The sequence below is a fragment of the Homo sapiens genome, chromosome X (genome assembly GCF_000001405.40).
Source record: "Homo sapiens chromosome X, GRCh38.p14 Primary Assembly".
NCBI classification, from domain to species: Eukaryota; Metazoa; Chordata; class Mammalia; order Primates; family Hominidae; genus Homo; species Homo sapiens.
The window spans coordinates 116,407,557-116,479,645 of NC_000023.11; the positions used below are offsets into that span (position 1 = coordinate 116,407,557).

General features: G+C 36.0%; 2 protein-coding genes across 2 annotated transcripts; one reads left to right on the forward strand and one right to left on the reverse strand.

Moving 5' to 3' along the window:
• On the forward strand, nucleotides 29,050-53,902 carry SLC6A14 (solute carrier family 6 member 14). Its single transcript, NM_007231.5, has 14 exons — nucleotides 29,050-29,201; nucleotides 30,234-30,399; nucleotides 33,410-33,541; nucleotides 35,131-35,292; nucleotides 36,087-36,234; nucleotides 37,362-37,494; nucleotides 39,185-39,325; nucleotides 43,886-44,114; nucleotides 45,461-45,586; nucleotides 46,768-46,886; nucleotides 47,421-47,520; nucleotides 47,801-47,910; nucleotides 50,053-50,220; nucleotides 51,253-53,902. Exons 1-14 carry the CDS (start codon nucleotides 29,154-29,156, stop codon nucleotides 51,397-51,399), a joined length of 1,929 nt encoding a protein of 642 aa, NP_009162.1. The 5' UTR covers nucleotides 29,050-29,153; the 3' UTR covers nucleotides 51,400-53,902.
• On the reverse strand, nucleotides 54,130-55,420 carry CT83 (cancer/testis antigen 83). Its single transcript, NM_001017978.4, has 2 exons — nucleotides 55,226-55,420; nucleotides 54,130-54,451 (listed from the first exon to the last, which is right to left on the reverse strand). The coding sequence occupies exons 1-2, from the start codon at nucleotides 55,298-55,300 to the stop codon at nucleotides 54,185-54,187; spliced, it is 342 nt and encodes a 113-aa protein (NP_001017978.1). The 5' UTR covers nucleotides 55,301-55,420; the 3' UTR covers nucleotides 54,130-54,184.

Here is a 72,089-nt window from a genome sequence, read left to right on the forward strand (position 1 = left end):
AGCCCTTTGCGACGTAACATATCATATTCACAGGTACCAGAGGTTAAAATGCAGATGGATATCTTTGGGAAGGTAGCATTATTCTGTCTACCATATTCAGTTAAATCCTGGGTTTGTTTCCTTATCTAGAAAATGAGATGAATGCTGCCTACTTTATAGGATTGTAGTGAGGATAAAATTAAATCAGCTAACATATGTAAATTGCCTAGCACAGTTCTTGGAAAAACACAGCAGTGTTATTGATTGAACAAATATTTGAGACCCTACTTTGAGCTAGGCACTACTGTTTGTGCAGGTAATGCAATAATAAAACAGACCAAATATCTGCTTTATGTAGTTGACATTTTAGTTGGCTGAGACAGGTAATAGCCAATTAAATAGCAAATATATAGAATTTTAGAAAGTGAAGTGATGTGGAGAAAAATAAAGCAGAGTACAGGGATAGAAAGAGATAGATGTTATTTTATATCAGAGGATCATAGACAGCCTCTCTGATAAGGTGATATTTGAACAAAGTCCTAAAGTAGGTGAGGCAGTGAGCCACAGTGATATCTGGATATCTGAAGAGTGAATGTTATAGGCAAAGGGAACAGCAAGTACAAAGATCCAGAAGTGGAGCAGGTCATCCCAGTGGGCTGTATTGGGGTCCTGAAGGAGGTGAAAGGTAGGAGGTGAGGACAAAGAAATAGTGGAAATTATTATGATTATTCTATTGTCTTCTGCCTTACCACTTTGTAGGGTGCTTTGAGGGCATGAACTTTATCTTTTTTGTGATGAGAACTGTAAAAATTTACTCTCAGCAATATTGAAATGTAACAATATTCAGTTATAAAGTATATTCAGCACGTTATCAATCTTTAAAATAAAATCAAACATTCCTGTCTTTTTGGTGTTGCATGCCTCTCAGCTTAGCACAATGCCCAACACATGGTAACTGTTCAAGGTAACTTTGTTATATGGACTGTTATTATACATACTACCTACATAAGTCATGTTTAAATAAGTCACTTGGTTCTCCTATTCCTTTATTAACCTTAATTATGTTTAGTCATATATCATAGAAAGAAAATGTTCTCCCACCCAGCTGTATAACCCACTACTCTCCATTTTGGTGAATGACTTTGCATAGGAAAAACCACCTTTTCTTTCCACTTGTAGATTCCTGGAGGTTGTCTGAGCCTGAATGACTGAGTATATTTAAATTTCTTGCCAAAGAGTAGCCTCAGGCTGTGTTAGTTGCTTTACCTATTTATTCAAAGGGTCCCAGATGAAGACAGAATATTTATTAATCAGTTTTGTCTGTGCCTCAGAGTCACATGCTCCAGCCCTTTGCATTATTTCATTAGTTATCTTGTTCTCTGCATAACATTTTCAGAAATTTCTAGGAAGCCGGGAGCATTTTCAGAATTTTCTGGGCAGACTTGGAAGTATTGGAAATTTTAACTTTACATCAGCCCTGCCAGAACTTGTCTATAGCTAGAGTTGTCAGTCAAAACACAAGATACCTTGTTAAATGTGAATTTAGTATAAATAAAAATAATTTCTAATGTAAACATACCCCGAATATTATATTCAACATATTTATACTAACAAGAGTTTATTTGAAAATTTACCTGACAACGTTATCTGTAAATTGAATTCCTGAAACTTCTGCATCTACCTTGGGACTACTATAACTGTGACTACTTCAGATCTAGTCCTAGAATTGCCCATATTTACTATTTCCATGTTTTCTAATTCATACTCTTATCAACTAACTCGTCAGGCTTTGTTGCTACCATAAACTGAAGTTAGTCTGGTTAATATTCTCAATGACTTCCACAGTGCAAAGTCCATTGATTCATTCTCAGCCCTCAGAAGCGTTTGCTCAGTTGATCACTCCTTTCTCCTTGTTGCACTATATTCCCTTGGTTATATAACACCACCCCCTCCTGGTTTTATTTCTATATAGTAGGTTGCTCCATGTTCATTTCCTTTGCTGGCTCCTTCTCATCTATCCTACCTGTCAACATTGAAGGGATACCATATTTCTCAGCAGCTCAGTCCTCATATCTCTGATCTCTGTTCTCACTCTCCTGTTGATCTTATCCTCTATCACAGTTTTAAATTTCATTTATATGTTAATGAAATGTTGACAACTTCAAATTTATATCTTTATCCCAGACTTCTCCACAGAGCTCCAAATTCACATGTACAATGCCTACTCAAAACCTCCACTTGAATGTATAATAGGCATCTCAAAGTAAACACATCAAAAATGAAACTCCTGTTCGTCTACCTTGCCTCACATAGCCCCACTCCTCCCACAGTTTTTGCCATCTCAATTATTGGGGAGCTCCATCTTTCTAGTCTTTAAGCTTTGGCTCATTTATTTCACTCTTATTTCACAACTAATACCTTATAAATCACATGGACATTTTCCTTAAGATTTATCCAGATTCTGACTACTTCTCACTGTCTCCACTGTTACCTTCTTGGTCCACCAGCTGTTGGCTAAATTATTATAATAGCTTTGATATGGTTTGGCTGTGTCCCCACACAAATCTCATCTTGAATTGTAGCACCTATAATTTCCATGTATTATTGGAGGGACCCAGTGGAATATAATTGAATCATGCTGTTCTCATGGTAGTGAATAAGTCTCATGAGATCTGATGGTTTTAAAAGAGATTTCCCCTTCCACTTGGCCCTCATTCTCTCTTGCCTGCTACCATGTAAAACATGGCTTTGCTTCTCCTTTTCCTTCTGTCATGATTGAGAGGCCTCCCCAGCCATGTGGAACTGTGAAGTCCATTAAAACTTTTTCTTTTATAAGTTTCCTAGTCTTGGGTGTGTCTTTATTAGTAGCATGGGAACAGACTAATACAGTAATTTGGTACCAGTAGAGTGGGATGCTGCTGTAAAGATACCCAAAAATGTGGAAGCGACTTTGGAACTGGATAACGGGCAGAGATTGGAACAATTTGGAGGGCTCAGAAGAAGACAGGAAAATGTGGGAAAGTTTGGAACTTCCTAGATACTTGTTAAATGGCTTTGACCAAAATGCTAATGATATGGACAATGAAATCCAGGCTTGGGTGGTCTCAGATGGAGATGAGGAACTTGTTGGGAACTGGAATAAAGGTGACTCTTGCTATGTTTTAGCAAAGAGATTGGCAGCATTTTGGCCCTGCCCTAAAGATTTGTGGAACTTTGAACTTGAGGGGGATAATTTAGGGTAGCTGACAGAAAAAGTTTCTATGCAGCAAAGCATTCAAGAGGTGACTTTGGTGCTGTTAAAAGCATTCAGTTTTAAAAGGGACACATAGCTTAAAAGTTTGGACATTTTGCAGCTTGATGATGTGATAGAAAAGAACAACTCGTTTTCTAACGAGAAGTTCAAGCTGGCTGCAGAAATTTGCATAAGTAATGAGGAGCCAAATGTTAATCTCCAAGACAATGGGGAAAATGTCTTCAGGGCATGTCAGAGACCTTCTAGGCAGCCCCTGCCATCACAGGCCCAGAGGCCTAGGAGGAAAAAATAATTTCCTGGGCTGGGCCCAGGGTCCCTGTGCTGTGTGCAGCCTAGGGACTTAGTGTCCCGCATCCCAGCCACTCCAACTGTGGCTAAAAGGGGCCAAGATACAGCTTGGATTGTGTATTCAGAGGGTGCAAGCCCCAAGCCTTGGCAGCTTCGTGATGTTGAGCCTGCTGGAGCACAGAAATCAATAAGTAAGGTTGGGGAACCTCTGCCTAGATTTCAGAGGATGTATGAAAACGCCTGGATGTCCAGGCAGAAATTTGCTGTAGGGGCAGGATCCTTACGGAGAACCTCTGCTATGGCAATGCAGAAGGTAAACGTGGGGTTGAAGTCCCCACACAAAGTACCCACTGGGGCACTGCCTAGTGGAGCTGTGAGAAGAGGGCCACCGTCCTCCAGACCCCAGAATGGTAGATCCACTGACAGCTTGCACTGTGTGCCTGGAAAAGCTGCAGACAGTCAATGCCAGCCCATGAAAGCAGCCGGGAGGGAGGCTGGATGCTGCAAAGCCACAGGAGCGGAACTGCTCAAGACCATGGGAACCCACCTCTTGAATCAGCATTGCATAAATGTGAGACATGGAATCAAAGGAGATAATTTTGGAGCTTTAAGATTTGACTGCCCTGCTGGATTTCAGACTTGCAAGGGGCATGTAGCTCCTATGTTTTGGCTAATTCCTCCCATTTGGAATGGCTGTATTTACCCAATGCCTGTACCCCCAGTGTATCTAGGAAGTAACTAACTTGCTTTTGATTTTACAGGCTCATAGGTGAAAGGGACTTGCCTTATCTCAGATGAGACTTTGGACTGTGAACTTTTGAGTTGATGCTGAAATGAGTTAAGACTTTGGGGAACTGTCGGGAAGGCATGGTTGGTTTTGAAATGTGAGGACATGAGATTTGGGAGGGGCCAGGGGCAGAATGATATGGTTTGGCTCAGTCCCCACCCAAATCTCATCTTAAATTGTAACTCCCACAATTCCCATGTGTTGTGGGAGGAACCTGGTGGGAGTTAATTGAATCATGGGGGTGGGTTTTTCCTGTGCTGTTCTTGTGATGGTGAATAAGCCTCATGAGATCTGATGACTTTAAAAAAGGGAGTTTGCCTGCACAAGCTCTTTTCTCTTGTCTTCCCCCATGTGAGACGTGCTTTTCACCTTCTGCCATGATTGTGAGGCCTCCCCAGCCAGGTGAAATTGTAAGTCCAATAAACTCTTTCTTTTGTAAATTGCCCAGTCTTGGGTATATCTTTATCAGCAGCATGAAAACAGATTAATACAAGGGTTGAACTAGTGATTTTAAAGGTCTCTTAGAACCCTAATTTTTTTGGCTTCTAGGAGAGTAATTCCCAACACCAATAGTACTTGAGCAGTTTTCCTGCAGACCGGAACTGTCCTTTACTCTCTAGCAAGCTTTTTGAAAAATTCAAAAAGAGAGGGTATTTATAACCTCTTCTTTACCATTTCTAAATCATCAGTTCAACATTTTGATAAGTCAACATTTATTGAGAAATTTTAAAATTGTCCAGATATTCCAATGTTGATGCTATACCTTAATATATTAGCAAAGGGTGAACTTCATATCTTTTTTAACTGACCACTTATTTTATGGGAATATTGATTTGGGTTGTTTGATAAAAATGTGAGTGGTCTCATCCTACAGAAGCAGATATCAAGTGTTATTTTATTTTATTTTATATTATTTGAGACAGAGTCATGATCTGTCACCAGGCTGGAGTGCAGTGGCACGATCTCAGCTCCCTGCAACCTCTGCCTCTTGGGTTCAAGCAATTCTCCTGCTTCAACCTCCCGAGTAGCTGGGACTACAGGCATGCACCACCACGCTCAGCTAATTTTTGTATTTTTAGTAGAGATGGGGTTTTACCATGTTAGCCAGGATGGTCTCGACCTCTTGACCTCGTGATGTGCCTACCTTGGCCTCCCAAAGTGCTGGGATTACAGGCGTGAGCCACTGCTCCTGGCCCATGTGTTATTTTCCTAAAAATGAGTTCAACCTGAACTTTTATAAGTTTTTTTTTTTTGTAAACTGGATATACATAACAATCCTTATTAAAAAGTGCACTGAGAAATTAGCACTGACTTTAAAGAGTTGAAGGATTGTCACGTAAATAAGGTTTACATTAACTCTTGGAGCTCCAGAAGATAGAACTATGAACAGGAGTAGAAGTGCAAAGAGATGAGCCTGCTGGATTTTGCCTTACATATGTATGATTGTCACTAAAAAATAGGTATCTCTGGCATGAGTGCCAGTAAGTTTAAATAATTAACTAATGCATCATATCCCAAGTGCTTTCTGTTAATTTTATGTCACCACCCTCAGATCAAAACGTGTAGACTGAGAGTGTGACTCAATTATTTCATAACTAAGAAACACTTAATCTGATCCTAATTAGTCATCTCTAAACTGGGACTTCACCCTAGCTTTTTAGCCTTGGATGACAAGTTAAAAAGTCACACAGAGAAGATATTTACATTGGCATTTTGATGACCATGGAAAATAAATGATCTCATTAATAATGTAGATCTTTTTTTCCCCCAGGGCAGTTTTCAAGTATAGAAAGTATTCTATTTTTTTATGAATTAAGGTTAAAGGGAAGATTCTGACATAGAAAAGAAGAAATTTCTTTCTGAGCCTCTTTAATGAAAAACTAGCAAACTCTTTCTAGACTTTCTTTTTAAAAACAGCCTCTTGACTCATGAGAAACTGAAGCAAATTATCACTTATTACATGCTCACTTTGTAAAAGATGCGGTAGTAGGAGCTGCTCGTTTTAACCTCTCAACAATCCTCTAATATTCATATATTTCTATTGTATTGGTGAAGAAACAGGGTTACAGCAAGAACTAATTTGCCTAAGATTACACAGCTGGTAAATGGTAATGTGAACCGGGTATTTCTTACTTCATTCCCTTGTTCTTGTCATTGTCTAAGTTTTCCTGAGACTGATTTCCATTGTTTCATAAAGTATTTTCCCGTGTTATTTTCCATTTTAGTGCTAAGGTATTTAGATATTTGACTTCCCAGGTCCTATTTTCCTTGGAATAGGTATCAATCTCCAGTCAGAGCTAATAGTAGTAACCTCAAGAATTATACATTAGGGGGCTTCTGCTACTCAGCAAACATATAGAAAGCAACCAGAAAATCTGTGTTTCTAATTCTTAAACAGTTGGTATGTATTAAGGTACATATATATCAAAAAGGTAGTATTAATTAGTACTTTGGAACATAGGTACAAGTTAAATATGTATGCACAATGGTATACAGTAAGGTACTGTTTATGATAGCAAAATTTTGAAAATAAATATTCAATGATGAATTTAAATTATACTACATAATTATGAGAAAGAATTCAGTCATTAAAATTCAGTCATTAAAATAAGATCTGTTACTTATTGACATAAATTTTCATGTTGTTAAATTTTTGAAGCTTTCAAAAGAATATATAATGAAAAATCCTAGCATATCATCAAATAAAATACAGCGCTATATTAAAACATATATATATTCCAGAAAGGGTTAGGTTTATTTCCAAAACACAAGGGTGATTTAACATTTTAAAATCAATGAATGTAATTCATATTAATAGAATCAAGGAGATATTTATATTTTACCTCAGTAGATGCAGAAAAAGCAATTTATAAAATCTAATACCCCTTCAAAATAAAGAAAAAAGACAAAACTTTTAACAAATTAGGAAGAAAGGAACATTTTTTAGCCTGATACATGATTATTTAAACTAAAAGTCTACAGGAAACATTATGTTTAGGAATGAAATGTTAAAAGATCCCCCATACACATTACAACTGGGGGTGAGACAAGAATGCTCCATATCAATCTACTTACCAATATACCAGAGGTCCTAGCCAGTATAACAAGGCAGGGAAAAAGTGGTATTAGGACAGAAAAGGAAGAAATAAAACTGTCATTATTCATAGATGAGACTGTGTATGTAGAAAGTCCTAAAGAGTCTATAAGAAAGCTATTGAAATTAATAAGTACGTTATCAAGGTCCCTGAATATAAGATCAAATAATTATATTTGTAAATTTCAGAAACAAGCATAAAATAAAAATTTAAAGGATAACATTCACAATACCATAAATATGTCAAATACCTAGAGAGATCAGACAAAATATATAACAGATCAATACATACAATTAGAACATTAGAACAATGGGGAAAATAGAGTTCCATCTACACATATGTAATTTACGATTTATGTCAAAAGCGCCACTGCAGTGCAGCAGGGAAGGATGACCTTGCCAATAAATGGTGCTGGATTTATAGTCTATTGAGCTACAAATAGAAAAAAAGGAAATTTTACCTCTATATTATAAACAAAGAAATTTCATATGGACTGTAGATCTAAATATGAAAGGTAAAATAATACAGCTTCTGTGAAAAAATATAAGCGAATACCTCACTGACTTCGTGCAAAGATTTTTTAAACAACACACAAAAGCACTTAATAAAAGAAGATGCTATAAAATTGGACATTAAAATTAAGAACTTATATTAATCAAAAGCATCATTAAGAACGTGAAAAAAGCCAAAAAAAGAAAAAGAAAAACAAAAAGAAAATGAAAAAGCCAGCTGCATACTGGGATAAGATGTTTATAAAAACTATGATCAACAAAGTTGGAGTAATGAGAACATCTAAAGAACTACAAATCAACAATGACAGACAACTCAATAAACAAATTGGTAAAATACTCGACCAGATACTTTGTAAGATAGGATATCCCAATAGCCAATGGAATATGAAAAGCCTCTGAGCATCATCAGTCATCAGGGAATCGGAAATTAAAAACACATTGAGAAACACACATTCACCTGAAAGGCTAAAGTGAAAAAAAAAAACAGATAATAACAAGTATTGGCAAGGATGTAAAGCCACTGGGACTCCTATGAATTGCTAGTGGGAATGTAATTTTTATTTTTATTTTTTATTTTTTGAGATGGAGTCTTGCTTTGTCACCCAGGCTGGAGTGCAGTGGCGTGATCTCAGCTCACTGCAAGCTCCACCTCCCGGGTTCACGCCATTCTCCTGCCTCAGCCTCCCGAGTAGCTGGGACAACAGGCGCCCGCCACCACGCCCGGCTAATTTTTTTGTATTTTTACTAGAGACGGGTTTTCACTTTGTTAGCCAGGATGTTCTCGATCTCCTGACCTCGTGATCCGCCCACCTCTGCTTCCCAAAGTGCTGGGATTACAGGCGTGAGCCACCGCGCCGGCCGGGAATGTAAATTTATACAACCACTTGAGAAGATGGTTTGGCATGCTATACTAAAGTGAATAGCCTATGATCCAGCAAGTTTTCTCTTAATATACAAAAGAAATGTAAAAATAAATGCACTAAACATACGTACAAGAATGTTCTTAACAGCATTATTCATAATAGACAAGAACTGCAAAAACTCAAATGCTCAAGTATAGAATGAATAAAAAACTGATTGTATATTCACACAATGGACTTCTGTGCAACCACTTGGATGAGTCTTATAAAAATAATGAGATGTGAAGGAAGCTAGACATGAAAACAAGTGCACACTCTATAATTCTATTTATACAAAGTTCAGAAACATAATTATTTGATCTCATATTCAGTGACCTTGATAATTCACTTATTAATTTCAATAGCTTATAGACTTTTTGGAACTTTCTACATACACAATCTCATCTATGAATAATGCCAATTTTATTCCTTCCTTTTCTGTCCTTATACCACTTTTTCCCTGACTTGTTGTAATAGCTAGGACCTCTGGTATATTGGTAAATAGATTGATACAGGGAATCCTTGTCACATCCTCAATTGTAATGTGTATAGGAGTTTCTAAACATAATGTTTCCTGTAGGCTTTTAGATTAATCATATATCAGGTTAAGCAATTTTCCTTTCTTCCTAGTTTATTAAAAGTTTTATCCTTTTTTTCTTAATTTTGGAGGGATATTCTTAGACGTGATGGCTTTATAAAAGAGAATGAAAACAGGGGCTGTGTAGTATAGGAAATATTTGTAACAAAATGTTTGACTGCTAAATATCTGTGTATATTGAAACCAATTTATTTATTTTCCCTCCAAACGCATAACTGCCCACTTTGTGGTTGGAACTTAGATATTAAATTTGTTGTGATTTAAGGAGTAGGTACATAATCTTGGAGTTTGATGTTTTCAATTCAATTGGTGGATTTTTCTCAGTGATTCAGAAAAGGTCAATGTTTTGGCCTCATAATTGTATGTTTTGTTGCAAGCCAATTCAATCACATATGAACAAAACAGGTCTAACATGATTTTACTGGCAAAAGGCCAGCCAGCCTCTGCTGCAATCTTTTAATTCACAAGCTTTAAATGATCCTTTTAGTGGTTCTAGATTGGCTAGGGCTCTCTAGTTCTGGGTGCATGGGGCATATGAAGCACAGGTTCTTTGGTCAGCTTCAGTGAGTTTCACCGTTGTCTTGGACTATCCTTTGATAATCATACATAAATTAAAAATTCAGGAAATCATTTCCCTGCTAGAAATTAGAAAGTTCAACTCAACTTAGGCAAGAAAATTATTAGACTGTCTAGGAAATTTATTATTTCTATGATTTAGTTCAAAAAAATAGATTTAGTACCTTCTTCTTTTATTTCCAAAATCAAAACATCAAGGTGGAAAAGCAAGAAAACTAGTCAAATGACTTTTCTTTCTTTTCCAAAGTTTTTTCTCTCTCTCTTTCTTTCTTTCGTTCTTTCATTCTTTCTTTTTTCTTTTCTTTTGTTTTCTTTTTTTTTTTTTTTTTTTGAGACAGGATTTCCCTGTGTTGCTCAGGCTGATCTCGAACTCCTGGACTAACGCAATCCTCCCACCTCAGAACCCCCAAAGTGCTGAGATTACAGGCATGAGCCACTGCACCTGGCCTGAAGGTTTTTTCTTTGTTATGTATAAGAAGTGAGCTTTTTTTTTTTCGTTCTGACAGGCATTTTATTTACATTATATTATTGAATCCTCACAACGGTCCAGTGAAACAAGTACTATATTACTGTCTCCATTTTACCGGTAAAGAAACTGAGACACTGAGTGCTTAACAACTTGTCCAAAGTCATTCAGCTAGGAAGTGGCAGAACTGGAATTTACATGATGATTCATATGTTCCAGAGACTAAATTCTTAACCATTATAACGTATTTCAGATATATGTGCTATCTAGTAGTGCAAATATACCTTTCTTTTTTTTTTTTTTAATAACAATCCTTTAGGGGAGAAGTTAATTTTGTATCAATTCATAGAAGAGGAAATTGAGAATTATAATGGTTTGCTAACCTGCCTAATCTTATACAAAAGAACATTAGCAAAAGAAACAGTAAAAATGTGTTTTGTGATATGGCACACAAAGGGCCTTCAACTGCTTTATCTGTCAGGTTGATCAGTCATATTAATCAATCCTATAGTTAAATATTTTTTCCTATACTTTTCAGGCGGCAACCCTTCTACACTCCACCCTCTTAATCACATCTGCTCAACTCAGGGATTTTCTTCTCTACAACAATTTTTTTTTTCTCTCTCTCTCTCTCTTTTTTTTTTTTTTGAGACAGAGTCTCGCTCTGTGGCCCAGGCGGGAGTGCAGTGGCGCAATCTCGGCTCACTGCAAGCTCCGCCTCCCGGGTTCACGCCATTCTCCTGCCTCAGCCTCCCAAGTAGCTGGGACTACAGGCGCCCGCCACCACGCCCGGCTAATTTTTTGTATTTTTAGTACAGATGGGGTTTCACCAATTTAGCCAAGATGGTCTTGATCTCCTGACCTCGTAATCCACCCGCCTCGGCCTCCCAAAGTGCTGGGATTATAGGCGTGAGCCACCGCGCCCAGCCTTCTCTCTCTTTTTTTTTTAATCCCCAACCTCAAGCTTTGAGTGGAAACCAGAAGCAGCACCTCACTACATTAAAGTTAGGGATGCTTTACTGAGAGCAGCAGTTCTCAACTAGAGAAGTTTTTGTCCTCTCACCTCCGGAAACATTTGCCAATGTCTCATAACATCTTTGATGATCACAACTTGGTGTGTGTGGGGGTGCTACTGGCATCTACTAGGCAGACACCAGGGGTGCTGCTAAACGTCCTACAATGCTCAGAATTCCCCTCCACAAAATGGTGTCCAAGAGCTGGGTTGGGCGGGTGGAGAAAATAAGAAGAAGTTGGTCAAAGTACATAAGTTTTAAGTTATAAGGTCTGTAAGTTCTATGGATCAAATGTACAGCATAGTGACTATAGTTAATATTGTATTGTGTACTTGAAATTTGCTGAGAGTACATTTTAAGCATTCTTAGCAAAATAAAAGTTAAATATATGTATTGGTCCATTTTGTGCTTCTAAACAGAATATTACAGAATGAGTAATTTATAATGAACAGAAATTTATTGGCTCACAGCTGTAGAGGCTAGAAGGTCCAAGATTGAGTGACCTTCATGTAGCAAGAGCCTTCTTACTATGTCATAACATGGTAGAAGGCATCACATGAGTGAGAAACAGAGAGAATGGGTTGAACTCATCCTTTTATAAGAAACACACTCTCCCAATAACAATATTAAATCGTTCATGAGAGCTCTGCTTATGAATCACCTCTTAAAGTTTCCACCTCTCAACACTGTTGCATTGTGGGTTAAGTTTCTAACGCATGAACTTTAGGGAACACATTCAAATCATAGCACTATATGAGCTAATGTACGTGTTAATTAACATGATTGTGGTAATTATTTCCCAATGGATATGTATACCAAATCATGTTGCACATTTTAAACATACAGAATTGTGTCAATTATGCCTCAATAAAACTGAAAAGATATTAAAACATTAATTTAAGAAAAAAAACATCATGGCTCAAAATGCCAATAGGGTTGAGGTTGAGAAACTCTAACTTGGAGGTATAATCATAAGTTGCCTTACATGGCTTGTTGAATGAGCTTACCTAGGACAATACCAGTTCTGTAACTAGGCTACTGTCTCATAAATTCCAACAGCTTTAATGCACTCAAGATGGCTCTTGTACACAGAAAGAATTGTCTCAAAGATCGTTTCCCAAACATTTATAGGTTGATATAATGGTTATATTTATAACCATGTATAGGTTATACCAACCTATAAATGCAAGTGGTTAATAATTTATTCAAAGAAATAAGAAACAAACAAGTGAAAAAGCAAGCCACTCCTTATAAGGGGATGGGAAAAGAGAGAGAAGCTCTGACAGAAGTTGATTCATACATTAGATTAGCTCTGACCTCATCTTTAGTAAATTGTATCCTGACATACAGATAATCAAATTCTTTTCTCAGATATTTGTATGGAACTCTTAGACATCAGAAAGAGCTACAACGAAGGTATCTGAGGATAAATATTCTATCTCAATGTTTTAAAATAAGCAAGTGTACATCTAAAGATAGACTAATAGAAAACATTAAAATTGTTTTTTTTTTCTCTTCCAACTTTAATTTTAGGTTTAGTGGATACCTGTACAGGTTTGTTACATGAGTAAACTGCATGTCGGGAGTGGGGGTTTGGTGTATGGATTATTTCATCAGTCAGGTAATAAGTATAGTAACTGATACGTAGTTTTGGATCCTTACTCTCCTCCCACCCTCTATCCTCGAGTAGGCCCCAGTGTCTATTGTTTCCTTCTTTGTGTCCATGTGAACACAATGTTTAGCTCCCACTTGTAGGTTTTCTGTTCCTGTGTTAATTCACGTAGAATAATGGCCTCCAGTTCCAACCATGTTGGAACCACTGGGTGTGAGTCATTTTGCCTTACAATAATAGCTTTAATATAATATATTTTATATAGTTGTATAGGGTCATCAGGTGGTTTTTATTTCGACTTCTAATGTGCTCTGCAGTTACATATTGGTTTATTTTCAGAGTGTTCCTGGGGTATTAATGGTTCATGGCAGGTTATTGGCTGGCTATAGAATCAAACATAGTATGAAGTGTTGGGGGAAAATGAAAATGATTGATCATAAGAGATATCTCTGTTTCAATTTAATCTTTCAAAATTTCATGTTGTGAAGTGGAAAGAGCTCTAGCTGTGGTGCCAGATAAACCTCAGTCTCACCTGTGGCTCTGCAATTTTCTAGTCATTGCAGTAAAGTTACTTAGCCTTCCTAAGCCACACTTTCCTCATCAGTAAAACAACATATTGAGAATTTCCACCTAAGAGTTTTGTGAGGATTAAATGGGACTGTGCATGTAAAATGAGAAGCACACATTCTCTTGCACATGTTAACACTCAAGAAGTGTTAGTTTTCTCCCATATAATCTTCACAGGAATTGCTGGAAGTTATGAAACCTAATATGCAAAACATTATGGAATTAACTTTATTTGGTGGTCTCTGTGACTATCTGAAATAACAAGAGCAGCTTGTAAAGACTTTCACATAGATACTTGTTCTGTAATTTGTATTACATTCTGATGACATTTACAACACAGTTAGAAGTAGAGGGTTGTGTACCTAAGAGATATCAGAAAACAAAGCCACTAATTTGACTGAATGGCTGTATCAAAAAGTCATTTTCAATAAAGATCTGTAGAAACCCACAGAAAATCTTTCTGATAACAGGCAGTAAATTACAGTAAATGTAGGATGCGAATAAACAGGTAAGACCCTTGTATATTTGGGACAGGGTTAGAGTTCCTAAGCCATACTGAAAATATTGCCCCATAGTTGTCACATTCCAAGAATTGCCCAGCCAGTTTGAGATAGAGTAAATTGGCATAATTTTTGATGATAATTTAGCAATATGTCTTAAATGTTAAAATAGTCATTCCTTTTTTTTCTCTAATCACACATCTAGAAATCTAACCTGAAGAAATAATTCTTGGCAATTTGTAGACGAAGATGCTCATTTAACCATGACTTATAACAATGAAGACCTAAAAAAATTATAAATCACCAAGAATAGGTCAAATAAATTTTGCTATGCCTGTGTGATAAGATGCTACGTGGCCATTTTTTAAAGATGTTGGCAAAAGAAAATGTTTAAAATATAATATCACATACGAAAGAAGGGATCAAAAAACTTTTACAACATAAATTCAGTTTGATTTTGTTCACATGTATGAAGCATATACTCGAGCAGCAGTAGTTGTATCTGGGTGGAAGAATTGTAAAGGACTTTTGTTTTTGCATTATAATTTTATTTTATAAAAAATCTAACAGAAACACTTTTTATTAGTAGTAGAAAAAATAAATACTGTATGCTATATAGTTTTGGAATACTTAAAAAAGGTACAGTTTTATGTTAGCCCTGAGTAGTGGGCTAGCTTGTCTGTCAGGACAGGGGAGGCCAAGTGTGTGAGCTGTCCAGCATTGGAGAAAAATCTAGAGCAACAACATCTTTAAGAGCCTAATTAATAAGTCAGTTGTGTCTAGCTAATTTAAACAATAAGCTTGTGTGCCTGCAATTTAACTAATCTGTGTATAGTTTATACCCTGAAATTGCTACACTCTGTTGCAATTTTGCACTCCAACTAGTTGAGAGAGCACTAGTGAGCAGTAGACATAGAGCAGAGAGGGAGACAAGGGAGAAAGGAAGGGGAAAGGCTACGGGCCATAGGTCATGGAGTTCAGCAAAGAACCGCCCTTCCCTCTGCTACCCAGCCATTACCTTAGATGACATCAGCAGGAAACTGCCTGCTTGAGGTTAGTAGCCCTATTTTCTAATACTCCCAATTATCGAGAAGTATGGAGGAAGTATATAGTAATGCATAAAGTTTCTAGATTCTTTGTTTCATTTGTTGCCTTAAAGTTTGGACCAACTTTAAGGGTAGGACACAGAAGAATAAAAGTTTAGACTGGGATTCCAGGAGATTCACAGGCTTACAGGTGCGTACACCACCCTCTTTCCTCCCTGGGACATTAGAAAACGCAGAGCCATATGATTTGAACATTTTCTTTCTTTATTTTTTGTCTTTGCCTGTTTTTTTTTTTTTCTGTTGTTATTTGCCTGGACAGTCCAAGGGAGGCAAGAACATTAATATGAGGGAGGAAGTTGTCAGATTACTACAGGAATAGGCTTAAATACCTAGACATGGTCATTAAATACCTACTGATATACTCCTCAATTACACTGACTTCTTTATCACTTCCATTTCTCTGTCCTCTTTCATTTTTTGCCTGTATAGAAAGGATGAGAAGATAAGATCAAACATAGACTAAAAAAATAAACTCATAGTTTTTCTCTGACTAGAAAACACATACATAATGATTGGAAATATAAGTTATTAAATATCTCACCACCTGAAGAAAACTGTTTCATATTTTGGCATAATTTCTTCTGAACTTTTTCCAAAGTATTTGTATATGGGTTTGCATTTTTTTCCATATCATTATATGTTCTTCTACAACAGACATTTTATCGGGTAAAAAATACAAAGTTTACTTAAACATTCACAAAATGTGTAGACATTCAGAGTGTTACTAGTTTTTATTGATTCCAAATATCACTACGATGAATAGCCTTCCAGCTAAATTTTTGTCAACATCTTTGTTTCTTTAGGGATAGATTCCTAGTATTATGATGTACCAGGTCAAATGGTATAAACATTCTTCGGGTTTTTAATTTATGTTGTCAAATTGCCCTCCAGAAGTGTATGCTGATTTAAAGTCTCATCAACTATGCAAATAAATATAAATCAAGACTTTCAAACCACAAGAAATAACACAAACACTGTAATAAAATTCAATTCTGACAGCCAAATAAATAGAAATGAGTCTCACTTTTGTCATTCTTCAGCCTTATTTCATGTGCTGGGACTGCAGTTTAACCCTCACCTATTTTGAGATATCCTCAGATAGAATAAGGGTGTAGAATGAACATTGAATAAAAAATAAAATTCAAAATAATGCTAATGGTACTTTGGAAAATTCTCAAGTGATTCTGTTTGTGATAACTCTGAAGGCTCCCTCCTACCTACAGCTTGATATTTAGATTCAGGTGTTTCTAGCCTCAGGCTCAGCAAGCGACAAATATGTATTGAGCCTGCTATGCTCCAGACCTTTTTCAAGGCAATGGTGATACTGTGTTGAACAAGACGAAGTCCTTCCTACCTGAAGTTGCAGCCTGGTAATCCTACTGCAATAAGCCAACCATTTCTTTTACTCCCACTCCCACCACAAAATCTTGTGCTCTAATCAGACCTGTATTGTGCTGCTTTATACTCATTCTTACTTAATTACAGTTATCTTGTCCCATAAGCCCTAATCCTTTCAGTCAAGGTTTATCTGAAGTCTCCTGTGAAGGTCCCCCCAGCTATTACAATAGTCTGAACAGTTGATTCTGTACTTACACTTTAGAACTCGATTATTCATTGTCTTGAATAATAGCAAAGACTTGGAACCAATCCAAATGTCCATCAATGATAGGCTGCATAAAGAAAATGTAGCACATATACACCATGGAATACTATGCAGCCATAAAAAGGATGAGTTCATGTCCTTTGCAGGGACATGGATGAAGCTGGAAACCATCATTCTCATCAAACTAACAGAGGAACAGAAAACCAAACACCGCATGTTCTCACTCATAAGTGGGAGTTGAACAATGAGAACACATGGACACAGGGAGGGGAACATCACATACCGGGTCCTATAGGGGGTTGGGGGGTTAGGGGAGGGATAGCATTAGGAGAAATACCTAATGTAGTTGATGGGTTGATGGGTGCAGCAAATCATCATGGCACGTGTATACCTATGTAACAAAACTGCATGTTCTGCACGTGCATTCCAGAACTTAAAGTATAAAAAAACAAGTTACATGCATGAAGTGTTATAGTTTCTCACTTTCCTCTTAAAGAGGGAGAGGACTTATTAAGGGTAAAGAGTAAAGGTAAAAGGGACTCCGAGATAACTGCTTGCCATAAATTGCAGGGCCTGGCAAAAAGGGGACGCTGGCTTTTCATTTTGCTTTGTTTTAACCTCTGCTTATCTGGTGGACCATCTTATTTGTCCTTTATGACTGAGCACCAGGAGAAAACAGCAGAAAAGAGATATTAGTGGAACAGTCGGAACTCCCAATTTGTCATAGAAAGTACATATGTGTTTCCCTTTGATCAAATGGATGACACCAGAGGTAGCCAGGCTTGAGTCTTCCTTCCAATATGCTACCCAAGTGGGCTATCAATTGATGAAGCTGTTCCCAACAGCCAAAGGCTTTGAGGTGTACTACCAGAGGCAGGAGCCGAGGGAAGCTTCGAAGAGGTTGAAATTCATTGTCAGATTAACAGTGCAGTGGGGGAGTCACTCACTTACATAGCTCCAAAAGACCTCACATGCACCCATTATTTGGATACCTGACATGCAGAGGGCATTGATGACCACCCATTCATAGCCAGAGAAGCAGTGACAGCTGAGCTTAGATTATACCAGTAGTGCCTTCTAACTCCAACTCTGCAGAGTAGAAAGGAACTTTGAAGAGAGAGGAGGAAAGTGCAGGTGGTATTCAATCACCACTCCAAGTCTCTTGAGTTGAAGTTTGGCTGTTACTGAGGGAAGGGAAGAAGTAAACTGGCAATGAATTGAAATTTTAAAATGGGTTACAATTTTTAAAATGAGCTGGACTTTTTAATAACTAAAAGTGATAAAAAAAAAAAAGCTAGAGGATATGCCTGAGGTGTTTTTAGGGGTCAGGAAATGCAGATTGAACACATCATGGTTAAAGGTAGTAATCTGAAAAAAATCACATATTTGTACCCATCACAATTCAACAAACTGAATATCAATACAGATTTTTTTTTCCTAAAGGTACCCTAGTCAGAATAGGCAATAGGATTTAGTACCTATGTCAGAAAACGTTGCTATTTTTTGTCTGTATCTACAGCATTTTTTTCCATCAAGAAGTTATGTAACAACAATGTGAGTGTTTTCTTCTGAACTACTTAACAAAAAGGACTAGGACACACTATACCTATTTCACTTGTAATACCTGATTGTAAGCAGCAACTCAAGCTGGTAAAATGATTAAATGGAAAGATACTATGTAAGAGGTACTGTTTAAAATTTTTTCTGCATTTTCATTACTTCCTAGTAAGTTTTAATCACATAGCTCCCTTCATTTCTAGACAAAAAAGATCTAAATAAATGAGTCAGACTGTAACCCACACCGAGGCATTAGCTGGTGTTGTGTAATTACAAGACAGGTGTATCACCACTCCTAAGCCTGAAAACAACAGTATTTCAATAACACAGGTCATGGGCCAGACCACCTGCAACTGATTGCTGCACCCCACTGATGTTAACAACTATAATAATACTGATTATACAGCTGGACTCCAGTTTATTGTTTATGAGTCCTCCCTTCCATGGATATTGGTGGAGGTCCCAGTGCTAGTTTCATAAACTGATCTCTGATTGTCAGTTGAAAAGTCTATGGAACTGATCCAATTGGCTTATGCACAGAAACGACCCTCTTCTCTTCAGCAGTCTCCTGAGAGGGATCCTCAGTTTGGAGCAGTGAGCTATCTATCCGGTGTTAAGGTGTTATCTCCTCAGGCTGGTAATTAATACTAATTAGCCCTTTGTTTGTGTTTTAAGGAGAAACTGGATAAGAGGGGAAAGGTGGAAGGAAGGAAGTCTTCCAAGAAAAAGAAAACAGTTTGGAAGAAGGACTGGGTGAAGCGTGACATGGGGTAGAGGAAGGAGAAATAGAAGTAAGCAAGAGGGAGGAATACTGAGAGAAGACAATTTAATAGAATAATTGAGAAAGGCTGAGGTGGAAAGGAGACCCTCTGTAGCAAAATTACTGGGAAAAACTCAGGTTTTGTTAATACAACTGGGTTTGAATACCAGCCCCTATATATTCCAGCCCTATGACCTTGGACAAGTTATTTCACCTATCTCTGCCTATTTGTTAATATGTAAAAATGGGGATAGTAGTACACTTGCGTGGTACAGTTGTTGTGAAGATTAGAAATAACACGCATAAAGTACATGGCATATGGTAGCTACTCAAAGAAAAGGGTAGCTGATATTGTGGTAATAGTGGTTATTGTTATTGTTAGAAGCAGTCACATTATTATTGTTAGTGACAATATTATTTGACAGTAATAAAGCACAAGTTAATTAGTTGCCATGACATTCAGCAAAAAAAGAAAGTGCATCAATGAAGGATGCCTCAGATAGCCCTCCATATGTCAGTTTTAGAAAGAAGCTAGAACATTGCTATGTGTGGTGAAGGAAAAAAGAATTGCAGTGTATTATTCACATATTAGACATCACTTTTACATTAAAGAACTTCAGGCAAGCAAGAAAAAGTAAATGCTATACTTTATGACTAGTTTTGTTTGCAGCACCTCCTTTTCCAGTTCTTTAGAATATGTAGTGACAAGATTTAAACTTTATTAATTAGAAAAACATATTGAAAATGCCTGCACACGAACACAGATAATATTAATATGACCATTCTTTTTTTTTTTTTTTTGAGACAGAGTCTCGCTCTGTCGCCCAGCCTGGAGTGCAGTGGTGCGATCTCGGCTCACTGCAAGCTCCGCCTCCCGGGTTCACGCCTTTCTCCTGCCTCAGCCTCCTGAGTAGCTGGGACTACAGGCACCCGCCACCACGCCCGGCTAATTTTTTGTATTTTTAGTAGAGACGGGGTTTCACTGTGTTAGCCAGGATGGTCTCGATCTCCTGACCTTGTGATCCACCCGCCTCGGACTCCCAAAGTGCTGGGATTACAGGTGTGAACCACCACGCCCAGCCTAATATAACTATTCATTAATTGTTTTTTATCTCTTCAAAGGACTCTAGTAGAGGTAGGTTAGGGTTCATAATAAATTATACTTTATGTTTGTTTTTATTTAAGAAGTTAACAAGAACAATTATTCCATGGATCTTATGAAGCAAATAATTTCCTGAGGTAAGAAAGTAAGAGTAGGCATTTGGCTGTCTGAAAGGCCTTGGATTTAAGAGCTAAGATACATAGTTTTGATAAAGTTTATTTTTGTAAATGAAAACCGGCAGCAAGCATACCTTACAGCAATGCATTTAAAAGGAGGAATACCAGTATACCAAAGGTGAAGTCTAAGTCCAGGCATACCTCATTTTATTGAACGTCACTTTTATTGTGCTTTGCTGATATTGCACTTTTTACAAATTAAGCGTTTATGGCAACCCTGGTTTGAGCAAGCCTATTGATGCCATTTTTCCCAACAGCATGTGTTCACTTTGTGTCTGTGTGTCACACATGGCTAATTCTCACAATATTTCAAACTTTTTCATTATTCTTATGTCTTATGGTAGTCTATGACTGGTCATGTTTGATGTTAACATTTTAATTATTTTGAGGTGCCATGAACTATGTTCATATAAGACGTCAAACTGTTGTGTGTATTCTGACTGCTCCATTGGCTAGCTGTTTCCCATCTCTCTCCTTCTCCTTGGGCCTCTCTATTTCCTGAAACACAACAGTATTGAAATTAGGCCAGTTAATAACCCTGAAATGGCCTACAAATATTCAAGTGAAAGGAAGAGTCTCACATCTCTCACTTTAAATTTAAAAAGCCAGTAATGATTGAGCTCACTGAGGAACCATTACTGAAAACTGAGAGAGGCTGAATGCTAGGCATCTTGTGCCAAACAGCCAAGTTGTGAATGCAAAAGAAAAGTTATTGAAGGAAATTAGAAGTGCTATTCCAATGAACACGTGAATGATAAGAAAGTGAAACAGCCTTATTACTGACATGGAGAAAGTTTTAGTGGTCTGGATAGTAGACCAAACAAGTCACAACATTCCCTTTAGCCAAAGCCTAATTTGGAGCAAGGCACTAACTCTTCAATTCTATGAAGGCTGAGAGAAGTGAGGAAGCTGCAGCAGCAAAGTGTGAAGCTAGCAGACCTTGTTCATGAAGTTTAAGGGACGAAGCCATCTCCATAACAGGAAAGTACAAGGTGAAGCAGCAAGTACTGATGTAGAAGCTACAGCAAGTTATGACAAAGATTTAGCTAAGACTATTGATGAAGGTGGCTACATTAAACAACAAATTTTCAGTGGAGGACAAACCAGACTTCTATTCAAAGAAGATGCTATCTAAGACTCATAGCTGCAGAAGTCAACACCTGACTTCAAAACTTCAAATAACAGGCTGACTTTCTTGGTAGGGGCTAATGTAGCTGGTGACTCTAAGTTGAAGCCAATGCTCATTCACCATTCTGAAAATCCTAAGGTCCTGAAGAATTATGCTAAATCTATTCTGCCTGTGTTCTATAAATGGAACAACAAAGCCCGGATGATAGCACGTCTGTTTACAGCATAGTTTATTGACTATTTTAAGCCGACTGTTGAGACCTACTGCTCAGAAAAAAAGATTCCTTTTGAAACATTACTGCTCATTAACAAAGTATCTGGTCACCCAATAACTCTGTTGTACAAGGAGATTAATGTTCTCTTCATGCTGCTAACACAGCATCCATTCTGCAGCTCATAGATCAAGGAGTGATTTTGACTTTCAAGTCTTATTATTTAAGAAATATATTTTGTAAAACTATAACTACCATAGATAGTGATTCCTCTGATGAATCTAGACAAATTACAGTGAAAAGCTTCAGGGAAGGATTTACCATTCTAGATGACATTAAGAACATTCATGATTCATGGGAGAAGTTCAAAATGCCAACATTAACAGGAGTTTGGAAGAAGTTGATTCCAACCCTCATGGATGACTTTGAGGGGTTCAAGATGTCAGTGGTGGAAGTAACTGCAAATATGGTGGAAATAGCAAGAGAACTAGAATTAGAAGTACAGCCTGAAGAGGTAACTGAATTGCTGCAATCTCATGATAAAACTTGAATGAATAAGGAGTTATTTCTTATGCATGAGCAAGGAGTTGTTTTTATTTATTTATTTATTTTGAGATGGAGTTTTGCTCTTGTTGCCCAGGCTGGAGTGCAGTGGTATGATCTTGGCTCCCTGCAACCTCCACCTCCCAGGTTCAAGCGATTCTCCTGCCTCAGCCTCCCAAGTAGTTGAGATTACAGGCATCTGCCACCATGCCTGGCTAATTTTTTGTATTTTTAGTAGAGACAGGGTTTCGCCATGTTGGCCAGGCTGGTCTTGAACTCCTGATCTCAAGTGATCCACCTGCATCGGCCTCCCAAAGTGCTGGGATTACAGGCGTGAGCCACCACGCACGGCCAGAATATCTCTTAAGATGTCATCTACTCCTGGTGAAGATGCTGTGAATATTGTGGAAATGACAACAAATAATTTAGAATATTACATAAATTTAGTTGGTAAAACAGTGACAGTGTTTGAGAAGACTGACTCCTATTTTGAAAGTTTTGCTGTCAAACAGCATCACATGCTACAGAAAAATCTTTTGTGAAAGGAAGAGTCTGTTTATGTGGCAAGCCTCATTGTTGTCTTAAGAAATTGCCATAACCACCACAACCTTCAGCAACAACCACCTCTATCAGCCAGCAGCCAACAATATCAAGGCAAGGCCATCCAGTAGCAAAAAGATTATGACTTGCTGAAAACTCAGATGATTGTTACCATTTTTAGCAATAAAGTATTTTTAAATTAAGACATATACATTGTTTTCCAAACAATTCTATTGCACACTTAATGGACTACCATGTGGTGTAAACAGAACTTTTATATGCACTAGGAAACCAAAAAATGTGTGTGACTTGCTTTATTGCAATATTCACTTCATCGTGGTGGTCTGGAACTGAGACTGCAGTATCTCTAAAGTATCTCCGTACTTCCCTCCTTTAATGCATCATTAGAATAGTATCAGGTAACTAGGTCATGTTAAAATTTTTTATTCATTGTTTGTTTAAAAAAATAGTCAAACAGCCACACTAGCTCCATTGCCCAGTTGATTTAGGTGTGCCTTATATTAAGGATTTGGCTTGGTTAAATATATTCAGGAAAAAGGGTGCATTGCATGGGTTGGTTAGTGAAGCACCCAAGTATTCCAGAGTCTCCGAACCTATTTGTTTGTTATACCTTAGAGAACAATATATGTCTATATTTGTTTCTGAGCCATAGCTACTGAAATCAGCCTTCACCTTGAGCACCTAGCACTGATTGTCCTCACTGTGGATCCAAACTTCTTGCAGGTGACACTTGTAAATTGACAATGTGAGACTCAGCTGGAAAGGAGGCATAAATGTTGTTTAAGTTGCGACCTCTTCAAAGAGGAAATATAAATAAATGTGTTCAGTCTAACTGAAGTGGATATTAAACAGAGTTTCATCTATGTGTGGTGCTCTATTAGATATGGAGGGTCAAGTGATGCCTAATTATTCCATGTTACCATAAATGCTGGTGGATTACAGCAGGGAGTCAACAAACAGAATTTTCTAACATGTTACCTTATTTTCTTATAGTAAAATAGTTAGAGAACATAGGCTTTAGAGTTGGATCGTTTGGGCTCGAATATCAGATCTTTCACTTACTAGTTGTGTTATTTTGAGCAAGTCACTTAACTTCTCTAAGCCTTAGTTTCTTCATTAGTAAAATGAGAATTATAATTTTTCCTACCTCAAAGGGGTTCTGTGAAAATTAAATTTGAGAATAAATGTAGATCACTTAACATAGTACCTGGCTCAGTAAATAATGGTTTTCTTTTCTCATCAGGCACCCTCTTTCTTCTACCTTCTGTCTTTTCCTGCCACAGCCCATTCCATGCCATGAGGCCTTTAAAGGTCTATGTTGTAGTGCTGATGCTGATGGAAACATACGTTGGAAAACTGTTGGGTAACGTATATTAAAGCTGAATTGATTATACCCTGTGATCAGAAATTCTACTCTAGTTCTATACCTAACAGAAATACATACAGAAGAAATGTTAAAAGAAATTTCATAGCAGGAATATTCAAAATAGGTCTAATCTGGAAACAGCTCAAATGTTCATCAGTGAAATGGTTAAGTGAATTTGGTATGTATTGTATAGTAGCATATTCATACATTGTAATATGATATAGAATGATAATAGGTGAACTACAGATCCATGTAACAGTATGAAAGACCCTCTTAAACATAAGGTTGAGTCAAAGATGTCAGACACAAAAGTGTATATATTACAATATTCCATTTGTTAAAAGTTCAAACACCGGCAAAACTAACTTACGGTGATAAAACTCAAGATAGTGACCAATCTTGGGGAGGGTAATAAGAGGCCTTCTGAGGTTCTGCTAATGTTGTTTCTTGAACTTACTGCTAGTTGCATGGGAGTGTTAAGTTTGTGAAAACTCATCAAGCTGTATATCTATAATTTGTGCATTTTTGGTATACATGTTACACTTCAATATAAAGTTTATACTAAAAGCTCTATGTTATGTTACAGGCAATGTAACAAAAACATGAAATTTAACAAATTCAGCTTCCCTATTTGGAAAGAACCAATATGAAATTATGCATCAGGAGCTATTATTTTCTTTCAAGATTCTATAGCATGTTATCCTTTATATTCTGTAGAAAGCAAGATTTGTGTTCTCTGTCAATTCACTAGTTGATACTGCTAGAGCATCATCACTTCTTTGGCTGACAACAAAATTTTCTTTCTTAAATAAGTCTTGCTTCTTAGAATTATAGGAACCTTTTCTAGAAAAACTTACTAATGTTTTGACTATGGGTAGAGTCTGATTTTTAGTAAAGTGGTTAATGTCTGAAATCATAAACTTCAAATGCTTAATTCATGTTTACAAATTTACTAAAATAGGAATTTATATCATTTATTTTTACTGTAGACCAACTAGTCTTTCTTCTTCATTCTTTCACACTTTCAGATGGTGAAGTTTAAAGAGTTCTTTCAGGAGAGGGCTAAAAAACAATGTGGTTGCTCAATAAGGCATTGGGTTTCATGAAAGTGTTCAAAGGCCTTCTCTTTTATTTTTATTTTTTAATTACATATTTGATGTATATATTTTGGAGGTACATGTGATGGATAATTTGATATATTCATGTAATCAAGTCAGGGTAATTGGGATATCCATCACCTTAAATATGAGACTAAAGATAACTTCCATGGTTAATGACATAATCTTAGTGAGAAAGAAGAATATGGGATGTAACTATTGGATCCATTTTTATTTTAACTTGTTTCCTGGAAAAAATCACAATTATGAGCTGATTTTTAGTTGCTAGTGACTTATTACTAACTAAATCTTTCGATTGCTGTATTAGTCTGTTTTCACACTGCTATAAAGATACTACCTGAGACTGGGTAATTTATAACTAAAAGAAGTTTAATTGACTCACAGTTCCACATGGCTGGGGAGGCCTCAGGAAACTTATGGAGGAAGGGGAAGGAGAAACAAGCACCTTCTTCACAAGGTGGCAAGAGAGAGAGAGAGGGTGCAGGGCAAACTGCCACTTTTTAAACCATCAGATCTCATGAGAACTCCTTATCACCAGAACGGCATAGGGGAAACTGCCTCCATGATCCAATCACCTCCCATCAGGTCCCTCCCTTGACATGCAGGGATCACAATTCGAGATGAGATTTGGGTGGGAACACAGAGGCAAACCATCTCATTTGCTGACAATGCTTTGTGTGTGTGTGTGTGTGTGTGTGTGTGTGTGAAAAAACAGCAAATCAGGTTGATGGCTATTGTTGTGTGTGTCCTAGCTGGGATGGCCCATATTTAAAAGTCCCCCACTGAACAACGTAGTGCTTGTGGGTCGTTAATTATAATGTTGAAGTGTTTTTGCACAACTAAAACAGAGCTTGCCATGTGTCATGCCCAAGTTAACAATCACTTTACTATTGCCTTTCAGACTGTGGCTTAGGCCTAGATTGCAAGGCAGATGAGTGGTCACACTCTCTCTCTCTCTCCTTATTTTTTATTACTCCAATAATGAACAGTCTTCTCCTGTTTTCCCACACCATGCTCATTCATATCCCTGTGATCAAGTTTACTTAGTTCCCTCTCTCTTTCACCCATTCAACTTCTATACTTCTTTCAAGTTCCAAATCAATAATTCATAAACATAATTTGTTCATCAGTTAATAAATCAGGGCCCAAAGAAAAGAAAATATGCTCTTGGATCTCTTGAGCCTTTGAGAGTGAATTGTAGACCAGGTGTCCTTCCCTTTTTTGGCAACAAAGTCATTAAATTACTTGTCTGAGTCAAATTTTCTAATAAATATTTACTGAGTGCCTACTCTGCATCAGGTTTTGTGTTAGATGCAAGAAGAATTAACACAGTCTCCCTGCCTTCAAAGAACTGGTAGTCTAGTGGATGATAAACAAGTAATTTCACACAATGTAAAAAGAATATATGGTGCATAGGGACACAGAGGAGAGACATCTAAATCTAGTCCGCTGTAATAGAGGAGGAACTATTGTGAAAAGACCTGGAGGAGGACACCCAAGCAGAGTTTTAAAGGATGAGTAGTAGCCAAATGAAGAGGAGGGTGGGAATTTCCAGAAGAAGCAATAGCATGAGCAAAGGCACTGAGGTGAGAAACATGTCTGTGACATACACACTAAACGTTTGAGACAATGAATGGGAAGAGATGATACTAAAAAGGCAGGCAGGAGCCAGGTCATGAAAAGCAAAGCATGGTAATGGGAATAATCCTACCCCCACCCACCCCGAAACAGAAGTATATTATCTAAAATCGATCTCACATTTTATGTGTTAAATGCTCCAACTCTCAAAGGTGATAGAAACTTTACTGCATAACAGGCAGGGAAAATTGGCCCCCCTGTATAACAGATACCCTTGCCTTGTGATATGTTTGGGCTTTGTGCCCCCACCCAAATTTTATCTTAAATTGTAGTTCCCATGATCCCCACGTGTGATGGAAGGGACCCAGTGGTATGTCATTGAAACATGGGGTGGTTACCCCCATGCTGTTCTCGTGATAGTGAGTAAATTCTCACAAGATCTGATGGTTATATAAGGGACTTTTCTCCCTTTGCTTGGCACTTCTTTCTCCTGCTGCCATGTGAATAAGGACGTGTTTGCTTTCCCTTCCACCATGATTGTAAGTTTCCCAAGGCCTCCCCAGCCACGTGGAACTGTTAATCAATTAAACCTCTTTCCTTTATAAATTACCTAGTCTCGAGCAATTCTTCATAGCAGCATGAGAACGAACTAATACACCTTGTGATTCCCATAATCTCTCTATCCTTAGGATTCCTGTCTTCTTTCTATTTCCTTGGTTACCAATTGTTTGACGTGCCCCAAGGTTGGCTTCTTTCATTTATATGGGACTTTGATCGTTTAGTAAATGCTATTGGATTTGCTTTTTAGCTCATCCTTTTATAAGGAGGTTTATAAGCCCTTCTTGCTCCTCTCCCTTCTATGTTTAATCTTAGCCTTTAGGTCATACCAGTAGTGTACAGTACTAATAGGCACACACTCATGCATTAGCACTCTCCATCCCCCAATTCCCCATTGATACATGCACATGTGCACACACACACACATGCACATCAGCCTTTGTTATGTTCAAGACAAAGTTAAATAAAACTTATTGATACTTTCCTTACTACCATCCTACATCTTTCATGGACTTTTCTCTACCTTACCTGCCAAGATTCCCCAGGGCATATTTCTATTGCAAATGGAAAATTCTTGCAGTCAGTGGAGAACAAAGGAGCTGTACATAGGGTACAGAATTTGCCTATTTGCTCATTCCTCTGTGTGCATGAATTTGTGCTTTGCTTCATAGAACCACCATCACTATCTGTTACCTGGGCAGACTGAGTTTAAATCCTTTGAGTTTCCTGATGAAAAGGCATTCCATTGGTAAACAGCATTATAATAATTATTTCCTCCCTGGTCAAGCTGGGATGTTTCCTCATAGTTTACTTTCTAGGCCTCATCTTTCTTACAGAGTGTGCTCCTTTGTTAAGGTTAGAATTTCCCATAAACCTGCTCAATAATTTGTTTGTGTTTGGCTTCTTTGAAATACTACACAAAGCAATCCCTGTAAAAGGCAAAGCTGTCCTGAAGGCTGAGAAAGGAGCCTGAGACATAGGCTCCAAGTTGCTCTTTTCAGGCAGAGCCAGCTGGGTAATCTTATCTCAGATGGCTGCTTTTCAAGGTGCCCAATTCAGGGGCTTTTCCTCTGGGAGCAGCATTTGCCCCAGGGAATCAAGTGCTTTCTAGTCAGGGGCAAAACTTTGGGAAATCTGAGGACCCAGGGTGGTATGGTCTGTTCAGGAGAATTTTGGGGAACAGAATGGCCCCCTTCTCCCTCCAGCACTTGTACAGATCAGCACTTGGCCCCAGAACAGAGACCAGACTGAGAGGCGAGGTTAGGAGGAAACAGGGGACCCAGGAAAGGCGGCTAGATTGCAAACGTACCTACACAGCTCTGAGTCAAAGGCTGTCAGTCATCTCGGCTCAGACTGCTCTGCTCTCCAGCAGCCCAGCCCTTTCCCAGGGCTGGGGCAGGAGATTGCTACATGTAGGCTTATCTGGGGAAAAACCAGAGCCTCACTTTAGTCCCTTCCGGTAATTGACACTACTGGACACCCAGGAGGGGGAGGAGAGAGCTTCTCTTCATAAATGTTCCCACCCCTGGGCAAGGTGGCTCACTCTGGCAGGTAGGAACAGGGGAGAGTGCACCTGCTACCAGTCAAGCTCAGCCAGACTGCAAGAGGAGGCGAGGCGGAGCCAGCCGAGGGAGTGAACCATGGACAAGTTGAAATGCCCGAGTTTCTTCAAGTGCAGGGAGAAGGAGGTAGGGGTCTGGGAGCTGCGGGAGGTGTGGAGGACCTGAGAGTGGAAAACTTAAGGGGGGTTGCTAGTCTCAGTTTTTGCTTTCTGTGGCTGTTCCTTGTGCTCCACATTTCTGTTCAACTATTAGGTGTGACTGAGATATACCTATAGAGTAGAGAAGAAAGAAAAGCTCTTACTCTCATAGCTAGAAGACTTAGGGCCACCTCATCCTCTGCCTTGGGAGTACCCACAAAATCCTGTTCTCTATCCCTCTCCTAACTGTGTCCACATGCTAGAGGAAAGTACAAAAGTACACTGTTCTTAATTGACCCAAAGAACCCTCCATACCCCAGAGAAGTGAGCAGGTTGGGAGAGAACCCCTGTCCCTTCTCTCCCTCCCAAGTGGAGAGAGAGCTACTTCATCTGGTGAGACAGGAGAATTTGTCTCTGCATATTATTCTACGGCTTTTAGAAAGGCATTGATTTTAATCTGTAAGACAAAGAAAAGTTAAACTACCCTTAACTTGATACATCCAATACTATCAAGCCATAAGAAAAGTTTATAGATTCTCGTTTTTTTTTCCAGCAGACACTACATTTGATCCTGCTCAAAGATCTGCTACAATATCAATATTGATGACTTTATCTAATTCATCTTTAAGACTTTTGTATTTGAAACCTGATTTGTCTACTTTCATTTTTCCCTCACACCAGTGTGACAAAGACCTTTGTATTTCAAACCTAATTTGTCTGCTTTCATTTGTGTCTCACACTGCTGTCACATTTAACGTTTTTACCAAAATTTGAATAATCTTAGCTGATGGAGTAATAAACATATCTACCTACAGAACTTTGCTCATTTTAAGAGGTAAATGTTGTAAAGTAAAAGCAGCTATCAGCAGAAATCTCCCCAACTTTCTAAAGCATTCCCCTCAGCTATGGTTTTCAGGGTTTCTTCCCCCCATTTTCTGTTGCTCTATGGATTTGTGAAATTATGCTTCTGTGGAATTTGTAATGGTAGAAAGGCAAGCTGTTGATATTTTTTCTTCCCCAGAAAGTGTCGGCTTCATCAGAGAATTTCCATGTTGGTGAAAATGATGAGAATCAGGACCGTGGTAACTGGTCCAAAAAATCGGATTATCTTCTATCTATGATTGGATACGCAGTGGGATTAGGAAATGTGTGGAGATTTCCATATCTGACCTACAGCAATGGTGGAGGTATTCTATTTCACCCCCACCCTCCCACCCCCGCTTTTCCCTCCAGTTTTAAGTGTGGTTCTGTATGGCTTCTGAGAATATTTTACGAGTTGAAGGAAGGCATATGACAGTTGACAGTTTGGGTTAGTGGGAGAATGAGAAACAAGCATATTGAATTTATTATTAGTCTGGGTTACCAGCTCAAGTTAGAAACCTAGTTTCACAAAATCCTCAGGTATAAACTTGATAAAAAGCTTTATTTTTAGCACTTCTAAGCTTCTGATTTGAGATCTCACATAATCTTCAACTATGACATACTTTTCCTAATTTATGCATGTTTCTGTGATAATCTGTTCAAACTCAAGTTGTGCTTTGCTTAATTTATAGCTGAATCAGAAATAAACAGAAAAATAAGTTCTATTAAGAAGCTCAAATAAATTATTTGCTTAACTAAAATAATGCATTACATTTTGGTGACTTAAGTGTTGAAAGAGATGATTAAAAAGTAATTAAAGGTTTAGTATTTTAAGTTGCAATATTGAGTTACATGTATTCCAAATTGGACTGACTATGTAGAAGATCCTTCTAAAATGAAATAATTTAGTTCAAGGATTGTTGTTTTATTCCTGCAAAAAAACACTGTTTATACCTTGTAGATCATTAGGGTAGACTCAATTAGAAAAAGGAGAGAAAAATCACTTTGAGGTGACACACAAAGGGAAACAAAATGAATTGCACAATTCTCTAGTAATGTCCAAACAACTTTTCACTTACACCATATTTTATTTACTCGTAATTACAGGTTCTATTAGAAGTATAGAGGTGACATGCCCCTATATTTCATAACTGGGTACCAGTGAGACTGTGCCACTATAATTATTTTTCTTAGTATAATAGGATTTTGTGTGGTGATATTTCAATCATATTTCTTATTAATTGGTTACATTAAAATATTCACAGTGGTCTTCAGAGACTTAAGAAAGAAGCTCTGTTTATTAAACCGTTTAAGTGTCAGTAGCATGAATTCCCCTATCTAGAAGCTGGGTCATTTAGTTGTCTTGGTATCGAATATTAGCTGGAAAATGCATCAGAAATCACAGTTTTATTTCCGTCTCTGTCCTAAGGTCCAGTGTGGTAAAGAGAAGCATTCTGGATCATTTTGAGCCTCTTGTAACTCATGTTTAGAAAAAGAAATTCCCTGTGCCTTGACATCATACATAGGCCCAGTAATTGCCACAAATTTCTAGGAACTATATTAAACTAGTTTTAATAGAAACTTTTAAAATATAGCCAAAACAAAAATAATAATATTAATTGTATGCTATTATCTTTTTCACCATTTCCTCTAAAATTTAATATGCCGTATTGGCTTTCAATTTTTTATAAAAACATCATTTGGGTAATAGATGATCTAGGCACTCTCAATCCTTCTTTCATCCAAGAGTAGAAGAGGAAAATGAAATTAAAATTTGTTAAATGCGAATTAGGTTTAAAAATATGGTCAGGTTTGAAAAGTTGTTTCTAAAATCTGGAAATATTTTTATCTGTATATTCTTTTTAACAGTTTATTAAAGAGAAGTGTCATACCACCTTAAGGTCTAGGTCTGCAGTATTGACAATTTGTGGCTATATTAACTATATTAACAATTTATCATCTATGGATAGTATTAATAATAAAATAATATAATAGGTGAAAAGTCAGGTATAACACTGAAGAAAATAATCTTTTTTAACAAAAAATACCTGTTCACACTCGGCTGGTAAAGCTTGTTTATTGTTGTAGTTAAACAGTTGTATTTTTTTTTTCGTATTTGTCATTCATAGGACTTAAACTTCTACTAGTCATAGTAAAGATGGTATGTACATTGCAACATCTATACAAACATATTTTTCCCTATGGTCTAGTGACTTCCAGGGTTAGTATTAAAGTAAGTCACTTACCTATGAATAAATAACAAGTTCTTTATAGACTCATTTTTAGTAGAATGTATTTTGAGAGTTGAAAAAAATGTTATTCCTAGGTATGATGTTACAGTATCATAATATGAAAAATACTTGAGGCAAAACTGTAACATGAGTAAATTAAATGTATACAATCTGAAAACCCATTTTTATCCACTGATCCCCACATTCTTTATTAAACTTTGCCAATTCTTCTGGAATGTTTTATTAATAAGTTTAATATTCTGCCCTTGCTTCAACGTATAATTTGGCAAAACTTCTAATGAAAAATACTATGCCCCAAAAGTGGAAAGAAAAAAAAAGGAAAATGATAAAAGGTTAAAAGGATGGGGGAGGTGAATTGTCTAGTGTGGGAGAATTATTCCTTGTGAAATTGAAAGTTAACTACAAGTATTTCTCAAAAGTTCAGAGTCTTCAAACAAAACCAATACATTTTGTATTAACATTGAGTGAAGAACCTTGTGACTCTTTGGAGAATAATAAACTTAATTGCAATAGCTTACACTGTGAGCCACATTAGCATTTTAACTCCAAGTCTTAAAAATAGACCATTTATTTTTAAAGGAGAAAGAAAGATAACCAATGTTGAACATGGGCTATGTGCCTGGCATTTTGGCAAGTGTTTTCACATAGGCCCTGTATTTGAACCCTTATGACAAACTGAGTTGGCATTGTTCTCCCCTTTTATAAGGAATCCAAGATTCAGATGTTAGGCAAATTGCTGGAGGTCACATAACTGGTAAATGGTCTAGCCAGGATTTCAACCTAGGTTTACCTGGCTCCAATGCCTGGGATCGCTCAATTCCTCTGGCTTACTTTCTATACTCTACCATTTTTAATAATCACAACAGCCTCATTAGGTAATACTAGCATCCCCATTTCATAGATGAGAAATCCAAGGTTTAAAGAATCAACTACTTATTCATAGAAAGCAGTGAACTTTAGGCCCAAACCCAGCGCTCTTTGATTCCAATATATCAGGATGCTTTTAAAGTGTTATGCTGGTTGTCAAAGTGCCATCAAGACTTCGAGCTGTAATAGTGCTTTGGTTCTTTCTCACCTTTTTTAGGCGCCTTCTTGATACCTTATGCAATTATGTTAGCATTGGCTGGTTTACCTTTGTTCTTTCTGGAGTGTTCACTGGGACAATTTGCTAGCTTAGGTCCAGTTTCAGTTTGGAGGATTCTTCCATTGTTTCAAGGTTGGTATTAAAGCGTTTTCTTGGTATTAAAGCATTTTCTTCACCATGCTTTTTTGTATATTTGTGCATATAGCTACCTTCACTGTGAGGAACAAAAAATTGCTTAAAATTCTGACAATTTAAAGCAAAGAAAACATGCATTATTGTTGTTTTGCTGTACAGTTTGCCACTGCAGAATTTAAAAAATCAAATGTTTTTATTTCTGTTTATCATGGGCTGCAGAAATGGGAAGGATTAGAAAGCACGCTAAAGATGGTTAGAAGGGTGTCATTATTTTCCTATTTTCACCCTGTGAATTCTTTTGGCACATAGTCTCATGCTCTAATTTAAAGGCCCTAACTTTTTTCTACTTCATATGTAGTTTTTGTCTTACTGCCTTTGCATATCTTTTACAATGCCTCATTCAGAAAAGCTGAAGGGTAGGCCACCATTTTTTTTCTTGGATGCTCTTAATAGAATAGGACACTGGTAAAGCTTAAAAATGCCTTGTTATTAAACATCAAACTACCTCTTTTGACTGAAGATTAAATATCATTTTGGTATGTGCTAGCTGCTGAAAATTATTTGTTTTCAATGCAACATCAAAAATAAATTCATAGTGAGGTGAATAGAATATTGTTCTGGAAGAGTGGAGAAACTACCTTAAAAGCTAGTTTTGAGCATTGGAGTTATATTCAGCACGCTAAACTGCATTTTGAAACTACCTAGTTAAGGAAACTTTGGATATTTAAATTCAGATTGTTACTGAATTATTTAATTTTCTTTACACATAGTTGTAGATATATCTACACCATCCCTCCAGGTCATTATTTTAGAGGCTTCATTTTCTACTTCTCAAAATGTTGATTTATAGATGAATATTGTATTGGTCAGTGAGTAAATAAGATACAAGCTTTGAATTTTTTTTGTCTAAAGAATGTCGACTTTGCATGATCTGACAAGAATTTGCAGGCTTAACAAGAAAAAGTAATAAACATGGGTTTTTCTTTATGTGAATTTGATGCGCTTACCACAAGTCTTCTGGCCTTGGCCTTAATACCCTTTCTAATCAACTAAGAAACTGCACCAGCAAGCCAATCATAAAATTAAATTTAAATTTAGAAGAAAATTACTCAGACAGCATTAGCCCCTACTCTCCCAGAAAGAAAAAGGAAAAAAGTAATTTAAAACAGTCTTTATTTATTTAGAGACAGAGTCTCACTCTGATGCCCAGGCTGGAGTGCAGTGGTGGATCTAGGCTCACAGCAACCTCCGCCTCCCAAGGTCAAGCAATTCTCCTGCCTCAGCCTCCCCAGTAGCTGGAACTACAGGCATGCACCACCACGCCTGGCTAATTTTTGTATTTTCAGTAGAGACAGAGTTTTACCATGTTGGCCAGGCTGGTCTCGAACTCCTGACCTCAAGTGATCCACCCTCCTCAGCCTTGAAAAGTACTAGGATTATAGGCATGAGCCACCGCACCCTGCCTGAAACAGTCTTTTTTATTTTAAAATAGATTTTGTGGTAATTGAGATACAGCTTTTTTATGAATTAGCAAAGTAAATTTTACTTGAGTTTGGTTTTTATTTTAATTGTTCTTTTTTTTCCAGGTGTGGGAATTACAATGGTCCTGATCTCCATTTTTGTGACAATCTATTACAATGTCATAATTGCCTATAGTCTTTACTACATGTTTGCTTCTTTTCAAAGTGAACTACCATGGAAAAATTGTTCTTCGTGGTCAGATAAAAACTGTAGCAGATCACCAATAGGTAAAATTTGTCAACACCCAAATAGTTCTTTTATATATATTTTTTATAAGCTTGAAGGGTCAAATCATTCTCTAAGCAACTTAGGTACAATTTTAAATGTTCCAAAGGTCACTGGTGAAAGCAGAAGATAGCATATATAATCAGAAAAATGATTAATACAATGTATTAATCTCTGAGAGCAGTCAGGAAGGCTAAATCATGCCTAAGAGTACTTCTTCCAGGCCTAAGTCTTGGGCAGGAGAGGAGAAACTGAGAAAATGATAAAGGGAGAAAAGTGCTATCTAGGATAGTTGTGTGTGTCTCAGGAGACAGTAGGTGTTGTTCATGTCATATGTTGCTAATCTTTGGGATAACGTACCATCCATGTCATAGACTATTACCATTTTAATTACCTATGTATATCAGAGGATAAATTTATAAATATTTAATGCTTCCGAGAAGTTTAAAGGCCTTAATTTGTCTATATACATAGGTTGGATAGGTAAATCCACATACAAAAGTTTGTTAGAGCACTAAACCTCAACTGAAACAATTGTTACTCTATACCTGTTGTTACTATAAATACAATCACAGCTTAAAAGGGCAGACAGTTTTGTAATCCCTCCTAGTTTAGTAGAAAAGATTTTAAGATGCTGAATGTACATAGCTTATTCCATCTGTAAGATTTCTACTCCACTTTTTTCAAGTAACAATTTTGATGATAATTTAAATATGTTACCATTAAAACATTTTCTAGGAAAGTAATCTTCTAAAACTAAGTACATGTCTGTGTCTATATTTTTTATCCTCTTTAGTAACTCACTGTAATGTGAGTACAGTGAATAAAGGAATACAAGAGATCATCCAAATGAATAAAAGCTGGGTAGACATCAACAATTTTACCTGCATCAACGGCAGTGAAATTTATCAGCCAGGGCAGCTTCCCAGTGAACAATATTGGAAGTAAGTATACTAGATGATTTACTTTTAAGTAGATGTTATCTTAAAATTTGTACAAAACAACAAAACATTAATCATCTCCTTCCTTAACTCACATAAATAGAAAAAGGAAAATCAGGACAAATTATATTTCATTTAACTCAAATGTCTACCTATCCCAGGTGATTAGTAGTTACCTGCAAAATTAGCTCATAGTCAGCAATGTGTCTTTTATAAATTAGTTATTAAATGGGCACAACACTGTAATGATTTATGAGGTGTTTATTAGCTATGATTTAGGAAATTGCTTTGAAGAAAACACATACAAATTTTAGACTACAATGATCAAGTTGTAATGATAAATAGTTGGGTGATGAGTAATATTGCTATTTAAAAAAGTGTAATTCTTCAGCAGTTTTGTTTACAATTGTCATTATATGGTAAGAATAGATATGTAGTGTTATATTTACTTTTATTAATTTCAAACGATCTCTCTACTTACTCTATATCTATCCATTACTCTTACCTAATATTGTTGACTCTACTGCTAAATGACCTCTTCTTCATCCACTGTTAATGACCTTTGTAACTCTTTTAAACTTTGGATCTTCAAATGTTCTCAAACTTCAAGCTTAGAAATAAGATCCATGCATGTACCTAGTGAGAATCTTGGAATTTTACAGAAAGTCTGTGGAAAAGGCGTGAATAACAGGATCATTTGAGTTTGATGATATCTATAAGTATGGAATGAGGAAATATTTAATATAATTGTAAATGTTTTCCTCATTATTTTAACATGAGAAAATACTGTAATAGTAAAATAAAATAATCTGACATAAAGTCAATTTATTTACATAAAGGATCTTGAAACAGAGGAAAGTAATAGCTAAAAGAATCAGTAGATCTTTTATTCTGTGGTTTGAAACTTTGGATTGGCTGTGGTTAACTGAAGTTCAGAGCCTGGCCATTTAATAAACTATCTGTGCCCTTCGTATTGATAGTATCTATCAATAAAGGCTCACCGAACTTTGATATATTAATAAGATACAATATTCATGAAGCTTCGACCTGGATAAATGGTATTACAAAACTCAATGTATTTTCTTTAAGTCAAGTGATTCTGTGATCATAAAATGGCTTATGTGTTTCAGTAAAGTGGCGCTCCAACGGTCAAGTGGAATGAATGAGACTGGAGTAATTGTTTGGTATTTAGCACTTTGTCTTCTTCTGGCTTGGCTCATAGTTGGAGCAGCACTATTTAAAGGAATCAAATCGTCTGGCAAGGTAACTTGAAAAACACATTAGATAGCGATATAGCAGCTTTCCAATTTCATGGTAGTTCAATATCAAGCATTACCAAAAGCATGTTTTTTTTCTATAATGGGAGCATTCAAATGTGTGAAAAGCTTTCTAAATAGTGATTTTAAGCTCTAAGTAAATACATAGGATCTCTGTTATTGCTAAATACAAAACAAACAAACAAAATAAAAACTGGTACTAGAGGTGCACATTTCCTAAAAACATGGACCCTTTTAGCTGATAGAGCATTCTGAAGCTTAAGAGTATATTATTAAATTTTCTATCCTACTATATAAAGAAGCATCTTGAATGGAATCATACATTGCAATGTATGGTTTGGAAAGTCTAGATCCTTGTTCTATAGAGTAATAGTATCAGGAATCCCCTAGTCGGAGAGAGAGAGAGAGAGAGAGAGAGAGAGAGAGAGAGAGAGAGAGAGAAATGTGTGTGTTTGTGTGTATGTGTGTGTGTGTGAGTGTGTATGTATATATACACACAAACTATATATTCATTCTCTTAAAGATTGCCAAAATGGACACAGAACTTTTTCTCTCAGTGAAAGGGCCTCTTCTGAAAAACATTCTGTTATATTTTCCCACTTCATTGTTTACTTTTATAAACTTGCAGAGAGAATAATGGTAATTTAAGAAAACAACATGAAATTTTCTCTGTGAACAGTTACACAATACCCAGAAAAAATGTCTATGTGTTTTTAACTAGTCAATGGATATTTCCCTAAAGGTGGAGGACAAGAATAACTGGGGATCTTGTCTTTGTATTCTCAGTACAATATCTAGCACGTTCTGTTAATGTTAAGTTGTGATGAGACATGCTGTTACATCACAAAAATACTGTGAATATCACAAATCCAGGGAAAACTTTCCAAAATGTTTTAGTTGCACATTTTTTAAACCCTTGGTTTCCTTTTGATGTTAATATTGAAAGAGTCCATTAAAGGCCATTTACCCAGGCGATTAATTTTTATTGGTCTCTGAATGACTTGTTTAAACCATTTCCTTGGATGTATTATAAAACATAGGACATCTATGGATCAAGGAAATCATCCTCATTAAGGCAAAGCTGGTCTCAAAGGCAATCTGCTCATCTGGAACCATGTGTTATCTAGTACAGAAGCAGAGCACTTGTATGTATGCTATCAAACTCTCTTAATGGTAGCTGTAAGGATAACAGTAACAAGTGTCCAGTATTCACTTCAATATGCTTTTCTGGGATTTGAACATCTGCTAGGAAATATTTTCCTTTTCTTTGAAGACTGAATATATATTAACCAATGCAGGGTTTAAATCATTTCTCTCCTCACCTCAATGCAGTAATTTACTGAGAGAAGACATTCAGTCTCCTCAGACATGTATAAAGATATATTTATCAGAGCAATACATTTAGATCCCAAGTTATCACTGCTGATGTATTATTTATTTACAGAATAAACCTGGGAAATGTGGATTAACACATCAAATTATTTTTGAAATGGATCATTTGAGAGTAGTGAGGACACAAATAAGAAATTATGCTAACTTTGGTATATCATCAGACCCTATGAAATCCCCTGTACTTTATTTAATTAATCTCAACTGGCTAATAATTTTACTTGTATACAGTTATACACCATGATTTTAAAAATAATTTACTAATTTTTGGTTACTTTTCTTGGTAGGTGGTATATTTTACAGCTCTTTTCCCCTATGTGGTCCTACTCATCCTGTTAGTACGAGGTGCAACTCTGGAGGGTGCTTCAAAAGGCATTTCATACTATATTGGAGCCCAGTCAAATTTTACAAAACTTAAGGAAGCTGAGGTGAGTCTTAATTTGGATTTCAAATTATCTGAGGAGGTAAATCTTAAAAGTAAATGCCAAACATCTTTGGTTCCATATGAATATCATAATGTAATAGCTTGCAAAATAATATACAGTTAAATTTATTAGTTTCTATCCACTAGGATGTCTGACTTAGCTAATATTTAACCTGCCATTAATATTCTTTTATTGATGGTGAGATAATTTTTAGAAATAGGATTTTTAAAGTCATTTTTTATTCATATAAACTGAATCTATTTGACCAACAAAATTTCAGGCTTATTAATCTGAAAAACAATATTTCATGCATAAATACCCGCAAGTTGATGATTGGGGCTATGTGATTTATTGGATAAACTCAGACTAGCTTTAGAGATTACTGTTGAAAGTTTAATAGTCTAATATACATTTTAGTTTTCTTCAAAATTTAATATTTGCAAAATATTATCAAATTTTGTCTAGTGAATTGTGAAGTTAAAACATAAATTTGACAATGGATTAAGCATTCCAAAATTGTTACTTATACCAAAAACTTAAACGTGTGCCATGAATAAGAATTGGGTAACCCTATTTCAACTTTGCCTTCAGATAATGGCTGAATGTATCACTGGCATGTAACATCTTTTAAAATTTGACTGCTGAGAGTATTAACAGTAAGTGTACTACAGATAGTATGCTTCTATTAGTATGGTCTAGAATGCTTTCACTTCTTTTTTTTTTTTTCTTTTTTTTTTGAGACAGAGTCTCACTCTGTTGCCCAGGTTGGAGTGCAATGGCACAATCTCTGCTCACTGCAAACTGCCTCCCAGGTTCAAGCAATTCTCCTGATTCAGCCGCCCAAGTAGCTGGGATTACAGGCATATGCCACTGCACCTGGCTACTTTTTTGTATTTTTAGTAGAGATAGGGTTTCATCATGTTGGCCAGCCTGGTCTCAAGCTCCTGACCTCAGGCGATCCACCCGCCTTGGCCTCCCAAAGTGCTGGGATTACAGGTGTGAGCCACCGCACCTGGCCCTTTCACTTTTTTACTAGTCACATCACATTCTTAGCACACATTAAGCTTCTGTTCAACTAAAAACCTGTAATTTTATGTTGAAATCAAGAGAGACTATGTTAATATTATCTGCCATACTACTAATACTATTCAAAATGGATATTAGTTTGCTATAGTATTCTTCATGAAACTCATGCTAATTTCCAGCCATTGCTGTCTTCTTTTCTAAATACTTACAAGAGGATGTGTAATTATTTCTTGTAAAGATTTTTTGTAAGCAGTGCCAAATTTATTAGCTTTTAGTTGTGGAAATCTGTCATTAATTTACAATTACCTTTCTGAAAACTGAAATGCCAATCTTTGGTCTTTGGTTACCTTTTTTTGTGCTCAATAATTTCCACTCAATGATTAATCACATAGCTTTAACTTATTTTATATCTATGGAATTTTCTTATTATAGTCTTGGAGATTAATATACTTTGATGTGTCCACAGGACATCTTAATTTGTTTCTTCATTTATCTTGGGCCTCACTCTTTTTATCCCTGTTGGTTAATCTCTTCCTAATTTGAAGACCATTTTGGATGGTGAATAAGAAACAAATAAAATGGAACTTAGCATTCATCACCTTCTCCATGTTAGGTTATTGAACAAGATAAATTATGTTAATGTACTTGGAAACAGTAAGATTTTATATAAATATGAGCTAATGTACAATTATTTCAATTATTTGTTATATTATACTATCTTGCTAGAGTTGCAACATTTTCCCTAAGAAGTAGATTCACCATTTTCTTTGAAACTCATGACTTTGAGCCTAGTTAAAAATCCCCTTTGATATTCTTTTAGTGGCTTTTGCAAGCCTAAGATATATGGGTTTTGTAGTTCCTTGAAATCATTCTGAAAAATTTATATGACACTTTTATATTGGTCTGTGTTTCAGTGACTCTAACATCTTTAAAAAATCAGAGTGAAACCTAAAGCTCCTTGTGAGACAAACAATTTCATCTTCTCACCCCTTTTCTCTCCAACACGACATGACCCAACTCCTTCTTTTTGGGGTTTGCTGGCAATGACAATTGTTTTTCTTAGATTTTTTTTTATTCCTCACAATATATATTCTAAACATGGAATCATAATCAGGTGTCTTTCCTTTCCTTTGAATATCTGAACTTCATTGAGATCTCCAGGAGAGTAGAGAACCACACAAATTTATAGATAGAGGAGTCTTCAGCAATGCAGAGATTATTTTTCTAACTCCCTCATTTTACAGTGATGAAACTAAGACTTACATAGATTCGATTTTAGCCAATTGTACACAGCCAATTAATAAAGTTTGAATTACGATTTCCTAGTCCCTAATGTAATAATCTTGTATATTGGTATGAGATTAACAGATATGGAGATTAAAACTATGTTTGGAATTTCTCTTCCCTTTTGTTTGCAACCTAGCTACACATCATGGTATTCAGTAGCATTCTTACACAACACAGGACTGCCACACCCACTTCCAGCTCCCCCTGTCACACAGGCACATGTAATGTATCAAGTAAAAGAAGCTCAGAGACCAACATGAGCATGCTGTTCATCTGTTAATATGGGCAATGACCAAAGAAAAAAGAGGGCATTTTATTTCTAACACAATTTTCTAAAATATAAGTGAAATAACCATGATCTATCCCAAAAGAGTTTTCTATGAAATTTGAAAACTGATTCTAAAGTTTATTTGAAAAAGAAAAAGGCCAAAACCCCAAGGTGTATCTGAAGTGAAGAGGACTTGTCCTATCAGATATGAAACAATATTTATAATGCTGTACTAATTAAAATAGTGAGGTGTTAGCATAGGTATAAATATATAGACCAGTGGAACAGGATAATAGTCTCAGAAATAAATTCAAAAACAAATGGAACTTGGTATGTGGCAGAGGTGGCAATGCAGATCAATAAGGGAAGGGATGATAATCCAATTGATAGAATTGACATCCAATTGATATCTAATTGATTTAATTGATAATATCAATTATCCTTGAACAATTGATATCCCATTTAGGAAACAACATCAGTTGGAAATTTCACATATCATTCACATATCACATATATTGATATGCACAATATCCATTTTAGGTGAACTGAAAATTTAACAATATAGGCAAAACTTGAATTCCTTTAGAAGAAAATACAGAATAGTACCTTTATAACCTTGGGCTTAGCCGTTTTTTAAAAGTAATAGAGATCAAGGATAATACCTATAGTCAAAGATGGATACCTTCAGCTACAGTAAACCAACAACAAAAACTTTGGTTCATCAAAGGACACAATGTTAAAAGGTAAACAAAATTAACCTACAAATTTTGGAGGAAAAAAAATCAACATATATAATAGTCAAAAGATTAGATTCCAAATTACATCAAGAATTTTAAAAACCGAGTAAGACAGCCCAAACCCAAAACTGGCAAAAGACATGACCAGGAATTTCACAGAAAAAAACAAATCATATGGAAAATGAAGTGTTTGCAAGTAGGCGGAGGAATGGGAACCCTCACAGCCAGCTGGTGGGAGTGCAAAATGGTACAACCCTTTAAAGAACAATTTGGCAAGATTTAGTAGAAGGGAGGAATACATATACTTTTCGACATCACAGTTACACACCTACATATGGGGAATGTACAAGAATGTTCACAGCTCCATAATAGCAACATACTGAATGATCTAAATGTCCATCAACAGGAGAAATGATAAATTGTGACATATGCAGTGTGGCAATAAAGAAGTGGAAAAAGGCCAGGCGCGGTTGCTCACGCCTGTAATCCCAGCACTTTGGGAGGCCAAGGTGGTCAGATCACCTGAGGTCAGGAATTTGAGACCAGTCTGGCCAACATGGTGAAACTCCGTCTCTACTAAAAATACAAAAAAATTAGCTGGATGTGATGGTGCATGCCTGTAATCCCAGCTACTTGGGAGGCTGAGGCACAAGAATTGCTTGAACCTGTCAGGCAGAGATTACAGTGAGCCAAGATTTCACCACTGCACTCCAGCCTGGATGACAGAGCGAGACTCTGTCTCAAAAACAAAAACAAACAAACAAAAAAGAAGTGGAAAAGAATGATTAAAACTACATATATTTAATTTAACCAAATAAATTTGCTTATATTCTTTCACTTTTGAATTACAAAGTGGACATTTTATATAGTTCAACTTGATGATGGATAAATTTCACAATACCTAATAAAAAATGGCACGTTGTATATGTTTACGTGCATTAAGATAACTTTTCTATAAATTCCAAAACAAAACATTCAAATCTAAGTGTAAAGAAGAACAAAGAAATTATGAGCACAGAAGTCAGGATAGCAATTGCCACTGGTGGGTAGAAGGGTGACAATGATGAGGGAGGGGTACAAAAAGGATTTAAGAGACTGCAACATTTTATTTCTTAAGCTGAGTAGTGGGCATTTGGGTGTTCATTTCATTGTTATTAATAATATATTCATTTGCTTATGTGAAATATTTACACAAATAAAAAATTGAGTATATGTTTTAAAATATTAAATTATTTTCTCTTATAGGTATGGAAAGATGCTGCCACTCAGATATTTTACTCCCTTTCAGTGGCTTGGGGTGGCTTAGTTGCTCTATCATCTTACAATAAGTTCAAAAACAACTGCTTCTCTGATGCCATTGTGGTTTGTTTGACAAACTGTCTCACTAGCGTGTTTGCTGGATTTGCTATTTTTTCTATATTGGGACACATGGCCCATATATCTGGAAAGGAAGTTTCTCAAGTTGTAAAATCAGGTATATAATACTATATATTATCAACTTTGATTAATTCAATGTATCTCACTTATGAAACTCCAATAGAATTTATAGAAATTTACTTGACACAGTCATGATTTAGAATATTGAATTTTCTTCCTCATTTCATCTTATATAATTTTGTTGCTGTAACAATATAATAATTCTTAGATTATCCATGTAAACAAGAGTATATTAAGGAAATATTGCTGAAGAAGATAGGATGTTTAATTTTGTTTAGTCCTTGCTAAGCACTTTCCATGCATTATAAAAGAAAGAAAATGTGTATACAAATTTCCTCTGTACAATTATACTATTGGGTTTGAATTTTTAAAACACATGAACATCATATAGGTGAGAGAGTCAAGTGACTTTGAGTTTCCACTTGTGTCTAGCTTTAAAGGAATCTTAGTGAACTCCCTAACTTTACGGATATTAGCTAGGGATGCTTAATTATCTGGCTACAGATTCTGGGGGAAAATACTAGGGTTGTTTTAAGTAGGGATGCTTCATTAAAATTTTGTTTATGTTTTTAGTATCATATGATGGAAAGACTGGTGATTCATAACAGAATGTCAAGGATCTTGTAGATTATCTAGTGTCCAGCTCCTCATTTACAGAGAAGTGGATTGATACACAGTAATGTCATATATGTCTTGCAGAAGGTCAAATATTTAGGAAGTGATAGAGCCTAGACTAAAAGCTAATTTTCATGAATCCCAAGTTAGTCCTCCGGGAGGTCGAAGAAACTTAAAACTACTTAAAACTGAGGATCACATAATAGAACTGGCACAAAATTGAAAAGCATTCTAAAGGTAACATCAAATGGAAAACAAGATTTAATTTATAGTTTCATTACATACGATTTTGCATATATGCATATAGTGATTCTGGGTAAACATTTGGAGAGAAGGTTAAAAACAAAAGTTAGTTCGTAAATGTATCTTTCTTTAACAGTGCAATTCTTTTAGAGCATCTAGGCTAAGATAATGTGAACTAATTTACGTTTCTGGAATTTAAGATAGTTTTTATTCTTTGTCAATCTTAAAAAATAAGATAAGTTAAATAAAACTATTAAAAGAATTAAAATTTCTTATGTGAGAAATGTACCATTTACATTACAGTCTATTTGCTAACTTAATTCATGTCACATGTTCACATTATCACATCACAAAACAACCAAATTCAATATTGTAAAAAGGGAATGTGAAATAGTTGGTAAAAAAATTTATGTCATGGATTGTGTTGCCAAATAAGATGAGATTTTTCTAATATCTTATGTTTTAAATGTTTAAATATGTGAATATTCTTGGTAACTAATTTATAATATCATACATGTTTCGTAGGTTTTGATTTGGCATTCATTGCCTATCCAGAGGCTCTAGCCCAACTCCCAGGTGGTCCATTTTGGTCCATATTATTTTTTTTCATGCTTTTAACTTTGGGTCTCGATTCTCAGTTTGCTTCGATTGGTAAGTAATACTTCCAGTGGTAACATATTCCTCTTATATTTCTTTTGCATTTCCTCTACTTGAAAACAAGGTGCTTTTATTACCCCTATTACCCCCTCTAGCTGTTAATCTCAGAATGATCTTTCTGAAAGTTGCTTTAAATAAAATTTAAATACAGAAAAATACTTGACACTCAAAAGGAATACACATTAATATTTTATCATACTTGTTTCAGATATTTTAAGAAAATAAACTGTTACAGGTGAATTTGAAGTCCTCTTTCTTTTCCTAATACAATCACATTTTTTTCTAGAAGCAACTCTTACCATAGATTGTGTATGTTATTCTATCCATGTTTATATACATTTTATATGTCTGTACATATCATATACATTTTTAAATTTGCACATAAATGTGAAGTTTCAGAGCATGCATATGACTCTGAAAGTTGTTTTTGCATTGATTATGAATCCCATTGATACACAGGCATATAGATCTAGTTAAATCACAATCTCTTTGTTGCCATAATAATGGGCATATGAATGATATACAATTTTTTAAAAATTACACACACTGCTGCAATGATCATCCTTGCACATACTTCTATGCACACGTAGGGATTTACCTAGGTTACATGACTAGAGAAATTCTGAAACAATTTTCATCCTACCACTCTCTCACACAATATTTTCAGTTTACTCTGTTTATAGGATAAAATCTAGACTTTTCTGGTTGACTTTCAAAGTCCTTGAAAATCTCAAACATATTTTCTGATATTTTCATTCTCACATCCTTCTACTCTTAGCCAGTTCCCTATTTCATGAACACATTTATCTCTTAACCTAGAATCCTTTCTGTTTCCACACCACTGATTCAAATATTTACCTTATTTAAAAGTCCTACTAGAATTCTTCCTTTTAGACTAATTCAGTTCACAGGGGACTGTTACCTTACAGTTGTTATCGATGAAAAATCATATAAAGCAGACTAAAAACAGCAAATAGCGCTGCATTTGATTTTCATCAGAACCAAGTGGTGACTGCCAAAAGAAAAAACCCTGTGGGTTTTTAAAAGCAGGGAACAGGGCTCAGAGTCTATTTTCAACATATATTTGTAAATTTGATTAACATACATTGAATTCTGTGATTAACAGTATTGGCAAATAAGTTGACATATAACATGTCATTTCTCCCCCTCTGAAGAAACGATCACAACAACAATTCAAGATTTATTTCCCAAAGTGATGAAGAAAATGAGGGTTCCCATAACTTTGGGCTGCTGCTTGGTTTTGTTTCTCCTTGGTCTCGTCTGTGTGACTCAGGTATACTACAGCATTTTTTTTCATAGAAACATATTAGTTGGAACATACTTTATAACCTAACTAAAGAAACCAAAGCTTAAGAGGATGCTTAGTGACAAGTCCAGGTCTGACTTGGATCAAGGTTTTCTGGGTTTTAGCCCATTTTTCTCCATTATTACTTTTATAGAAAGTCTATTTTGCAGATGAGGAGGCCGAATAATGGACAGTTACTTCAGTTACAATAAGATTACAGACTTTAAACACATACTACATTTCTCACAGCCACTTCAGAACATACAGACATTGCATACCATTCTGATAATCAACAAATTTAAGTGCTTATTTTCTTTCCAGTGACTCAGTATAGATTGAAAGATTCTTGAGATATTTAAAGTCACATTTGAGTTTACATTTGAAACATTGCTTTTCGCATTTTAGCAGAAGGGAAACTAAGGAGCATATGTCAAGATCAAATAAATAGATTCAATTTGAATATCCCATCAATCATAAAAACAATTAAAATATACTTAGAAGTAATTAACATTTTTTTGGTAGGCTGGAATTTACTGGGTTCATCTGATTGACCACTTCTGTGCTGGATGGGGCATTTTAATTGCAGCTATACTGGAGCTAGTTGGAATCATCTGGATTTATGGTAAATAGTAACTATAAAATTATTTTCCAGTTTTATTAAAATAGTTTAGTTTGATTCATTTTCATTATATTTACCTAATTATACTATTAATTTTTATACTATTATAATAGCAAAGTACAATATACTGCACAACATTATGTTATGTAAAAATATAATTACAGGTGTATGATTCATTGTTGTGGTAGAGAAAAATGTTTAGACACAGAAAGATAATTGATGCCATAATGGTTACTGGAAGAAAATATTAGCAAGCACTCAATGTACTCTTTGTTTTCTTTAGGAGGGAACAGATTCATTGAGGATACAGAAATGATGATTGGAGCAAAGAGGTGGATATTCTGGCTATGGTGGAGAGCTTGCTGGTTTGTAATTACGCCTATCCTTTTGATTGTAAGTAATAATACACCATGAACTTGATTTCGATAATACATATGTTCTAAGATAAACTTAATAATTCACATTGAAGACAAAAGGCAAATTAATTTTATAAAGGAATGATTTTCAAGTTTTGCAGTATTTATGGCTGGTGCCTCCAAGTTGCCTAAATTAAAATGCCTTTGCAGTATTATTTTGAGGCCATCAGTTTAAACATTTACCATTTGAGAAAATAAACAGGTTCGTATAGATGTAAAAGTTATCAGTAATTTAAAATTTATCAATACAAAAAATGAAAATAAAACATGAATTTGCTCATTCCCTAAAAAAATATGTTGAGCCATCAATAATATTCCTAACCTCTCTGCCAGGCACAGAAAAAACAAAGATGCATAAGGCCCAGATCCTCTCTTCAAAGAATTCAGTTTAAATATACTGACTGCTGAGAAACAACAGTCATATTTTAATTCATATTTTATCTCTTAATGAGGGAGGTATTTGGCAGATGATAGTAAAAGAAACTTACCTGTGTCAATAAGGGCAATGGTTTATGTCAATAAATTCAACAATTAATACTATTTAGAAGCTGAGGTAAAGCAAAAGTATGTCTTACTCGAGAGACATAACTTATCAACTTAAAATGTTCAAATAACATTTCAGGACAGTAAATGGCTGAGCACCAAAATAAACACTACACTGGAGGGAGAATGATTATGGACTAGAAATAATGGTGGTGGGGTGAGGCAGTGTCAAAGCTTCATAGATTTATTTTGGTTTTCATTGCCTTCATGCTTCAAAGGTTTTCCTAGAAAAGACCATTAAGTAATTCTATGCAGGATTTCCTTCAAATCTAAAGTACCACATTTGTTTGTAGAGAGGATTACATTTTTTTTTTTAACATTATGAGATCACTTTCAAAAGCTGAGCAGTTTGGAACGAGATCATGGTGAATTAAAATATTTGGATATTCCATATTTTTGCTAAATGATTTTGAAAATGACACTAAATATTTTTATTTGACAAGTCTCCATAATAAAGTAAGCCCCCTTGTCAACTTAGAAGGTCTAGCTGGATCACTTAACAAGCTAATATTCAATGATTACATAAGTTTGACACCTGAATTTAATTTAAAATGCAAAAGTATTAGATATGAAATGATTTACATTGCCATCTATTTTTTATAAAGTCATGTGTATTGGACTCCACTATCCCTCATCCATTCTTTTGTAGTTATGTACATTCATAGTAACTGTAAAGTATATTTAAATTACTGTAATTAAATTAATGGAGCTAAGCCATTTAATTTTAAAATTAAACATAGATCTATTTATTGTTTTCTCGCTGATTTTAATAAAACAAAAACAGCTAAATTTAAGGAAGCTCCTTAATAATTATTGGGTTTTGTTTTGTTTTGCTTTACCAATTTCTAATTAATTAGTTTTAATGCTTCAACATTTCGGGTTTATTTTAACTTGGCCTTATAATGTGTTCATCTTTAACATTCAGATTTGACTGTATTGCCTAAGCAGATATTGAGGGTTTTTTTGTTTGTTTTTTGTTTTTCCCTCAGTAAGATGCTGGAAGTGAAATGTGCTTTGGTAAATGCTCACCAATAATGTGTGTAAATGCATGTGTGTTTTTGATGTGTCAAAAGGGGATCTTTGTGCAGTGGGAAAGAATAGAAGCAATTCCTAAGCAAGGAGAAAAGCATGCCCACTAAGGTGTACTTCACATTCTCATTGTATTAATCTATATGCTGGCATGTAGATTTAATCTATGGCATAGAATAAAACCATGCTATTATAAATCAAAGTGAAAAGCTCAATAACAGAAAATTTCAGATATTATTTTACTTTCAATCTGATATATGGTCAAGTATTTTATTGAAATATATGTTGAACAAGTATTTGGATTTATAAATATATGATGGTATTAATTTTGGAAAAATTTATTCAAAGTAAAAATAAAAGTTATATATTTTGGTTCATTCCATATTGTTATCTTCTGGCTTGTTACCTGATTATTTCAATTATTTGAATATATTTTCATATTAACTATTTTTGATAAATCACATCTGAGGAACAGAATCAAATTGCTAATCATCAGTGCAATAAAGTCTAATCTTTAGCTTTGTCTTTGCATATTTAACTTTGACAGGCAATATTTATCTGGTCATTGGTGCAATTTCATAGACCTAATTATGGCGCAATTCCATACCCTGACTGGGGAGTTGCTTTAGGCTGGTGTATGATTGTTTTCTGCATTATTTGGATTCCAATTATGGCTATCATAAAAATAATTCAGGCTAAAGGAAACATCTTTCAAGTGAGTGCATTAAAATTGTTTATACTTTACACAAAGTAGTTATGATCAAAATGGAGATTAATTTACTCACATGGTAGTAATATGAGATTGTATGAAATACAATTAATTACTCCTTCCTCTTGGCTACTTCTATACCTGACACAGTCATCTGTTACTAGTGCACAACATGGTATTTTATTATTTATATATTTGCTGTGTTTCTCTATGCTAGACTATAAGCTCCTTGTGGGGAAAGTCGGGTCTTATTTGTTGCTGTACCTCTGGCCTTGCTACGGTGCTTAGCATATGACAGCTATGATATCTATACCTATGTTGAGTTGTCTCTGAAGATGTCACAAAGCAAATGACCTGTTTGCTTTATATCCATAGTCACTGCTTTTAAACCTCATCTGGCTATAATATACATCCTAATAGTGTTTTTATACTGGAATAAGCCTGGTAAATATCTCGAACCCAATCTAGAGCCTGAGTCATCCCTCTTCCATGGAGGTGTAGGGGTATGAAGTTCATTATGACATCTCAGTAGGACAATGACAAAGTAGGCTTAGCAGCCTTAGATTTAAATAAATTCCTAAGTCCATACAACAATGGATCCAAATCAGTGGTTTGATCCTGGAACTCCCATTTCCTTTGTTCTTGAAACACATCCCAGGTATACACTGGTTTAGATCCTCAGCTCGTCCTCATCCTAAGGCCAGGATGGAAATGTCTGATTCAGTGAAGGTACAGAGTAGTCACTCTGTTACTCTAATGGGTTCACACACCTTGTTTTGAAATCATTTACTTGCTCAGCTATTTTGGTTTAGTAGTTAATATACTTCTATTAACAACTAGCTACATTTGATTATACCTTTTTCTTGGTAAACTGTGCATTATTAAGAATTTAGATGAACACTTTTTAGTTTTCTATGATGCTTATTTTTTGTTAGTAGAGAAAAAATAATTTAAAGGAAAGTACAGTTCAATATTTGCTTGTTTACAGATTGTAGCACTTAAATTCTAAGACAATGATTTTTTGTTCTTGCATTTCAGCGCCTTATAAGTTGCTGCAGACCAGCTTCTAACTGGGGTCCATACCTGGAACAACATCGTGGGGAAAGATATAAAGACATGGTAGATCCTAAAAAAGAGGCTGACCATGAAATACCTACTGTTAGTGGCAGCAGAAAACCGGAATGAGATCTCATTGAAAAAAATATATGATTGTATAATGTGATTTTTTTTAGAATAGGGGGAACCTTATTTATTTGTGTGTTAACTGAATAGGAAAATGTACATACTATGTTCATGATAGTGTGATTTTTTTCACATTTAAGCAGGAATGCAATATAAAAATGTGAATCTCTTAATTCTCAGCCATGTGCTTATTATATTTCTTTTTAGATTGTCTATCTGTATAACACACACACACACACCTAAGAGTCTCTATTTCACAATTATATTTTTGTAAATAGTATATGCATTTTTAATACATTGGAGGCTTTATTTTGAACTAATTTCTTAGAGAATAGTTATATTTTCTATTACACAAGTTTAAAAATATTATTAACTTGTATTTTCTTAATATACAATCTATCTTTTCCACAAATATGAGTGGGAAATAAATCAGCACATTTGAAAGAAAGTGTTAAAACTGAAGGCCTCACTTAATTAGAAACGTGATAAATATATGGACAAATGGACTATACATACTATAAGAGGACTGTAGTTTAATACTTTTTACCCAAATATGTTTAAAAACTTCGTGCATTTGTTACAGCTCATGTTTTCTATATGAACTTAGTCATTAATGTTCTTTATAAAAAGTGAAATAAGATGGAAAAATAAGGATCCTACAGCCAGTAAGTGATAAATCTAGAAAATTGAGTTTTGAGTACCTCTTTTCCCATATACAATCTTCCTTCCTTAGGTAATTTGGAAGAAAACTATGACCCATTTAATTTCTATTGTGTTTCACAAAATTAAGTGTTGTTCATTATACTCTCTGAAATATAGGTTTAATTTCAAATAGAATATGGACTTAAATGTTAATGAGAAAATGGCTTTAATCAATTCTAGCATTTTATTACTGTAATACAGGGCTGATAGAGTGATTTTGTCTTATATGAGTAAGTTACTACTTACAGGTGATAACTTGCATACTATTGGAAGATAAACTTGTCAAACTTGTCAAGAATGAGAAAAGCCAAATTAGAAAATCCTATGTCCTAGTTTCCTTACCAAGGATAATTAAATATATCACTAAGAGCTTTATATATTGATTATATATTGTTGACAACTGGTTTAAGCATCATAGCCTATGATGATAAACACTGCCTATATATGTAAATAGCTTTTCATCAATTCTTAAATTTCTTAACCTAGGCTTCAGGGAGCATATGAAACCAAAATTATATGGAACATTTTCTGTGTGTACATGTACATGCATTTTTCTAGGGAGAGAGTCCGTAGGTTTATCAGAATATCAAGGAAAACTGTGACCCAAAGAAGTTTAAGAATCACATACACTGCTGCTGGCTTTTTGTGCTTGGCAAATGAGTGACAATAGAAGAAATAATTTTTCTTACACATTTTAAAACGTTTTCTCTTCCTTGTGATTGAAGATGAAAGGAGTAAGAAATTAAGGCATTTGTTTAATTTATACTGGTAACTTATTTAGGGGGGAGGGGACATGAAGGTAGGTAAATAGGTAGGCCTCTAATTGAACCACCTCTCTAAGTTATGTACGTATATATAAGCTGAAATTGTGTTTGACATTCTGAGGGTTTTCTTTTTCTTTTTCCTTTTTTTTTTTTTTGGTGGGGGGCTGGGGGTCAGAGTCTTGTTCTGTTGCCCGGGCTGGAGTGCAGTGGCATGATCTCAGCTCACTGCAACCTCTGCCTTCTGGATTCAAGTGATTCTCCTGCCTCAGCCTCTTGAGTAGCTGGGACTACAGGTGCCCGCCACCACACCAGCTAATTTTTGTATTTTTAGTAGAGGCGAAGTTTCCCCATGTTGGCCAGGCTGGTCTTGAACTCCCGACCTCAAGTGATCTGTCTACCTCGGCCTCCTAAAGTGCTGAGATTACAGGTGTGAGCCACCGTGCCCGGCCCATTCTAAGGGTTTTCTTTGAAGACAGGTCAAATGCTGTTAGTAAGTTTCAGGAGATTGTTAATTCCTCAGTTATACCAGATTTTATAAAATATTTGAGAATAGATGGCTAACAAGAGGTTAGAAATACTTTTCCTTAATTTTAATCCACAGTATGTTACATGCATTCTACCACTACATTTTGGTGCTATTTAAGGTGTGCAATTTTCTATAGGTGACTTTTGCAATTCAGGGAAGATTTGGGCATATTAAATGAAAGAATATCTAATTGGGGGAGGTGTGAAGGGAAAGAAATTCTTTTCAAAAGCTGACCACAAAGAGTAGTTAAAAGTTTTTGTCACTATCTTCACAAGTGTGTAAAGCACAGATTTCAACAGAGTGCTTGGCATATTGTAGGGTGCTCAATGGTGGTTTTTATTATTATTACTCAGATTCCACAGTGGCAAGAAACATCATTCTACATAATGGAAAACATTTACATCAAATCCCACTTACTTTAATGCGAACTTGGAGATAATTTATGGTATTGTATTGTAAACCATTAATGAAAACTTTTTCACAGTTGAGTGAAATTAAAATCACTATATCTCAACTAGTCGTCTACTGTCACTTTTTTATTGTTAACAAACTTTTGAACTGTTTTTCTTTCTCTATTGTGCTTCCATTCCTTCCTCAGTAAGTATATTTTAGCCATATGTAATCAATTACTTAAAGTATAAATAAGAAACTTGGTAAGTATCTGGATTTTTTGTATGTGACTTGGAATCCCCTCCCTCTTAAAAAAATAATTCATTTAGTATAAACACACAATCAAATGAATCTACTCAAAGTGTCTTTAATGATTTCCACCACTGGCATTACATCCTGTACGCTTTTAGGTGGATTTCCGGTGAGGTGATGCACCTCTGAAACCCTTGCTAAGTAGAGTATGTTCCAGTTCAACCAGCTTGTTTTCCACCATACTGAGGTTTACCAATATTCGCTTCTGCCTGGCTATTGAGTGTGGGAAATTATTTAAAATATCCCGAGAGAGGTCGTAGACTGCAAGATTGTTGTCTGTATTGCTGTTAATTAACCCAGAAGAAGAGGGTCTCACTAGTGCAAGAGCAGTTGAATTTGATGACATTTCGCCAGTGTTTCTCTGTAAAGAAAGGGAATTATACATACGTAGTTTATCGAATTAAGCAATTTCCAAACTACCGAAAAACAACTTGTTTAATCTTGGTCACCAAAATAAACTGATTTCCCCTAATATGTCGAGATTAAAAATGTATTGAATTACTACATTAATTCAAAAATATATTCTTCCAAAACCAGACTGAGAAAAAAAATATATGAAAGTAGCCGTTAGTGACAAAGTTCCATATCCTTTCCTTACATTTCCTGTAAGGAAAGCAGCCCAGTAGGTAAACATATGAACCCTTGTCTTTGACTCTTATCTAAAAGCACCTCACTTGTGACTTTAACACCAGAAAATCCACATTCACACTCGAATTATTTGTGAATGCCCAGAAAGCACCATAAAATAAAGATGGTGAGATTAGCAAACAGACACGTGGGAGAGGAGAAGCAAGAGAAGAAAGAGAGAAGGTAAGATTCTTAAAGTGGAGAGATGGTGGTGGGGAATGGGCACTGACAACTGCACTTTGATCTCCAATGAGTGGAAAGCTGACCATATTACTTAGGGACTTGGGGCTTTTTAGAAGAGACCAGAACTGTCGAATCACTGGTCAGAATACAGGAATTGCGGGAGTAAGCGGTAAAAGTCTGGGGCTCCTTTGAGCGAAAAGGAGAGATGAGGTGATCTCCCCTTACCTCTCATTTTACTGTATTTTACTCTCTTACATATACACTCCCAAGTCCATATACTCATCTAGCTTCATCTAATTCAAATCTCCCTTACATTCACCATTACCTGAAAGCGGCGATATTTCCAGAAGACAATCAAGGCACACAGAATGCTGCTCGCTAGGAGTAAATAGAAGTTCATGTTTCCTCTTCGGCCTCTTCTCCCTTCTCGGGACGGACCCCCTCAGCTGGTAGTTGGGAAGCAGTGGGCCTCTAGCCGCCTGGATTTGGGAAACTTTGGGCCAGGATGCCTGGTGTAACTGGGAAGTTCTGTGTTGTCCCGCTTTATGTACGGCTGAGGGCGCGAGACCTCACAATTGGGCACGCAAGCGGCGGTGCCACGCCACAATGAGATGATGTAAAAACCGGCCCTGCCGGAAACCAGGCGGCACTTAGTACCGCCTACCTGGTTAGTTTCAAGTCCTTAGAGAGGAGAGTGAAAGACAGTGAGGAAGTTTGGGATTTCTGGGAAGCCGAAAGGTAGTAGAAGGACAGGCTGTAAATGGATTGGTTAAATAGAATATTTAAAGTGCTCCTACCTTTTAAAAAATATGTCTTTGCTACAACCACTGCTTTATTCACTTCAAAAACAAGACAAAAATGTAATGTAAAAAGTAGTTACCCCCAAATTATCTTTGCCAGAAACTACCTCCTCCACAGTCACCTTGCTATTTTAGCTTTTACTCCAACCCTAGTTACATTGGAATAATTATGTACATTTGTATCATTTTACAGTTTAAGAAATAATTCTGGGGACATTTTCACATATAAACCTCACAACAAATTTGTACTAAAGGTATTTTTTTTTAATTTCAAGTTTATACCATGACATTTATTTTTATTTTATTTTTCATCAACTTTTAAGTTCCGGGATACATGTGCAGGATCTGCAGGTCTGTTACATATGTAAATGTGTGCCATGGTGGCCTGCTGCACAGATCAACCAATCACCGAGGTATTAATTAAGCCCAGCACCTATTACCCCAACACCCATTAGCTGTTCTTCCTGATGCTCTTCCTCCCCACCGATCCCGCCGCCCCCCACAGGCCACAGTGCGTTTTGTTACCCCTTACTATGTGTCATGTGTTCTCATCGTTCAGCTCTCACTAGCTCCTACTTATAAGTGAAAACATGTGGTGTTTGGTTCTCCAGAGCCAAGGTATTTTTACTATGTCTATTTTTGCAAATGTGGAAACAGATTCAGGTGTTAAATTCATTTGAAACTAATAGCAAAAGCAGGACTTGAATCCATGGAGTTTGAGCTCTGAGATAAACTCCCCCATTCTCCTCCTTATACACATGATCTCCACCTCCACTCTGATTTGTGAGCATGAAGTATTTTATATTCTCCTACCAAGGTACTGAACATTGTATTTGGAGTTGTATTAATGGGACGTAACACATACAGAAATAATTGCACTAGACAGGTTAGAAATGTTCAGGAAATTCAGTTAAATGTAGACTATGACACTGACCTAAAGACCTGGAACTAAAAATAATACCCACGGTAATCTTAAGGTGAGTGCCCAAATGCAATCCAGTAACTCTGCTAGGTAAACAACCCTCATCTTCATATAGATGGGAAGGGGAGAAATTACATTTTTAATTTTTTTCATATCACACCATTTCCTAGTTATGAGTACAAAGCTTAAAGTTTTATTGATTCAATGAATATTTATTAAACACTTATATACTAGACACTGTTCTGTATTTTAAGAATCTGATTATAAGCAAAAATAAAGTCTTTCTCCACCTGGAATGTGCACTCTAGTTTAAGAGGCAGACATTAATCAAATACAGAAATGTATGTGAAAGTGCTGAGATAAATGGTACCAAAAAGTACCTGGTGGTGTGGGAGCTCATAATAGAATATAGGATCTAAAGAGGAGTGAAGTTCCTGGCTTTATGGCTTACTCAATTGGATGAATAGGAGATAAAAAAGTATGGAGTTGCTGGTCATGAATTTAGTCTTGGACAAATGCAGTTTGAGGTGGCTTTGAGACATGAAATAAATGCTCCCAGGGAGATAAGCCAAGACATAAATTTGTGAGTCATCTACATATAAATCATAATTGAAATTTTAGATATAAAAGAAATTTCTTCATGTCAGTCTAGGAAGTACAAATGAAGACAAATTTGAATAGAGCATTGAAAGATTTTAATATTTAATAACTGGGCAATAACACTTCTATTAGTATGTGATTGTGGGCTTCCTGGCATCTAAATTTTCTGTTTCATTGAATAACATTGAGTGAAGCCCATTAACCTTATCTCTAACAATAGGATATTGAATTTTGATCCTACTGGTATTTAAGTGGAAACTTCAGAAATATTTGAAAATATTATCATCAAACACATTAAAGTACTGTTGCTAACCATTGATTTTTTCATTTTACTTTTTATTATAAAACATATATGACATAGAATTTAACATTTTAATCAATTTTAAGTGTATAGTTTTGTGGCAATAAGTACAATCACATGGTTGTATAAACATTAGCCATCCATCGCCAGAACTTTTTCATCTTCCCCAACTGAAACTCTATATTTATGAAACATTAACTTCCCATTTTCCCCTTTCCCTAGTCCTTGACAACCCCCCTTCTATTTTCTGTCTCTATTAATTTGACTACATTAGATACCTCATGGAAGTGGAATTACACAATATTTGTCCTGTCCTGAAGGGCTTATTTCAATGAGCATAATATACTCAAGTTTCATCCATGTTGTACCATGTGTCATAATTTCCTTTTTTTTCAGGAAGGGTAGGCTGAATAATATTCCACTGTATGTGTATACCATGCTTGGCTTTTCCATTCTTCTGTCGATAAACTTTTGTGCTGTTATCATGTTTTAGTATTGTGCATAATGCTGCTTTGAACATGGATGTACAACTATATCTTCAAGACCCTGCTTTTAATTCCTTTGGGTATATACCCAGAAATGGAATTTCTGGATAATACAGTAATTCTATTTTTAATTTTTCAGGAACTTCATGATGTTTTCCACAGCTGCTACACCATTTCATATTCCATGAACAGTGCACAAGGTTTCCAATTGCTCCATATCCTCCTCAACAATTGTTATTTTCTGTTTTCTTGCTTTTGTTTATATAGTAGCCATCCTAATGGTTATGAAGGGTATTTCACTGTGACTTTCATTTGCATTTATGATTAGTGATATTGAATGTCTTATGTGCTTATATCTTCTTTGGAGAAATCTCTATTCAAGTCCTTTCCTGGTTTTTAATTTGTTTGTTTGTTTTCTGTTGTTACTGAGTTGTAAAAGTTCTTTATATATTCTGGATACCAATCTCTTATCAGATATTTGCATTGCAAATATTTTATTTCTTCCTGTGAGTTGCTTTTTCACTGTTTTAATAACGTCCTTTAAGGCACAAAGCTTTTAATTTTGATGAACTCCACTTTACCTACTTTTTCTTTTGTTGCCTGTAATTTTGGTGTCATATCTTGAAAATCACTGCCAAATCTAACATCATGAAGCTTTTTTCAAATGTTCCTTCTAAGAGTCTTATTGTCTTACCCCTTAAGTTTAGGTATTTGATTCCCTTGAGTTAATTTTTGCATATTTTCTAAAGGGTCCAACTTTATTCTTTAGCATATGGAGATCCAGTTTTCCCAGCACCATTTATGGAAAACACTAATTATTCCTCATTGAATAGTCTGGGTACCCTTGTTGACAATCAATTGACCATACATTCAAGGGTTTATTTCTGTGCTCTCTGTTCCGTTGGCTCATGTGTGTCTTTATGTTAGTAGCACATTTTTTTTTTTATTACCATAGCTTTGTGGTAAGTTTTGAAATCAACAAATGTGTGTCCTCTAACTTTGTTCTTATTTCTCAAGATAATTTTGGCCATTTAATGTCTCTTGTGTTTCCAAGTAAATTTTAGCATGGATTTTGATATTTCTGCGAAAAACATCTTTGGGATTTTCGTAAGTCTTGCTTTGACTCTGTAGATCACTTTGGGTGGTATCGACATTTTAAGATTATTAACACTTTCACCCCAATATTATGGTATATATTTTCATTTATTTGTATCTTCTTTAAATTCTTTCAGCAGCATTTTGTAGTTTCTAGTGTATAAGTAATTTGCCTCCTTTGTCAAGTGCATTTCTGTGTTTTACTGTTTTTGAGACTATTGAAAATGGACTTGTTTTCTGAATTTTCTTTTCAGATTTTATTCTTAGTGGACAAAAGTGCAAGTGATTTTTGAGTGTGGATTTTACATCTTGCAACTTTGCTGCATCCTTTTATTAGTTCTAATTTCGAGTGTGTGTGTCAAGGTGTGTGTGTATGTATCGGTGTGTGTGTGTGCAATATTTAGGACTTACTAAATATAAGATCATGTTATTTGCAAACAGAGATCATTTTACTTCTTCCTTTTCTATTTGGAGATCTTTTGTTTCGTTTTTCTTTTTTAATTGCTCTGGCAAGGACTTTTAGTACCATGTTAAGCACAACTGGCAAGAGAGGGCATCCTTGCCCTTTTCCATGTCTTACAAGAAAAGCTTTTAGCCTTTTATCATTGAGGATGTTTGATTCCTAGTTTGTTGAGGGTTTTCATCTTGAAGGCTGTTAAATTTTGTCAAATATTTTTCTGCATCAATTCACATGATTGTGTGCTTATTTCCTTTTAATTCTGTTAATGTGATGCATTACGCTGACTGATTTTTATATATTGAACTATCTTTGCTTTCCAGGAATGAATTCTACTTGGTTATGGTGTATAATTTTTTAAATATTCTGTTGACTTCAGTTGGCTACCAGTTAAAAATATACAATTTTAGAGAAGCTTCAGATCCACAGAAAAATTGAGCAGGAAGTACAGATATTTACCATATGCCTCCAGCTCTCACACATGCATGGTCTCCCGGACTTTCAGCATCCCGTGATCAGGGTGGTGAATTTGTCACAACTGATGAATCTAAATTAACACCTATTTATCATACAGAGTCCATAGTTTATATTAGGATTCACTTGAGCATTGTACATTCTATGGGTTTGGCAAATTTATAATGACATGTATCCACCATTATTGTATTGTACAAAGTAGTTTCACTGACCTAAAAATCCTATGTGCTCTACCTATTTACACCTCCCTCACCTCAACCCTTGTAAACCACTGATCATATTACTGTATCCATAGTTTTGCCTTTTCCAGAATGTCATATAGTTGGAATCATACAATTTGTAGCCTTTCCTGATTGGGTTCTTTTTCTTAGTAATATGCACTTAGGTTTCCTCCATGTCTTTACATGGATTCAGAGCTCATTTCTTTTCAGTCCTGTCTGGATGTTCAAAAGTTTATCTATTAACCTACTCAAAGACATCTTGGTTGCTTCCAAGTATTTGCAATTATGAAAAAAGCTGCTATAACCATCCATGTGCAGGGTTGTGTGTGGACATAAGTTTTTAACTTTTTTGAGTAAATATCAAGGAATATGACAGATGGATTATATGGTAAAGGTTTACTTAGTTTTGTAAAAAACAACCAACTGTCTTCCAAAGTGACTATAACATTTTGCTTTCCTCCAGCACTAAATGAGAGTTCCTGTTGCGCCACATTCTTGACAACATTTGGTGTCAGTGTTCTGGATTTTGGCAATCCTAATAGATGCATAGTAATATCTCATTCTTGCTTTAATTTGGATTGTTCAGATGATATCTGATGCTTGGCATATTTTTGTATGCTTATTTGCCATCTGTATATTTCTTTGGTGAGGTATCAGTTAAGATTTTTGTCTCGTTTTAAAATCAGATTTTTTGTTTTCTTATTATTGAGATTTAACTGTTTTTTGTATATTTTGGATAGCAGTCCAGTATCAGATATTGTTTGAAAATCTTTTCTCCTAGTCTTTGGCTTATCTTTTTATTACCTTGACTGTGCCTTTCACAGAGGAGGAAATTTTAATTTGAATAAAATTCAGCTTATCTTGTTTTCATGGACTGTGCCTTTGGTGTTGCATCTAAAATGTCATCACCAAACTCACTTTACATTTAGATCTGTGATTCATCTTGAGCTCATTTTTATGAAGGTCGTAGGGTCTGTCTGTGGATTTATTTTGTGCATGTGGATGTCCCGTTATTCTGCCACCATTAATTGAAAGATTATGTTTGCTCCATTGTATTGTCAAAGATCAGTCAACTATATTTATGTGGGTCTGTTTCTGGTCTCTGTATTTTGTTTCATTCATCTGTCTATCCCTTTTTTTGAAATGAGATCTTGGTATATTGCCCAGGCTTGTCTCAAACTCCTGGGCTCTAGGTACATGGCGGGTATATATATTTATGGGGCAGGTGAGATGTTTTGATATAGGCATGCAAGGTGTAATAATTGCTTCATGGAAGATGGGGTATCTAACTCTTCAAGCATTTATGTTTTGTATTTCAAGCAAACCAGTTATACTTTTTTAGTCATCTATTTTTTATTATTTTTAAACAATTTTAGAATTAAATTATTATTGACTATAGCTACCTCATTGTGCTACCAAATACTAGGCCACTTCTATTCATTCTGCGTTTTTTGTACCTATTAATCATCCTCATTCCCTGCCTCCACCACCACCTTCCTCGCTTCCCTTCCCCGCTTCTGGTAACCTTCTTCCTACACTTTATGTCCATAAGTTCAATTGTTTTGACTTTTAGATCCCACAAATAAATGACAACATGCCATGTCAGTCTTTCTCTGCCTGCCTTATTTTGCTTAAACTTGATCTCCAGTTCCATCCATGTTGTTACAAATGACAGGATTTAATTTTTTTATGACTAAATAGCAATCTATCATGTAAATATACCACATTTTATCTATTCAACTGTTGAAAAACACTTAGGTCACTTCCAAATCTTGACTATTTGCAGCAAACATGGGAGTGCAGACATCTCTTTTATATACTGACTTCTTTTGAATATATACCCACCACTGGGATTACTGGATTATATGGTAGCTCTCTTTTATTTTATTTTTTTGAGGAAACTCAGAGTGGTTGTACTAATTTCCATTCCAACCAATAGCATATGATGGTTCCCTTTTTCTCCACATTCTTTCCAGCATTAGTTATTGCCTGTCTTGGATACAAGCCATTTTAACTGGGGTGAGATGGTATCTTATTGTAGTTTTGATTTGCATTTCTCTGATGATCGATGATGTTCAGCACTTTTTCATATGCCTAATTCCCATTTGTATGTCTTCTTCTGAGAAATACCTCTTCAAATCCTGTGCTCATTTTTTATGGTGTTATTGGATTTATTTCTATAGAGTTGTTTGAGCTCCTTATGTGCTCTAGCTGTTAATCCCTTGTCAGATGGATAGTTTGCAAATATTTTCTCTCATTCTTTGAGTTTACTCTTCACTTTGTTGATTGTTTCTTTTGCTGTACACAAGCTTGTTAGCTTGATGTGATCCCATTTGTCCATGTCTGCTTTGGTTGTCTGTGCTCAATAAACGTTTGCCTAGAACAATATCCTGGAGGTTTTCTCCAATTTTTTGTAGTAGCTTCATAATGTGAGGTTGTAGATTAAAATCTCTAGTCCATTTGATTTGATTTTTGTATCTGGTGAGAGATAAAGGTGTGATTTTCTTTCTCTGCATATGAATATACAGCTTTTCCCAGCCCAATTTATTGAAGAGACTCTCTTTTCATCAGTATATGTTTTTGACACCTTTGACAAAAATGAGTTCAATGTAGGTGTGTGGATTTTTTCAGGTTCTCTAATCTGTTCCATTGGTCTATGTGTCTGTTTTTATGCCAGTAACATGCCGTTTTGGTCTATAGCTCCGTAGTATAATTTGAAGTGAGGTAATGTAATTCCTCCAATTTTGTTCTTTTTTAGGATAGCTTTGGCAATTCTGAGTGTCTTCTGGTTCCATATAAACTTCAGATTTTTTTTCCATTTCCATGAAGAATGATATTGGTATTTTGATAAGCATTACATTGAATCTGTATATTGCTTTGAGTAGTATGAACATTTTAAAAATATGGATTCTTCTAATTCATGAACATGGAATTTCTTTCCATTTTACGGTTTCATCTTCAATTTCATTCATTAGTGTTTTACAGTTTTTATTATACGGATATTTTACTTACTTTGGTTAAATTAATTCATAGGTATTTTATTTTAATTTGTGGCTATTGAAAATGAGATTATTGTTTAAAATTTATTGTTCACATTGTTCATTGTTGGCATGTTGAAATGCTACTGATTTTTGTGTGAATTTTGTATTCTGAAACTTGAGTGAATTTATCAGCTTTAATAGTTTTTTTGTAGTCTCTAGGTTTTTCTAAATATAAAATTATACCACCGGCAAACAAGAATACTTTTACTTCTTTCATTCTAATTTGTATGTCATTTATTTCCTTCTGTTAGATTGCTCTAGCTAGGATTTCCAGTACTATGTTGAATAGCAGTAGTAAAAGTGAGAACCCTTGTTGTGTTCCAGATCTTAGAGAAAAGGATTTCAGTTTTTCTCCATTCAGTATGATACTGGCTGTGGGTCTGCCATATGTGGCTTTTATTACATTGAGGTATGTTCTTTCTATACCTAGATTTTTGATGGTTTTTATCAAAAAGGGATGTTGAATTTTATTAAATGCCTTTTCAGCATCAATTGAAATGCTCATATGGTTTTTATTTGTCATTTTATTGATATATCACATTGATTGATTTGTGTATGTTAAACCACCCCTGCATCTCAGGAATAAATCCTATTTGGTCATGATGAGTGATCTTTTAAATGTCTGGTTGAATTTGACATGCTAGTATTTTGTTGAAGATGTTTGCATCAATATTCATCAGAGATCTTGCACAGTGATTTTTTTTGATGTGTTTTTGTCTGGTTTTGGTATCAGGGCAATACTGGCCTCATAGAATGAATTTTAAGTTTTTCCTCCTTCTCTATTTTTTGGAATAGTTTGAGTAGGGTTGGTATTAGTTCTTCTTTAAATATTTTGTGGAATTCAGCAGTAAAGCCATTGAGTTCCAGGCTTTTCTTTACTGATAGATTTTTTTTAACTGCTTTTAACTCATTACTTGTTATTGGTCTGTCCAGGTTTTGGATTTCTCCCTGGTTCCATCATGCTAGGTTGTATGTGCCTAGGAATTTGTACATTTCCCGAATATTCCAATTTATTGGCATATAGTTGCTCATAGTAGCCACTAAAGATTTTTTGAATTCCTGCAGTATCAGTGGCAATGTTTCCTTTTGGATGTCTGATTTTATTCATTTGGATCTTTTCACTCTCCTTTTTTTATGTCTTTTTTTATTTTTATTTTTTATTATACTTTAAGTTTTAGGGTACATGTGCACAAAGTGCAGGTCAGTTACATATGTATACATGTACCATGTTGGTGTGCTGCACCCATTAGCTAGTTATTTAACATTAGGTATATCTCCTAATGCTATCCCTCCCCGCCTCCCCCCACCCCACAACAGGCCCCAGTGTGTGATGTTCCCCTTCCTGTGTCCAAAAGTCTGGCTAAAGGTTTGTCCATTTTATTTAACTTTTCAAAAAAAACTTTTTGTTACATTGATCATTTGTATTGTTTTCTTCATTTAAAATTTCATTTACTTCTGCTATGATTATTATTATTTCTTTTCTCCTATTAATTTTTAGTTTTGTTTGCTCTCACTTCTCTTGTTCTTTAAGATGCATCATTAGATTGTTTATTTGAAGTTTTTCCTCTTTTCTCATGGGCACACTTACTTATAGCTATAAGCTTCTCTCCTAGTATTGGTTTTGCTGTATCTAATAGGTTTTGCTATGTTGTGTTTCTATTATCATTTGTTACAAGAATTGTTTTCAATTTCTTTCTTAATTTTTTCATTGATACACTGGTAATTTGGGAGTATATTGTTTAATTTCCATGTATTTGTATAGTTTCCAAAATTCCTTATTATTGATTTCTAGTTGCATTCTACTGTGGTCAGAGAAGATGCTTGATATTACATCAATGTTTTGAATATTTTAAGACTTGTTTTGTGACCTAACATAAATATTCTTGAGAGTGATCCATGTGCTGAGGAAAAGGATGTGTATTCTGTACCACTTGGAAATGTTCTGCAAATATTTAGCAGATCTATTTGCTCTATAGTGCAGATTAAGTCCAATGTTTCTTTGTTGATTTTCTCTCTGGAAAATCTGTCCAATGCTGAAAGTAGGGTGTTGAAGTCTGGTTCCACCTATTATTGTATAGGGGCCCGTCTCTCTCTTTAGCTCTAATAATATTTGCTTTATATAACTGGATCCTTCAGTATTGGGTGGATATATATTTAAAATTGTCATATCCTCTTGCATTAACCCTTTTATCATTATATAGTGACATTCTTTGTGTCTTCTTACAATTTTTTTCTTGAAATCTATTTTATGTGAGAAAAGTACAGCTACTCCTGCTCTTTCTTGTTTCCATTTGCTTGGAATAACTTTTCCATCTTTCGATTTTCATTCTTTATCTGTGTTTATAGGTGACGTGTGTTTCTTGTAGGCAACAGATCAAGGGGGTCTTGTTGTTGTTGTTGTTGTTTTTCCATTCAGCTACTATGTGTCTTTTGATTGGAGAGCTTAGTCCATTTACATTAAATGTTATTATTGGTAGGTAAGGACTTACTTCCATTTTGTTATTTGTTTTCTGGTCTTCTCTTTGTTCTTGATTTCCTTTCTCTCATCCTTCAGCAAAGGTGATTTGCTCTGGTGATACAATTTCGTTTCTGGCTTTTAAAAAATATTCATTGTATTTTGTTTGGTTTGAAGTTACCATAAGGCTTGTAAATTCTTTTTTTAAAATTATACTTTAAGTTCTGGGGTACATGTGCAGAACAGGCAGGTGTGTTACATAGGTATATACACATGTCATGGTGGTTTACTGCACCCATCAACCTGTCATTTACATTAGGCATTTCCCCTAGTGCTATCTCTCCCCTAGCTCCCCACTCCCAGACAGGCCCCAGTATGTGATGTTCCCCTCCCTGTGTCCATGTATTCTCATTGTTCACCTCCCACTTATAAGTGAGAACATGCAGTGTTTGGTTTTCTGTTCTTGTGTTAGTTTGCTGAGAATGATGGTTTCCAGCTTCATCCATGTCCCTGCAAAGGACATGAACTCATCCGTTTTTATGGCTGCATAGTATTCCATGTTATATGTGTGCCACATTTTCTGTATCCAGTCTATCATTGATGGACATTTGGGTTGGTTCCAAGTCTTTGCTATTGTGAATAGTGCCACAATAAACATACGTGTGCGTGTGTCTTTATAGTAGAATGATTTATAATCCTTTGGGTATATACCCAGTAATGGGATTTCTGGGTCAAATGGTATTTCTGGTTCTAGATCCTTAAGGAGTCGCCACACTGTTTTCCACAATGATTGAACTAATTTACACTCCCATCAACAGTGTAAAAGTGCCAGAACTTTGGTAGGCTGAGAAGGGCGGATCATGAGGTCAAGTGATTGAGACCATCCTGGCCAACATGGTGAAAACTCATCCCTACTAAAAATATAAAAATTAGCTGGGCATGGTGGCACCTGCCTGTAGTCCCAGATACTCAGGAGGCTGAGACAGGAGAATTGCTTGAACTTGGGAGGCGGAGGTTGCAGTGAGTCGAGATCATACCACTGCACTTCAGCCTTTTGACAGAGAGAGACTGCGTCTCAAAAAAAAAATTATATCTTATAATACATTAATTTAAGGTGATAGCAACACTTTTTGCGTAAACCAACATACAATCCAAAAACCTAGTGAAAACCCAACGCCATAACTTCGTATCCCGCTTTTTAATTTTTGTTGTTTCTATTTGTACCTTATTGTACTCTATGTCTTCAAACGTCATTGTAGTTATTATTTTTTATTAGTTTATCATTTAGTCTTTCTACTTAGGATAACAGTAGTTTACACACCAAAATAATAATGGCATAATATTCTGTGTCTTTCTGAGTACTTAATATTAACAGGGAGTTTTTTTACCTTCAGGTAGTTAGTGATTTTTCATTAATATTCTTTTTTTTTTTTTTCTGAAGTACTCCCTTTAGCATTTCTTGTAGGACAGGTTTACAGTTGATAACATTCCCCAGCTTTTACTTGTCTGGGAAGGTACTTCTCCTTCATGTCTGAAGGGTATTTTTACTGCATATGCCATTCTAGGGCAAAAGGTTTGCTTTAAGCACTTTCAATGTTATGCCACTCTCTCCTGGCCTGTGAGAGTTCCACCGATAAGTCTGCTACCAGATGTGTTGGAGTTCCATTGTATATTATTTGTTTCTTTTCTCTTGCTGCTTTTAGGATGCTTTCTTTATCCTTGACCTTTGGGAGTTTGATTATTAAGTGGTGGTCTTTGGGTTAAGTCTGCTTGGTCTTTTATTTACTTCTTGTAGTTGCACATGATATCTTTCTCTAGGTCTGGAAAGTTATTTGATAGTATCATTTTGATACTCTTTCTACCTTTATCTCTTACTCTGCCTCCTCTTTAAGGCTAATAGCAGTTAGATTTGCCCCTTTGAGGCTATTTTCTACATGGTGTAGATGTGGTTCATTGTTATTCAATCATTTTTATTTTGTCTCCTCTGACCGTACATTTTTAAATAGCCTGTCTTCAGGCTCACAGATTCTTTCTTCTACTTTATAAATTTGGCTATTAAAAAACTCTGAGGCATTCTTCAGTATGCCAATTGCAATTATTAGCTCCAGAATTTCTGCTTGATTATTTTTTGTCATTTCAATCTCTTCGTTAACTTTATCTCATAGGATTCTGAATTCCTTCTCTGTGTTATTTTGAATTTTTTTGAGTTTCCTCAAAAGAGCTATTTTGAATTCTTTGTCTGAAAAGCCACACTTCTCTGTTTCTCTAGGATTGGTTCCTGGTGACTTACATAGTTCATTTTTTGAGGTCACATTTTCCTGGTTTATCTTGATGCTTATAGATATTTGTCAGTTTCTGGGCATTGAAGAATTACATATTTATTGTAGTGCTCTCAGTCTGTGCTTATTTGTACCTGTCCTTCTGCTATGGCTTTCTAGATATTTTAAAGAACTTAGGGATTGTGATCTTAGCTTCATCTGTTTTAGAGGGCACCCTAAGCCCAGTAATACTGTGGTTCTTGTAGATTCACAGAGGTACTGAGTTTATGGTCTTGGACAAGATCCAGAGGAATTTTCTAGGTAACCATGCGGAAACTCTTATTCATTTTTCTTACTTCCACTAAATAAACAGAGTCTCTCTCTCTCTGTTCTGAGCCCCCTGAACCTGAGTGTGTAGTAACACAAGGACTCCTGTGGCCACCACCACTACGACTGTGCTTGGTCAGACCTAAAGCCAGCATAGCACTGGTTCTCACCCAAGGCCTGATGTAACCACTCCCTGATTATCTCCTATGTTTGCTCAATGCACTGGTGCTCTACAATCAGCATGTGGCAAAGCCAGCCAGACCTGTGTCCTTCCCTTCAGGGTAGAGAGTTCCCCCTGGCCTTGGGTTGATCAAGAGATGCTGTCTTGGAGCCAGGGACTAGAATCAAGAACCTTATAAGTCTACCATCTATTATATTGTATTGTGGCTGAGCCTGCACTCAAACCACTAGATGCAGACTTTCACACTCCTCCTTCCCCTCTCCAAAGACAGAAGTGCCTCTACCCATGTCCACTATGATTACAAGCCCATGTGGAGTATCACCAGGCTATTGCCCATGTTCCTGTAAGGCCCAACAGCTCTTCAGTCAGCCTGTGGTAATTGCTGCCTGGGATGGAACTCACCCTTCCAGGCATTGGGCTCTCCTCTGGCCCAGGGCAGGTCCAGAAATAATGTCCAAGATTCAAGTCCTGGAATCCGGGATCAAAAGTGCCTGCTTGATGCTTACCACTCTTTGGTCAAGCTGGTACCTAAGGTGCAAGACAAAGTCCCCTTTACTTTTCTATCTGCTTTTCTTAACCAGAAGGACTCTCATCCAATAGACAACACAGCTGGGAAGGTGCTGAGTCTCAAATTAAGCCAAGAAGTCAGAGTCTCATCCAAATTTCTGGATATACTTCCTGGGGATAACTGCTGGTTATTCAGGATGCAATGGCTCTATGGTTTGTAGGTGATGAATGCTGTCAGGACAAGGTTCTTCTCTTCAAGGCAGCAGGTTCCCTTTTGGCCTATGGTGTGTTTAGAAATTTCATTCAGGAGCTAGGGCCTGGAAAAGGGGCCTCATGAAGCTGACAGGTGCCCTATCTTGCTGTGGCTCAGCTCTTATACAAGATGCAAGGAAAGTCCTCCCCAGTCTTTTCTCTCCTCTCCTAAAAAAAAAAAAAAAAGGAATGTGTTTCCTTTGGAGCTGCAAGCTGTGCAGCCTGGAGTTAGGGAAGGGATGATGCCAGTATTCCCTTATCTGCTTCAGCTGGTATCTTGGTAGGTCATGTGCCTTCCTACTCCACTAATCTTGGGCCCAGTTCAGCACTAGGATTCACCTAGGCCTTTCAGTCCTTGTGGCCTAGATTGCCTTTCAAGTTTATTTAGGGTCCCAGAATGCTTTAGCCTGCTTTGGCGAGGTTTGTGGGAACCGAAGTTTAGGCTGCTGGGATTGGCTATTCCTCTCTGGCTATGGCTGTTTTAAATGCTCACTCCATGGATGAGCATTAGCTGACTTTGTTCTAGCTTTATTTTCTGCTATAACAGGAGTACTGAGTTCAATTCCTCACAACTTCTGCAGTTTCTCTTTCCCTAGCACATAGGAACACTCTTTGCACCATACATCCACTGCTGGGAGATTGGGAAGGGGTGGTGTGGACAATTCAAGACTGTCTTTTTCTACCTCTTCAGTGCTTCCTTTCAGTAATATGAAGTTAAAACCACATACTGTGAGTGCTTACCTAATTTTTCAGTTCTTAACGATGGTGCTTTTTTGTGTAATTATTTGTTCAATTTGTGTCCTAGTGGGGGTTTAATGATCAATAGAGCCTTCTATTCTGTTATCTTGCTCTCATCCTCTATTTTCTGTTTTTTTGTGGATAGAAAAGATATATGTTTCCTGTAAAATTATTTTAGTTTAGAATATTATTATTTTTATTAATACCTCAGAGCGAATGTGTTTGATATTATGATGTTGGGCAATAGACACAGATGGGTTACTGGCATCGACAAAGACTCAATGTTCATACACAGTTGTAAAATTGGGATACCTGCCTCTTACAACAATAGAAAATATTAAGGATATTACAAGTGAACAAGGCTAGGAAGGTGCAGAAGGAGAGTACTTCAACATAATAAAAGCTATGTAAGACAAGCCTACAGCTAGCAGTATACTCAACCAGTGAAAAGTGGAAAGCTTTTACTCTAAGATGAGGAGAAAACAAAGATGCCCACTTTCACCACTTGGATTCACCACAGTAGTAAAAGTCCAAGCCAGAACAAATTCAGCAAGAAAATGTATAAAAGCCATCTTAATAAGAAGTTAAATTGTCTCTTTTTGCAGATGACAGGATCTTATATATAGAAAACATTAAAAATTTCATTAAAAATTGTTAGACCTAATAAATTCAACAAAGTTGCAGGATACAACATACAAAAATTTGTTGTGTTTTTATGCACTAGTCATGAACAATCTGAAGAGGAAATTGAAAAAAACAATCCCACTTCCAATAATGCCAAAAAGAAGACCATATTTAGGACTGAAAATGTGGGGCAAGATGGCAGAATATAAGGGCTCAACCAATTGTTGCCCCACAAAAACACCAATTTAACAACTACCTACACAGGAAAAAAAGAAACATCTTTAAGAACCAAAACTCAAGGAAGCATTCACAGTACCTAGTTTTAACTTCATATCACTGAAAGAAGCATTGAAGAGGTAGAAAAAACAGTCTTGAATCACTGACCCCACTCATCCTCCATCCCCCTGGCAGTGGTAGTGCAGTGCAGAGATTGTTTCTGTGCCCTAGGGAGAGGGTGAGCCAGCAATTGTGTCATTGAACTCAGTACTGTCTATTATAGGAGAAAGGAAAACCAGAGCACACTCAGCTGATGCCCACCCACAGAGTAAGAATTTAAACCAGCCATAGACAGAGGAGAATCACTGATCCCAGCAGTCAGAACTTGAGTTTTCGCAAGCCTGGACAATGTGGGCTAAAGTGCTCTAGGTCTGTAAATAATTTGGAAAGGCAGTCTAAGCCACAAGGACTGCAACTCATAGGCATGTCCCAGTGTTAAATTGGGCTAAGAGCCAGTAGACTGGGGGCTCACACAACCAACTGACATATGAGCTGGGGCAGCAAAAGGAATACTGGCATCATCCCTCCTTTAACTCAGGCTGCACAGCTTATAGCTCCAAATGAGATTCCTTCCTTATGCTTCAGTGGAGGGGAAGTAAGAGTGGGGAAGACTTTGTCCTGCATCTTTGATACCAGCTCAGCCACAGCAGGATGGGGCACTGGTAAGAGCTGTGAGGTCCCTTTTCAGGCCCCAGCTCCTAGAAAACAGTTCTAGACATACTCTGAGACATGAGGGAACCCACTTCCCTGAAGGGAAGGATCTAGTCCTGGCAGCATTCATCACCTTCTAACTGAGGAGCCCTTGGGCCCTGTATAGCCAGCAACAATATTGAGATACTACCTTGATGGCTTTGAGTGAGACTCTGAAACTATCTGGACTCAGGTGAGACTTAGCAAATTCCTCACTATGGTGGCTACTATGGTGATGAAAAAGAATCAAGCAGAAATTCTGGGGCTGAAAATTGCAATCTGCTTACTAAACAATGCATCAGTCTTTAATGGCAGAATTGATCAAGCAGAAGAAAGAGTTAGGGAGCTTAAAGACAGTTTATTTGAAAATACAGACACAGAGGAGACAGAAGAAAAAGAAAAAAGAATGAAGAGCAATGAAGCACACCTACAGGATCTAGAAGATAGTGTCAAAAAGGAAAATCTAAAAGTTCCTGGCCTTAAAG

What these genes read in the sequence shown, in the direction of transcription:
- SLC6A14 (NM_007231.5), top strand. Translation starts at nt 29,154, where the DNA reads ATGGACAAGTTGAAATGCCCGAGTTTCTTCAAGTGCAGGGAGAAGGAG. An exon ending in CTGTAGCAGATCACCAATAG is followed by an intron (nt 35,293 to 36,086) that starts GTAAAATTTGTC and finishes TATCCTCTTTAG; the next exon opens with TAACTCACTGTAATGTGAGT. An exon ending in CTAAAGGAAACATCTTTCAA is followed by an intron (nt 50,221 to 51,252) that starts GTGAGTGCATTA and finishes CTTGCATTTCAG; the next exon opens with CGCCTTATAAGTTGCTGCAG.
- CT83 (NM_001017978.4), bottom strand. Translation starts at nt 55,300, where the DNA reads ATGAACTTCTATTTACTCCTAGCGAGCAGCATTCTGTGTGCCTTGATT. An exon ending in GGAAATATCGCCGCTTTCAG is followed by an intron (nt 54,452 to 55,225) that starts GTAATGGTGAAT and finishes CTTTCTTTACAG; the next exon opens with AGAAACACTGGCGAAATGTC.